The 51,800-nt window shown below is 37.3% G+C and overlaps 4 protein-coding genes and 1 long non-coding RNA gene across 7 annotated transcripts; 2 read left to right on the top strand and 3 right to left on the bottom strand.

The window, feature by feature from the left end:
- Positions 1 to 4,583: 4,583 nt before the first annotated feature.
- On the bottom strand, positions 4,584 to 10,760 carry LOC133866635 (uncharacterized protein At4g28440). The gene is made up of 3 exons (XM_062303228.1): positions 10,605 to 10,760; positions 9,617 to 9,850; positions 4,584 to 5,149 (listed from the first exon to the last, which is right to left on the bottom strand). The coding sequence occupies exons 2-3, from the start codon at positions 9,837 to 9,839 to the stop codon at positions 4,959 to 4,961; spliced, it is 414 nt and encodes a 137-aa protein (XP_062159212.1). The 5' UTR covers positions 9,840 to 9,850; positions 10,605 to 10,760; the 3' UTR covers positions 4,584 to 4,958.
- A 15,447-nt stretch (positions 10,761 to 26,207) lies between these two features.
- On the top strand, positions 26,208 to 28,943 carry LOC133866626 (2-methylene-furan-3-one reductase-like). The gene is made up of 4 exons (XM_062303217.1): positions 26,208 to 26,684; positions 27,377 to 27,700; positions 28,312 to 28,471; positions 28,567 to 28,943. Exons 1-4 carry the CDS (start codon positions 26,265 to 26,267, stop codon positions 28,830 to 28,832), a joined length of 1,170 nt encoding a protein of 389 aa, XP_062159201.1. The 5' UTR covers positions 26,208 to 26,264; the 3' UTR covers positions 28,833 to 28,943.
- Positions 28,944 to 31,886: 2,943 nt separating this feature from the next.
- LOC133858434 (uncharacterized) lies at positions 31,887 to 32,748 on the bottom strand. Its single transcript, XR_009898515.1, has 3 exons — positions 32,666 to 32,748; positions 32,161 to 32,539; positions 31,887 to 32,016 (listed from the first exon to the last, which is right to left on the bottom strand). It is a non-coding gene; the product is annotated as an uncharacterized LOC133858434 (long non-coding RNA).
- Positions 32,638 to 34,146, top strand: LOC133858433 (transcription factor WER-like). Its single transcript, XM_062293903.1, has 3 exons — positions 32,638 to 32,948; positions 33,043 to 33,172; positions 33,696 to 34,146. The coding sequence occupies exons 1-3, from the start codon at positions 32,831 to 32,833 to the stop codon at positions 34,102 to 34,104; spliced, it is 657 nt and encodes a 218-aa protein (XP_062149887.1). The 5' UTR covers positions 32,638 to 32,830; the 3' UTR covers positions 34,105 to 34,146.
- Positions 34,147 to 40,372: 6,226 nt separating this feature from the next.
- Positions 40,373 to 51,112, bottom strand: LOC133866607 (carbonic anhydrase 2-like). 3 transcript variants are annotated; one of them, XM_062303188.1, is made up of 10 exons: positions 50,970 to 51,112; positions 50,494 to 50,578; positions 45,664 to 45,725; positions 45,237 to 45,377; positions 44,132 to 44,180; positions 42,722 to 42,838; positions 42,446 to 42,499; positions 41,643 to 41,728; positions 41,005 to 41,110; positions 40,373 to 40,729 (listed from the first exon to the last, which is right to left on the bottom strand). In XM_062303188.1, exons 2-10 carry the CDS (start codon positions 50,545 to 50,547, stop codon positions 40,565 to 40,567), a joined length of 834 nt encoding a protein of 277 aa, XP_062159172.1. In that variant the 5' UTR covers positions 50,548 to 50,578; positions 50,970 to 51,112; the 3' UTR covers positions 40,373 to 40,564. The 3 variants fall into 3 exon arrangements, with proteins under 3 accessions (XP_062159172.1, XP_062159180.1, XP_062159189.1); XM_062303196.1 differs by having other exon boundaries at positions 50,494 to 50,579; positions 50,961 to 51,020; XM_062303205.1 differs by lacking the exons at positions 50,494 to 50,578; positions 50,970 to 51,112 and adding an exon at positions 46,352 to 46,512.
- Between the last annotated feature and the right edge of the window lie 688 nt (positions 51,113 to 51,800).

Genomic DNA, 51,800 nt, shown 5'->3' with positions numbered 1-51,800 from the left:
GATCATGCCTAGATAGAATAGCTATAATTCATCTCTCCCGCATGCCTTTTAAATTATATATGTATAGCGATGTCCCGACATAATTATGGTCCAAGTAAAAAATTCTCTAATATATACCAATCTGCCTGCCATATCCCATAACCCAACTTTTCATTCCAAATCATTTCTCAGGTAGAAGAAATTAAAGATGAACCACTTAAAAAAAAAAAAATATATAAAAGTCTTATCCATGTACAAACAAAACCTCAACATTATCCATATGGGCCTTGATTCATTCACAACCCTACATCAACTATTGCACAACCTCGAGGTACATTGGGGTGTGTCCCACACAATAGATTCCATTTCAATGTGCCTTAAGGTTATGCAATAGTTGAGTGAGAGTTGTAATTTTAACATTTTCCTATCCATATATATAGAATGTCGAAAACCTTTCTTATAAAAATGCCCAAAGTTTATCCAATCTCAACTTTATGTGTGCCGTGTGGTGTGAGAAACGAGGAGAACATTTTCCCTGATAAAGTAAATGCATAAAAGTTGGCCCAACCAAAGCAAATTCCTGCTTAAAACATTTTCATGCATATTCAGGCTAGCATTCATTCACTACTGCTTCCCGCTTTTTCTACAAATGATCACGTTTGATTCTCCCTCATTTTCAATGCCCATTGATCAGCGATTTTACAAGTTTAAAGTGCGTTTTTAATGACTAAACTTCAAGCTTAACAAATCCCATATTTTTATTAACCGCGTTTTGAAATCGCTACTTGATTTTAAAACCAAGACGCACGTTTAGGTGCTGGAAAACCCACATGCCCCCATTAGTTAATATCAATGAGTTATTACATGCCTCGATCCGTTATCTCTCACTCTCTCTCTCTCTCTCCGGCCCTCTGGATGCATGTGTGTACCAACTCCGATAGAGAAAGAAAGGAGCCCCATAATTTAAAAGGGGAAGCAGATTCTTGCGTCCACATTACATATAACTGAGCAATAGATTCATACAGAGGGGTCTTATGAATGCTTTCTGGCTGGTGAAGCCTGCTTTCTATTTTTTAGCACTGGCCCACATTTCTATGCCTGCAAACTACCATGTGTGGCCGCCCCTACACTGCTTTCCATGCCAGTGTGCTACTTAAGACTCCAAGACTTTGTGGATATATATATATAATTAACCATGGTGTATATGTATCCACAAAGTCATGCAAGAAATATCAGTGTTACCGTTTGACTAAACATAATTAACCATGGTGCATGAATCCACATGTTATCTGGTCATAATCATATAAAAGTCCAGCATATATAGACTAGTTTTGGAATCTTTGTGGAGCTGATGATATTAGTAAACAAATTGTTGAAAATATTGGTGATTGTGATTGGCAGTGAAAATGTGCAATGGGGAGTTACAAGACTGTTCATGTTGATAATCTTAAGGAAGGTTCTCAATAATCTAAGGTGATCTCCTGTCGACATACAGAAAAAAGTTAAAACAACATGCAGTTATATCATTAGGAGGAGATGCGGATCTCAAAGTTTATTTAAACTTTTTAACCTCATGTGATCTCACATGCTCAGCCGTTGATCTCGAGAAATGACAAACCCATCACAAACTTCGAAGCTAAGTTTATGATTATACTTGGAAAGATTCTACCAACTACGTGCAAGTTGTGCCAACATTAATTGGGTTTTATTTTCAGTCAGAGTGTTTCAGTATGTAACTAAGGTAATGCCCTTTTTTTTCATAAGAAAATACTTTGAGAGAGAGAGAGAGAGGGAGACAAGTACATTTGCAAAACCGATGAACAGATAAACCCTCAAGGGAAATCAAAAGCATTTTTTAATTGTGAAAAACTGATTCTAGTCAAACACTGATCAGTTATTATGGTGCTACATGCATATGACTGCATATCATAATTCCTGCATTATATATATGATTAATACTTATATATATAAGCAATTAGTATTTTAAGCAACATTTTACTGCGTATCATAATTCCTGCATTGCGTGAAACTCTTTCTACATTTTTCCTCCATCGATTTTATATATCAGGTTAATAGGTGTAAAATAGTCAGTATGATGTCAAATCAAGTGGCGTAAAGAGAGAAACAAAACAACATATATATATATATATATATAGGATCGAGTGTTGGCTTTTTTCTCTGGGCCTTAATTTCCACGAAGTAACCTTCCAAATTAAAAGAATCTGCAGATGGGATTAATTTGATCGATAGATGTGGACTAACTCATTTCCTTTACTGTAACACCTTGATAATCTCTCATCATGAGGTAGTTGTTTCTGCATTAAAATTTAGGGTTTAATTTGCACCTTATGAACGATCGAGCGTAACTCTTCAGACATGCAATGAGGCTCTTTGAGTGGTGGTGTAGGTGACAAGCTTAAGCCATCGAGTACACTTCTAGAAAAATCTATGGCCATAATTTGCAGTGATCACACGTACTCCAAGGCCCACAGCACGATAAGATTTCAGTCTGGGAACCTTTTTTTAACATGTGAAGCGCCACCCCTGCCAACCTACGTACATGCACTCAATTTATCTTCAAGGTGGCTACTAAAATAATTCAAAGCACTAGCGAGAAATCCATCAAAAATTATATATGTGATAGTAAAATGCTAACCATGTGAATTTTTGCATTGGAATTTATCCCTGGAGCTAGCTAGTGATCGATGACTGACGTATTCATGACAATCAGAGAATGATGAAAAGAAACTTTCCAAGTAACCAAAAATGGAGCAGACAACAAAGGACATGTACGTGCGGCCAAGCATCGATCGTTACATTAACATGGTTTTCCTGTCTTTCTTCTTGATATATATGCTGTCTACGTGCGTACATCAGACTCCTTTCACTATACCCTTTCCAATTCAACATATATTCCCGTGACGTCTGTCAATCGTAATACCCATGATCACATATTTGTTTCTCGATCTATTTTGCGCGGTGCATTATTTCTTCTTCATATTGTTTTGGTGCTTTTTTTTTCTTTTTTTCTTTTTTTTTTTGTTCATTATATACATATAGATATATATGAGCCATGTGAGTGGTCCATTCACTAGCTAGTGTTGATCGAGGGCATGATAATGTGTGGAGCTGGAGTCCCACTTGCGCAAAGACAAAGAAGGTGGTAGTTGCCAGTTGGAGTAGGAGGTGTAGGGCCAATTGTTGCCATAACCGGCCAGTTATGCGCGCAACACATCCAAGTGATCCAACTGGGCCACTGACCGAAGAGACGACATATCGTACACAACGATGGATAAGCTGCTGCTATTTGTTTCTTCTACGTACTCTGAATTTTTTCTTTTGTCGCAAAATGGGTGTATTAATTAAGAACCCGGCCTCTAATCTCTCACTTCAACTACCCCCAGAAAGTTTATATTATCTTAATCACGGGTTTAATTATCGCGGGTGATACATGCACCGCACCTACTTTCAAAATCAACCCCCCCACACTGCCTATCATCGGCTTCTTAATGATCTGGGAATGCATGGTAAAATGGTATAATGCTCATGATCGAACATGTGAGACAAAAAAAAAAAAAAAAAAAGAAGATTAATATTAAGCTTCTTCTTGACATAGTTAGAGCATTAATCAGCTAACTCGTTCTTAAGCATTGCAGCCGGCCGGCCACCTAACATATACTTTGGCTCCAACATGAGAGTCAGACTGAAATTCCCTGTAATTGCCTATCTCGCAACCGGACAGATAATTAAGAGATCAACCCTTGGGGTCGACGCGCCCACGCAGGTCTAAGACTGCTTGAGCACCTATTCAAAGAAATAATCCCTATCAAAGTCCTCTCTTCTGCCAGGGTGGAGCAATATTCTGCAATTCGAATAGGCAATTGCAGCCAATCCTAATCCCACGACACTCTACATGCAAAGGGGCTAGGGTTACGAACAGCCAACGTACCGATCGAGTTGTGTTCGTATGAGTGAACATATTATGAACTTGGAAGCAGTAGGCTAGCAAACTACCAGCCTACAAACACAGTAAGGGCCCGTACGAGATGAACAAGACGTTAAACACTTGGTATGACATTCTTCTTTCTTTTTTTCTTTTGTTTTTTTCATCGTGTAAAGAAGACTAGAAGAGGGTTGGCCAATTTCAAATCCTGCTCTTTTTATAATACTACCGCTAAACCTACTATGGCATTAAAAATATAGTAGGCCACCAAATCCTTGAGGCCCCAGTGGTATAATTCACGGACACAAACCACATTCTCACCAAACTAACTAGTCCCACCCACTAAACAACTTTTTCTCCATTACTGTTGCAACTGGAGTTGTTTAGAGGAATCATAGACGGATGGAAATCCTCCACAATTCCCTATCCAAATTATTAAAAGGCAGAAATGCTCCATTGCAGGGATCCCACTCCATCACACTTTTCAATTCCCAAACCAACACCTGGAAATTTCATCATACCCAATTCCTATGACACTTGGCCCATCAAGAATAATGAATTTTGCAGGCGGGCACACGCAGATACAACTTCACAGAAAAAGAACATGAAAATAGAAACGTCATGCAGGCCAAAAAAAAAACAGTGAGTTATACAGAGTACATAGAGACATGGAGGAGCGCATAATATTAATATCAAAATGCATAATGTGATAGGCAATATAACATATACTCTCCAAAAAGAAATAGATAGTAAAGAAACAAAAGAAAGATCCAAAAGCCAGTTGCTTCATCTTAATCAAGCTGCTGCAGCCATCGCCATCTGCTTGGAGGTTCAACCGATGGTGCCACCGCATCTGTAGCAAAGGTAGAAACAACTTCGGTAGTACTAGCTTCCAGATTTCGTCTACCTAAACGTGAACTTTAACAAGCATTCGAGAGAATTCGGGTGCCCCATAGAGAACAGTAATTTTCTTTTTCTGCATTCATTTTATTTTTGGGTCAGGATGTAATAGGAAAGTAAACACTGTCCAGGAAAGTCACTCTTCCACAACATTCACAAGTTCATATTCAATCAGTGACAGGTTGTTATCCTCCTTCACAGTGAAATCGGCAGGTTCAGTGACTTCAACACGCCCCCACTTGTCCACAGCAAGCCTCATTGATCCTTTGAACATGTCAATTTTAGCATTACGCAGGATCACAGTGCCACCCTCTTTCATCAAGTCCACTAAACAACATCAACAATAAACGGAAACAATTAAAGGGAAATTCAAACAAATGACGGCATTTAGTTAGTGCTTAATCACAAAATAAGTTAAACCTTCATGCCTGTCCAAAAGTAATTATACATGAATATATTCCTAAAATTTAACCAATCATACGCATGCATTATAACTCTTATTAATAATTACAATTGCATTACATATAAAAAAGAAAAAGAATAAAAAAAAAAAGAGTAAAATTTCGGTCATTCGCAAATCCCTCCAGTTAAAATAAATTCAACAAAGTTGGATAATTTAAATTTGCTAAAAAAAAAAGAGTTCTCTTTTGAAGCTGAGAGACATACATGGGGTAAAGCCTTTAAAACTATATAATTGACAGGTTATTGTTTATATAAAAGCAAATGATCAGTTAGATCTTGTTAAGATAACTTCATATTTTGGATCACAAAGAAGTAGGAAAAAAGAAAAAAAAAAAAACAGAATAGAATATACCAATCATACAAAAAAAAACAAGATTTATGAGTTCGGCTTCAAAAACCTACATCCACAAGCGAAGATGATCAGGAAGAAATTCCACTATCATATGATGAAGTACAAAATAGTAGTGAAGAAAAAAACCATGCAAACCCAAAATCCCAATATACACACAAAGCTTCATATTCTCACAAAAGAGAGCTTTTCATTAAAGACAATTTTCTCTAACTCTCTCGTGCAATGACTTGATACAAAAATGAGAAGCCAACTGAAAAGACAGAAATTCTTTGCTTCTCACGTGAGCCATGGAGTAACTGAAAATTCTCTATCGTTTCACTCTTTTTCCCTGGCAAAATACATATTCCTTTCTGTACGAGTGAAAGGTGACTAGGTCTTTAGTGTAGGCTGCCAAAAAAATCCACTTGAGATAAAGACATATTCGGTTAGGAAAAGGACTTCTACAAGAGCATTTAATGCTTTCTCTTCCTATATTTTATTAAAAAAAAAAAGGTACTTTCACGTTCACGTGACTTGAACTTGATAGATTTCAAGTCAAATCACAAATCTCCAAATTGACTTGAATTTTATCAAATCACAACACAAAATCACTCGTGACGTCTCTTCTAAAACCCCCAAGGGAAATCACAAGATACAAACACAAGTCAAGTCCAAACAATGGTTAAACTTGAGAAAATGAATTGGTTTAGTCAACATATCTACTACATTTTCCACCGCAGCAATTTTCTTCATTGTAATGTCACCATGTGTTATAAGGCTCATAACCTCCCGATATATATATTCAATAATAATTATATAAAATTCACCATGTGTCATGTAAATGATGGTAACCTTGAGCTTTGGGCAAAGAAATGTATATTTTTCAGATAGATATGTCTATGTAGTGAAAGGATTAGTATGGCACTCTGATCCTAAATCACCCAAATTTATAGTAGTAGGGATTTTTTTTTTTATGAATTTTCCATGCTTTACTCAAGGAAGGAGTCTATTGTCTCTGCAAAAAAGAAACAATGTTATAATGAGGTGGAGCTTTAAGTGGAAGCTTCACAGGGGTACAAAATGACACTCAAAAGATGTACATAATTAAAGTTCTAATGATAATCCACAAGAAGAGCAGGAGTACGGTATTGTGACTAGTAGACAAATGAGGCTGATTAGACCAACTCAGAGATATAACTGTGTAGACGATTTTTTATTGGTAAGTTACACGCACTTAGTGGGACTTGAACGCACGACCACATCATCCACCTTATTACAAAGGGAGGAAGTCCTTTGAGCTAAAGGTCATTGGCTGACTATATAGATTTAGTAGCGTATGCACTTAATGTGGCAAAGGAAACTAGAGTTCAAGAGCCTTCTACCTATTCATAAGTTATCAAGTGTGACAAGTTTGCACAATGTGTTCTCACATATGAGGAGATTGAATCTCTTCATAAGAATTAAACTTGAAATTGTTAAAACTACCATAGAGCGTAAAGAAGCGGTACAAAGCACATTTAGTCGCAAAGGGTGACAGTCAAAGAGAGTGTGGATTTTAATTAAATTTTCTTACATGTTGTGAAGCATAGCTCTTACTCACATGTTGATTGCCATGGTTGTTCTATTTAATTTGGAACTTGAACCAGATGTGACAATATTGTTTTTACTTAGTGAGCTTAGGCATCAACCAAAGGAGTTCATTATTAAAGGAAAAGAAGACCATGTTCATAGGTTGGAGAAATCATTATATCGTTTCAAACAACCTCTCAGACAATGGTACGAGCGTTTCGACAACTTCATGATTGAACAAGGCAAATGTAGAAGTAACTATGATAATTGTGTATACCACAATTTTCAAATGGTTCTTTTGTTACTTATTGCCCTATATTGATGATATACTTATTGCTATGAAAAGCATGATACGGATTAATATATTGAAGACTCAATTGGGTAGTGCGTTTGAAAAGAAAGATTTAGGCGTCACAGGAGGGGGGGGAAAAATTGGGGATGTAGATACACCTGGATGGGAAGTGGGAAAATTGCACTTGTCACATAAAAGTACATTGAGAAGGTGTTTCAATGTTTTGGTACGTAGAATTCGAAACTATTGTATACTCCACCTGACACTCATTTCGAACTTTCAGCAACTTCATCACTGCAGATTGAGGAGTCCATCTCATGTGTTCCTTACTCTAGTGCAATTAAGAGCATTAAATACGCTATGATTTGCACTCGTCCAATAATTTCACATGAAGTTACATTGTTGAATGCTATATGGCCAATTTGGAAAGGTTCATTGGCAAGAGGTGAATGAATACTTCGATATCCGCGATTCACTAAAGATATTGGTTTGTCTAAAATAGAGAAAATGGCATCAATTCTAACATTGGTGCTCTGGATAAGAGAAGATTTTTGACTACACACTCAAGTTGTGCTATTAGTTGGAAAATGACATTACAATCTAATGTTGCTATCTACCATAGAGGCAAAGAACATGACAATAGTAAAGGCAGTGAAATAAGCAATCTAATTGAGAGGTTCAGTCAGAGATTGGTTGCTTTACGATATAACTACTGTCTTTCGAGACAATCAGAGCACAATACATTTGACTGGAACTCAAATGTATCATGAGGACCAAAACAAGCCGATGGCATTATAATAGAGGATAAACTGAGCTACAAAATCTTCAGCGAATAAAAAAATGCTAGGATAATATCACATCTTTAGTCCTAGCATTTAGAACCACAGCCAATTCCTTAACACATCTCAAAACTGTCAGAAACCAATTTTTCTCTCACGGCTTCCACTGTTATTCACTCTCACTACCCTTTTGGACAAATATTATTAAATAAGTGTAATCATGCTCACATCCAAAAATAAAAAATAAAAAGAAAAAAGAAAAGAACTAAACCCAATGATACATACCCATAATGATAATGTAATGGGTTTTACTACACCTAGACTAAATTTAGTGTGTGATATTATATTCTTAAACTAAAGCCTAAATGTATGCTTCCAGGAGGAATGCTGCACCATCTGCTGCAAGTAAAAGAGTGAGTACAGCAAGAAAGCTGAAGATGCAACAAACATATCATAGAAGCATAATTGAAAGAAAAAAAAATCCAGAAGCATCGTACCTCTTGTTTAATCTCAATAAACATAAATCTTAGACTTCCAAGTTGTGAAATGCAATCCACTAATGTTAACATGTTGAGTTGCCTAGTAATCTCTAGAGTAAAACATGCCACTGTATCGTCATCCTTTATTTTGGTGGGCAATTAAATTTATCTTATTAAGCATCCAAGCATAAATTACTTGGTCGGAAATGCATAAATTCTATAAAAAGAAGAAAAATTCCAAACTATTATGATCTCAAAATCATTTTGGAAACAATTTTCTGCTCCTACTCGCTAAGGTGTTAAATAATAACCAGTCAATCTAGTCACTTGTAGAAAATTTCCAGTACTCTTAACACCTATACTAAAAATCATCCCATTTCAAAGCAAAGGATCTGGAATGGAAAAGAAAAAGCTCAGTAACCTTTCCCTTGTTGGTGTCATCATAGATGTATATAAAATTTAAACAAAGGTTTCCAGGACAGCTTATGCAGTTAAATGCATCAACATGAAATAACCTTTCCAAGTTCCCTCATTACCAAATGACAAAGGTTAATCAGCAATGTTAATTACTCCCCTAATCTGCTATTCAGATACGTGCTACCAACCAATGTCTACAGTAACCCCTTAAATGCATAAGGTGAAAATTTTCTAGAAGAAAAAAAAATTATACTCCAGACAGACATTGATCAATTCAGCATAATCTTATAAAACGCTTACAAACTATACCAAAGAGTTTGACAAAATACTATACACTTGATGCATGTAATATAAATCAACTACTGATGTAACAACCCCTCCAAAAATGACAACAGCAACAATAAAATGCCACGACAAAGAAAAATTATAAATAGTCCATAGCTTCAAATTCAAAGATATATATACCTTGATCATTTCTAGCTGTAAAAATAATCATTCCTGTCTCATCACCCACCAAGCATTCAGCAATTCGCATTTGGCGCACTTGAGGACCGTCAGCACGACCCTTCTGCAACACCATCTTAGTACTGACAACCTTCACTGTGAGAGTATGCCCAGTAGTGCCTGGGCGAAGCTGATCAACCTTAGTGAACACTGGTTTCCTCAATCCTGGTTTTGATTCCGCCATATTTGACAAGCCTACAAGAAAACACAGCAATAAATCATTTTAGTAAGACAACAACATAAACTAGAATTTAACACGCATTACAATCGCCCCAGGCACAGACAATTCTTCTTAACCAGAAAGAAAAGCCCATTATGCTTATTTTGGTTGCTGAGTAGACAAACAAAATATAAGAGAAAATTAAATATTGGAAGCTTTATATATCTTCGTCATTTGGAAACCAATCGACCCCAAGTTACCTCTTCCGCCTAACAAAATATTTTGCTCAACTGAGTTCGCCCTCGGTTTCTCTAACACCAATATAAATAATAAATGAATTAAAGATCCAACTCCTGTTGACTAATCTTTCTCCCACATCTTCTCATCCAACAAACAAATCATAGAATAAATATATTCGTGGGATCAAAAGCAGGACTGTCACAAAAATTGCATAGAAAAATTCACAGGTTCTTCTAAATCTCGAATTACACCTTTAAAACTCATGCATATTATCAACCACACTATATTCCTCAATCGAACACACCAAAAAAAATCCCAAATGTTCCTCCGGAAATTTCAGATTTCGATGGTCGAAGTAACGGATCAGAGAGAAATCTAAGCAAAATCAAGAACAAAACATCCGAAATCGAGACGCCAATTGCTTTTACCGATTAGAAACAAATACGGAGAAATTATAGTGTTAGATAAGATCTCAAATTCTAGATAACGAAAAGCTTTAGATTTTCAGTGAAGAAGAATGAGATCGAGAAAATTAGGGTTGTGGATCACCTTGATTTCGAAGAGCCCTTTTTCCTTTGAGAGAGTGAGCAAATTGGAGAGAGGGATCTGAAAATGCGAAACGAAGCCGTCACGGCGGCTCTAGAAAAGAAAAGGTTTGGTATGAATAATGGCCCTTGATCTCGATCACGTGACGACTAATCTTGACCTTACACGTGCTGATTCTCTCTCTCTCTCTCTCTCTCTCGGACTCTCTCTAAACGCTATTCCCGACTTCGATTTTGGAAAATGTGTTAAAATTGACCACATTTTCATGGAATATGCTTTTGTCAGATAATGGAATTTACTAAAGGAATTTAAATAACATAAAATTATTTAATATCGTTAAAATGTTTAAAGAACGAACAAATAATAAGTAATTTCTTTCATCAGTAATTTTTTTATGTCTTGAAAGCAATTAGAAAGTGAATATAATCATCAAAGTATAATCTTTACATATTTATATGCAAATAGAATTTTTTTTATTTTTTTTAAAAAAAAACAAAAGATTTTTCGTGCCTATGTTTGACCGGTCTAATTTGCTATAAACATCTAAAGAAACACGAAGATTGTTTGAAAAGTTATTCTTTCTGGCTTAATTTACATTATGAGGTTGAATTACATTTATACTCTATTTGTTTCGACATAAAATGTTTTTGTCATAAAATATTTTCAACGAATAATTTTCTTGAAAATATTTTTCGGCATTTAGCTCGTACGAAAAAATACCGATAGTGTAAAATGGAATGCAGTGACGTCCAGCCGCAATAGTCGAAATTGGGCTGAAATTTTCAAAAAAATTTCCAAATTCCGACCAAATTGGCCGAAATCTGACCAGTACAACAAATCGTTTTCCAAAAATTAAAGAGACTTTTACGGTCAAACTAAAAATGATTTTCGTTGACCATTATTTTCACCTCCAACAAACATCGAAAAATGTCAAAAATATTTTTCAAAAAATATTTTATGTCGAAATAAACGGAGCATTATAGTAATCTTATATACCATATCACTTACACTAGAGTAATGTCATCAATTATAACATTATTTCATTATGTTGATATGGAATTGTCGATCTATTTTTAGATTATCAATTATTTTTTAAAAAAATAAAATGTGAATGAACAATACCACCTCAACATTATTAAATAAAAATAAAATAGTTGTGTGATATATAATATTATTTGTTCAAAATTGTTGGTTTTTATCTGTACTTCTTTTGAATTGAAAACTCAGAAGTTTCAAATCCTTTGCCGAAGATTGTGTTTTGTCTTGACTATAAAAACTTTGACTTTGCTTCGTTGAATAATTTTTTGATCAATATCCTTAACATTATCTTAATATTTTTAATTAAATAAATTGGTAGATAATTCAAAAACTTATAATTTATTAGTAAACATTTAATAAAAACAAAAAACAAAAAAAGGTTACACATCCATCTCTTGCCTATTTTTCACCCCATATTTTTTTGTAAATTCGTCTTTAATCATGATTGTTCAGTGGTCCGGTTAGTAGTTTGAAACTGATTATTAAAAACTTAGAGTGTTAAAGCAAATTATGGATTCGTTCTTTAGGAGCTCTTCCTCTAGGTCTCATATCCTTTCTTCTTCTAATAGTAGTGATAATGTCGTTAATAATGAAGCATGAATAAAACGAATAATGAAAAATCACGAATTTCTGAAGTAGATATGAGAATTTATAACTTGAAGACTTTATGAAAAAGTATTATGACAGACTTAATAATGACATGAAGACTTTTGAAGAAGAACATTATGGCATGAAGACTTTGTGAAGATGCAGACTTAATGATGATATGAAGACTTTTGAATGAATCATTATCAACTTTACTGTATCAGCCAACGTAAAAGACAAAATAAAAACTTTAATGAAATAAGATTTTATGAATCAATATCAACTTTACTGTATCTTCTAATAAAGCCTTATCTCGTAAGAAAAATTAAATGTAAAATAATATAGATATTTTGAGCTTTGCTAATAAGCTGTTATTAGCTTATACGGGACAAGCTGATAACAGCCTTATCTATATTTTATTTTATTTTTTTTATCTATTATTTAATATGGATATTTTAAGCCTTATCTCTTATTTAATCTTCCAATACGGGACAAATCCTCAAAAAGTAATCCTATAAATCATATTCCTCCATATACGAGAAAGGTTAGAATTCACAAATTACCACTCAACTGTTAATATCCTTCAAATTATTAATTTTGTCAATATTTCACTTTAAACTACTAAAACATGTTAATGTCCCCCTAAAAACAATAAAAAAATAAAAATGACCATAATTTTTTCAATCAATCAAAAATGTTCTTATAAATTCGAAAACAGAGGTATTCTCTCTCTCTCTCTTATTGTCTTCAATCCCCTTAAGCTGCTAGCGAGCGTGTAAAGACAACTAAAAATTAAATAACGAACAAAAAAAAAAAAAAAAAAAAAACCCAAAAAAAGCAACCCAAAAAAAAAAAACTAAAAAGAAAAATCCGTTTTGTTTTTTTTTTAATTTTTTTTTGTATAACTTTTTGTTATTTTATATTTTTTTTCAATATTTTTTTAAATTTTTTTTAATAATTTTATAAATGGTATTTTTGTCATTAGATGAGACATTGACATTTTTCGATAGTTTAGGAGGGGAGATTGACACAATTGATAGTTTGGGGGGACATGGACAATGAAGTGGTAGTTTGATGGAGTTATGTGTACTTTTCTTTAAATAAAAACTATAGCTTGATTTCTCTCTCTTGTTTTTATTAAAAAAAATACAATGTGTCATGTCAGCATAGAATGACCCCAAAAATACACTATAAGGAGTTATAGCATTCCTCATATAGATATACGGGTAATGCTAGATCTTCTTCTAGTGTTATTCTGGTGTCCATCTAGAATGATATAAATGTAATAAAAAAATTTAAAAATTACATCCATGTCATCCAAAATGACATAGATGTAAAATTTTTTTATTACGTTTATGTATTTCTAAATGGAAACCAGAATAACACTAGAAAGAACTCTAGCATTCTTCTAGATATATACTATATTTTTATCCCATAAATATTTCACATTGTTGACGTAATAGTCTCAACCAACCAACCCTTAAATTTATTATTGTTAAAAAATAAAAAAAAAAATAAAAAAAAATCCAAAAATTTATTGGAATTGCCACGGCAGCATTGCATGATAACTGTGGGATAAAAATATGGTTTATAACACTTCTCATCCTTAAATCTTTTTGGCATGATGTTTATACTTTATATATTCATTATGAGTTGTCTTAGAAATTACACTTTTATCTCACAATGCTAAACAAATCGTATAAGATTGGTTAAGAGTACCAGGTCAACTTTGTAGGATAATTATAAAATAAAAATATAAAATCTAGCATTACTCTTTCATTATATGTGTTGGTACAGTTTCCGGTATGGTGACGTGTCGCCTAAGGATTCGCTGCCTGACTTTTTACCGAACACTTCAACCCTGCAAAAAGGAACAAACAACTCGTCGGGGGTGCCGACCACGCCCACTCCGATGCCTAAATCAGTCTAAAAGGTTTTCTGTATAGAATCCTTAATCTTAATCTCAAGAGCTTAGAGAATTCGTATCTTATACCTGGTGTGACGATCTTTATTTATAGGCCGGACCTTCTTGACATTGAGTTGGATTAGGAGTTTGAGGAGTCCTAACCCGGTTTGAATTTTCATCATATCTTCTGGGAATTTGAATAGGAGTGTTGAATCCGTAGTTGATTGCGTTTGTACTTCTTTAAATTCGATTCTATGTCAATAATCATCTTATCCCATAAATCATGGATCTGTAGTTTATCCCTGATCTCCTGGGATTCTATCCTTATCGAATTCTGAGACGGGTGTGGCGCATGGCACCTTCCTAAGAGACTGTAGCACATTTCAGCTGACCTCCGAGGTGATGATATCCGAGACGTTTCTGCTTTTACCTGGAGATCTCGGGATATATCCGCACCATAACAGGGTTGTGTAAGTCCGAGATGTTTATACTCTAAGATGTTGACTCATCCAATGGATATCACCCCGAGAAGATACCGCACCGACTCGATATCGTACCGAGGTGTTATTACTCCGAGGCACAAATATCCGAGATACGTTCACTCCATCTTGGCTGGGAGATCTCGGGATGTTTTACACACCGTAACCTGGAATTTTAAGACCGAGACATCGTCATATCTCCGAGATGTCTTCGGACCTAAACGTCCTTCCCTTTGCTGGATAGAACCATGCGGAACAAGTAGCCGAGACATAACTCCGAGATGTCATTGGATCCACGTGTCTCTAGGGTTGATTTTATCCCTAACAGTTACCCCCCTAATTCTCTAATTTCAGAAATAAACGGAAATAAGAGAATTACTTTCCAGCTGCCAGTCTGTATCTGATGTTTGCGCAGGGCGCGTCTTTTCAACAGTTCAAATTTTGAATTTGACCGCTTCTTTTCCCAACGTCGACGTCATCTCTGCACAGCCGCCTTTTTGTCATCATTAAATGGTATCGTCGAGGCAGCGTATTTAATGCTGAATTTACGGAACGCGCGCCTTTTCCTCTTCGGAAATTTTGAATCGACAGCGCCCTTTGGCATTTCGGACACGTGGTAGTGGAGGCGTTTAAAGTTGGGATATTGTACTGTTCACTCACTGATACTTCTTTTTCTCGATACTCCATTGTCGTCTTCCTCCCCAAACTTTTCCTTTCTCTGTATTTTTCTGTTTCTGCCTTTCTTCTTTCTTCCATGGCTCCCAAGAAAGCTGTCTCAGCCTCGTCTCGGGTTCGGACAAAGAGACCCGACGGCTCTGTGGATCTTTCTCCTTTGGAGAGCAGGGTCGATTCCATCATCTTCGCGAAGCATGAGGGTGTCCTTCGCTCGAATTATGAAATTTCTCCAACTGTGAAGATGTTCTATCAGGCGCCTGGAGCTCGGTTCATTGATGGCGGCGATATTACCCTTTATGAGAGGATGTTTCTTGCTGGGCTTCGATTACCGTTTCCGGAGATTGCTCGAGACTTCGTTCTTTTTCTGATGATCGCGCCCAGTCAGATAATGCCAAATGCTTGGCGGTACCTGTTTGCCTCTTACATCCTATGGAGGCTTGTGTTGAAGAAGGAGATGAACATCCTGCAATTCTTCCACATCTATAGGCCGAGGCAGACTGCAGAGGGAATGATTGAACTCTGCAGCCGTCACCCGCCTGTTTTCATCAAGCTCAAGAGTGGGCTGACGAACAACAAGTTCTGGGAGATGCAGTTTTTCAGAGTTTCCGGGGAGTGGGAATGCCCCGAAGGTACTCTCCTTCCTGAAGATCGTATGATGCCTCGGACTTGGCAGTTGTTGCGACCTGACCGAAGTGACCCCCCTTCGCTCACTGTTTCCGAACTGGAGGATGTTAAGGAGATAAGTGGGTGGTCCGCTGCCAGAGTCAAGGCCGACAAGTTTGAAGAAGTCGATTTTGACAATCTTGTCACCGAGGAGAATATGAGGCAGTTTCTCGGATATGACATTCCGAGAGACAAACAGTTAATCACCAAGAGGGGAGCTGTCAAGAAGAGGAATGAAGCCCCTCCATCCCCGAGACCTATGACTAAGAAGAGGTCACCTGAGGAAGTTCTCGGGGATGTTCCTGCACAAAAGAAACAGAAGATTCCTTTGGCCGCCTCGGGTGCGAGGAGAACTCCTCCTTCGGCTCCATCACCTAGGGTAAGCGTTGAAGAGGGGTCTGCCAGCTTTCGGGGTTTCATTCCCGAGGCTAGTCCTGCTCCTTCCTTTGTTTCACGGGATGAGTCTGGCTCCGAGGCTTCGTTCCATGGTGAACAATGTGCGGTACCTGAGAGGTCTGGAGAAGGAGAAGGAAATGTACCTGAGGTCCGAGATGTCCCAGTTGCGCGTAGGGTAAAGCATCCGGCCAGGAAACGGAAGCTTACAGGCCAAGACCGAATGGCTCAAAGACTTGCGGACGCCGGGCGATTGTGGGGTAAAGCGGTTATAAAACCTTCCGACAAAGAGGAAGTGCGTCAAGAGCCTGTCGCTTCAAGTGGTGACTTTCTCGAAGAGATGGATGAAGAGGTCGGCACCCCCCTAGACGAGCCTTTGGCTGAAGATTCTGAAGTAGAAGGTACTCCCCGAACTCCTTCTTCGGAACGTCCAGAAACACCACCACCCCCTGAAGAAAATCGTGAAACGGGGTACTCCACCCCCCGAGTTTCATGTTCTGCGCCTATACAAACCGAGACTCCTACTGGACTGTCCGAGGCTGAGGACGTTGAAGAGCCTTGCCCCTCTCGGGAAGTGATTGATCAGGGGGTGCCGGGATCTGCTCCTGGAACTCAAAGTCCCGATCAACCCGAAACAACTCCCCATGTTGGAGTGGCTGAGGAGTCTCGGATCGAATCCGAGAACGTTACTCCTGAAGCTGGCGTGCTCCCCGAGACTTCTACTAGGAGCGAGTCTCGTGCTGAGGCCAGCCCAAGCACCGGGGCTGTACCTCAAGTGGGTCCTAGCTCTTCCTCCAGGGTCTCGGCCGGCTTCGAGATTTTGGGCAGGGGTCTTCTGGGTCATCCGATGGAGGCCATAAAGAACTTAATCCCCGAGGGATATCTGGGGAATGCAGGGGCGTCTTCTCCCGAGAAGATCGCCCAAGGCATTCTCATCTCTCATTATCAGGTAAGTTTCTGGAGCTAGGACTTTTTATTCTGTTTGCATCCCGATTCTGACTTTGCTTACTTTTTTCTTGACAGCTTCTTGTGAAGATGACTGCCCTCTGGCAGAAGTGCGAAAATTGTCCTGCGCCTCCGCCCACTCCTTCCCCCGAAGTTCAAGCCCGCATCTCGGGTTTAGAGGATGAAGTTGCGGCGCTGAAGTCTCTTCTTCAGTCCAAGGACGAGGAACTCGCATCCCGGGAATCAATTATATCCGAGATGCGTTCTGCTAACGCTCGTTTGAGTAACGAAGTGGCGGAGGCCAACGGTCGATACGCTCGCTCTATTGAAAGTCTTTCTTCCGAGCTGGATCGTGCGGACCAATTGTCTATTCGTTTGTCGGCTGTGCAGAATGAATGCTCCGAGGCGTGCAAGAATGCATTGAGTGCCGAGGCTGAAAAGGACAAACTCAAAGATGAGGTTGAAAGACTTACAGCCGAAAGGGATAAAGCTCTCAAGGCGCAGGATCACTCGGAGAGTCTCTTGATTCGTCTCAGGGCTAGATATGACGCCGATCGGGCAAAGCTTAAACGTTATCAGAAGCAGTTGAGCTATGCGCCTTATCTTCGGGATCAGAGTTGGGGTCGGGGTTGTCATTGGGGTTTCGAAAATTTTCGAACTTTGGTGACAAATCCTCAATATAAATTTGATCCCGAGACGGTTGATCCGATGTTGGTGGGTTTTCCAGAAGAAGCCATTGATGAGATGGAGGAGTTTGGTAAGGACTTCATGCCCGACGTTCCGAATTGGGGTCTTGACGCGCCAGTTCCCGAAGAAGACCCTCTTGACGATCCTGCTAGCTAGAAGCTGTTTTCTTGAATTTTTATCTTCTCTTTTCTTTACCTGTACATTTTTCTTTGTATAAAACTTAGAATATGATATCTTTTGAATGAAATTTCTACCTTCTGCTTAGGCATTTTCTTTTCTGTTTTCGGTGTCGGATAAACCGAAAAACCTTTTCTGCTCTCGGTGTTTGACAGACTTTCCTGCTTACCTTAATGAGTTACCCCCCACAATCTTAGTCTGCGACCGCAGGCTAAGTCGTTTGAGGTGGGTAGTTAGATTGTTGAGCTTTACCTTTCTTTTAATTTCTTTATCTTTGAAGGCTTCAATCTTTCAACATTTGGAGACCTCTAACCGAGAGGTTTTCTTGTCTTAGTGTTCTTTTCATGACCACTTCGGGTTGTCTAAGGAAAGGACGTGGACAGATTCTTTCCTGGATGCTCTTGTCCTTCCGAAAACCTGCAATCCTGCATTGATAGCCTTTATTGGACTGACCTTTAGGTTTTTCTTGCTCTCGGTTTTGGAAAGACCGAGAGATTTTTCCTGTTCTTGGTGTCGAACAAACCGAGAGACTTGTCCTGCTCTCGGTACTGAGCGACCGAGAGACTTTTCCTGCTCTCGGTTTTGGATGAACCGAGAGGCTTTTCCTGCTCTCGGTACTGAGTGACCGAGAGACTTTTCTTGCTCTCGGTTTTGAACAAACCGAGAGGCTTTTCCTGCTCTCGGTACTGAGTGACCGAGAGACTTTTCCTGCTCTTGGTGTTGAATGACCAAGAGACTTTTCTTGCTCTCGGTTTTGGACAAACCGAGAGGCTTTTTCTGCTCTCGGTACTGAGTGACCGAGAGACTTTTCGTGCTCTCGGTTTTGAACAAACCGAGAGGCTTTTCCTGCTCTCGGTACTGAGTGACCGAGAGACTTTTCCTGCTCTTGGTGTTGAATGACCAAGAGACTTTTCTTGCTCTCGGTTTTGGACAAACCGAGAGGCTTTTTCTGCTCTCGGTACTGAGTGACCGAGAGACTTTTCCTGCTCTTGGTGTTGAATGACCAAGAGACTTTTCTTGCTCTCGGTTTTGAACAAACCGAGAGGCTTCTCCTGCTCTCGGTACTGAGTGACCGAGAGACTTTTCCTGCTCTTGGTGTTGAATGACCAAGAGACTTTTCTTGCTCTCGGTTTTGAACAAACCGAGAGGCTTTTCCTGCTCTCGGTACTGAGTGACCGAGAGACTTTTCCTAAGTATGTAAATCGGATTGATTCTTGGATTTCTGCGATTGTCAGTAGATACTGGGAATAGACATTCTTTATTGAATATGAAATTGTTTGTAAAAAAAAAACAATGAACTACATAAAATATTTTTTCAGGTGCTCGGCATTCCATGATCTTGGAAGTATCTTTCCGGTCTCGGTCATCAAGCGATAAGCTCCCTTCTGATGGCATCCTATTACCTTGTAGGGGCCTTCCCATCCGGGTCCCATTTTGCCTTCCGTTGGATCTTTCGTCATCAAGCTCACCTTCCTGAGTACCCAATCTCCGATTTGGAACTTTCTGGGCACCACCTGTTTGTTAAAGTACCGAGCCGTTCGATTCTGATATGCCGCCCATGTGACATGAGCGTCGTCTCTTTTCTCCTGCAACAGGTCCAGGTGCACCTTAGCATTCTCGTCGTTGAGTCCTGGATTGTAGTGAGCCACCCGGAAGCTTGGAGATCCTACTTCCACAGGAATCACCGCCTCGGTTCCGTATGTAAGTGAGAATGGTGTCTCGCCAGTTGGAGTTCTTCTGGTGGTTCGGTACGACCATAGCACCTCTGGAACGTAATCAACCCATGCTCCTTTCTTTTTATCAAGCTTTTTCTTCAGGATCTTTACCAAGGTCTTGTTTGTCGCCTCTACTTGACCATTTGCCTTCGGGTATTGTACCGAAGCATAATGGTTTCGGATACGGAGCTCCGAACACCACTTCCGAAACGGTTCACAGTCAAACTGCTTCCCATTATCTGTGACGAAAGCATGGGGAATCCCGAACCGGCACACCACTGACTTCCAGAGGAAAGTTATGGCATTCGCAGTGGTTATAGCTGCTAATGCTTCTGCTTCCGCCCATTTAGTAAAGTAGTCTACAGCTACAATCAAGAACTTCCGTCCACCTTTTCCTACCGGCATCGGACCAACTATATCCACCCCCCATTTTGCAAATGGCCATGGAGAAGTGAGGGGGATGAGCTTCTCGGGACTTGCTTTCATGATTCTTGCGAATCTCTGGCATTTATCACAGGCTTTGACAAGAAGAGCTGAGTCTTTTTTGATCGTGGGCCAATAGTAACCTGCTCGGATGGTTTTTTGCGCCAGCATCCTTCCTCCTGAGTGGTCTCCGCACACTCCTTCATGAATTTCCCTGAGGACATAGTTCGACTCGGCCTTGGAGAGGCATTTGAGAAGGGGTTCGGAATATCCTCTTTTGTACAGTGTATCCCCGAGGAGGCAAAACCGTGCTACTTGTATCTTCACCTTCCGAGCTGCAACCTTATCTTCGGGCAACAACCCATGTCTAAGGAACTGGATAATGTCCCTAGCCCACTCTGGCTCCTCCGGTGCTGAGTCTACTTCCATAACCTTGGTCCTCGGGGCTATCGAAGGCTCGGTCAGAACAATAATTTGCCTTCTCGACGCTTTCATCTCTTCCTCTGTTCCCGACGCGATCTTTGAGAATTCATCAGCTCGAATGTTTTCCTCCCGAGGTATTTTTGTGATGACAAACCTTTCAAAATAGGACTGGAATCTCCGTACTTCTTCCAAATACCTGGCCATTCTGTCTTCTTGTGCTTCGAATTGCCCTTGGACTTGGCCTACGACCACCTGAGAGTCACTTCGGATTTCGACATTGGTTGCCCCCATCTCTCGGGATAATGCCAAACCTGCTATCACCACTTCGTACTCAGCTTCATTGTTTGTTGTAACGAAGTCCAGTTTCACAGCAAAACCGAATTCTTGCCCTTCGGGATTCCTGAGGAGGACTCCTACTCCGCTTCTGCTCTGTGTAGAGGAGCCATCTACAAACACAACCCAGGTTGACTCCTTAGGAAGTTCTTCTGCTTCAGGAATGTTACAGAATTCTACCAGGAAATCTGCTAAAGCCTGTCCTTTGATAGCCGTCCGAGGATGAAACTCGATATCAAACTGTCCGAGCTCCACCGCCCAGTTGACTAACCTTCCCGAGAGGTCAGGCTTTTGCAACACCTTCTTCATTGGATACTCGGTCAAGACTCGGATAGCGTGAGCTTGAAAGTATGGCCTCAATCTTCTAGCTGAAATGATTAAAGCGAACGCTAACTTCTCGATCCGAGGGTACCTCCCCTCTGCACCATGAAGTGCTTTGCTTGTAAAGTAGACCGGTTTCTGAACCCCTGAATCTTCTCGGACTAGCACCGAGCTTACTGCTGAGGGAGAGACTGCCAGATAGAGATAAAGAATCTCCCCTTTGGTTGGGCAGCTCAACAGTGGTGGGTTGGCCAGATATTCCTTCAATTTTTCGAAAGCTTCCTCACACTCCTCACTCCATATAAATGCTTTTCGTAAAATTTTAAAGAAGGGAAGGCACTTATCTGTCGACCGTGATATGAAACGGTTCAAGGCTGCAATTCTCCCTGTCAGTCTTTGAAGTTGTTTTGTTGTTCTCGGGGCCTCCATCTCGAGGACAGCTCTGACCTTCTCTGGATTAGCTTCAATGCCCCTTTGTGACACCATAAACCCCAGGAACTTGCCTGAAGAAACTCCGAAAGCGCACTTTGCGGGGTTGAGCTTCATGTTGTATTTTCTTAGAGTCCGAAAAGTTTCTCGGAGGTCTTCTATGTGTTTGTTTGCCCGGACACTCTTAACCAGTATGTCATCTACGTATGCCTCAACGTTTCGGCCAATTTGACTTTGAAACATCCGGTTCACCAGTCGTTGATATGTGGCTCCAGCATTCTTCAATCCGAAGGGCATCATCTTATAGCAGTAAAGTCCTCGGTCTGTGATGAAAGCAGTTTTCTCCTGGTCTGTTTCTTCCATGCAGATCTGATTGTACCCCGAGAAGGCATCCATGAAGCTCAAGAGCTCATGCCCGGCCGTCGAATCCACCAATAAATCAATCCGAGGCAGGGGAAAGCTATCCTTCGGACATGCTTTATTCAGGTCGGTGAAGTCTACACACATCCTCCACTTCCCGTTGGACTTCTTTACCAGCACTACATTGGCCAGCCATTCGGGATAATCTACCTCTCGGATGAATCCAGCTTTCAGCAACTTCTCTACTTCTTCAGCAACTGCCGTGTTTCGTTCGGCGGCAAAAACTCTTCTTCTCTGCTTCACAGGGCGATAATTTGGGTCCACATTCAGCTTATGGACTATAACCGAGGGATCAATCCCCGGCATGTCTTCATGGCTCCAGGCAAATACATCTTTGTTGCGCCTCAAGAACGCCACCAGATCTTCCTTCAGGGGTTGAGGGAGTTGTGAGCCTATATGAATTTTGTTTCCCGAGTCGCCTATCTCGAACTCCTCCAAGGCTTCCACAGGCTCCCCCAACGGTGATTGCTATTTTCCATCCTCCTTAGTTCTCTCCCCCCGACCGTGCTGCCTCGGGGTATCTTTCAAGGACAGATTGTAGCATCTCCTAGCCTCCTTCTGGTCTCCTTTTACCTCTCCAACTCCTTCTTCTGTTGGAAACTTCATGCTGAGATGTGGTGTTGAAGTCACCGCTTTGAAATCGTTGAGAGCCGTACGTCCTATAATTGCATTGTAGGCCGAGACCTTATCAACTATTAGGAATTTTACCATAATGACTTTTTGCCTTGGATAAGTCCCGGCTGTCACAGGTAAATCGATAGAACCGAGAGGCAACACCTTCTCTCCGGCAAAACCCTGTAGCTGGCACGAGACCGGAACCAACTTTTCCAATGGAACACCCATGTGATCGAAAGCTGATTTAAACAGAATATCAGCCGAGCTCCCAGTGTCAATGAGGATCCGCCGGGTCTGATAGTTTGCTATGGTCAAGGTGACCACGAGGGCGTCTGTGTGCGGAAGCGAGACTCCAGCATAATCATCATCAGAAAACCCTATAACCAGAGGGTTATACTTCCGAGATTTTGGGGGCCTCTGGACCGAGTAAACTTCGAAATCATCGAGCTGCCTGGCGTATGCTTTCCGAGCTGAGTTGGACTCGCCTCCTCCTCCGAATCCTCCCGAGATGGTGTGGATGATAGGGATATTGCCCTGCTGTGCCCCCCGAGGCCTGCTTCTACTTCTCTCCCTTCTTTCATCCCTCCGAGGCCGAGGTGCTGGCTCTCGGCTTCTTTCTCTTCTTTCATCTTGTCTCGGTTGATAGTTTCTTCTATTATCCCGATCTTCTTCCCTCCTAGGCCTCGGATAGTGATCTTGCTCCTGTCGATTCCTCTCATTGGCGAGGAATCGGACTAGCTTCCCATTCTCAATGAATTTCTCGATCAACTGCCTCAATGAAACACACTGCTCGGTCAGATGACCGTGTGAATCGTGGAAGGCGCAGTACTTGTGAGCCAAGTATGGAGGGGGATTTCCTTGAATGGGTCTCGGTTTCTGGTAATTCGGATCTTTCTTGAGTTCCATGAGCACCTCGGTGATGGAGGTGTTCAACGGTGTCCACTTATAATCTCCGAAATTTTTCTTCACCTTCTTATATTCTGCGGGACCAGCATCCTGTACTGGCTCAGGATTCTTCTTTTTCTTAGGCTTCTCAGTGGACGGCTGCTGTTGTTGCTGGGAATTACTGAGGAGAGCTCGGAGCGTTTCTTCCTGGTTGATGTACCTGTCCATCTTCACCATAAAGGTTTGAAGATCTTTCGGCGGTTTCAACGCCAATTCCGCCATCAGAGGTCCATCTTTTTTCAAGCCTTGAAAGATTGCACCGTAAATGAAGTCGTCTGGTGCACTCTCTGTGTTCAGCTTCTCCTGGTTGAACCTCCACAGATAGTCTTTTAGAGTCTCATTTGGTCCCTGCTGCACAGAGAGTAAGTACCCTCGGGGTTTCCTTCTAGCTCTCCCGGATACGAACTGGGCCAGGAATTTTCGTCCAAGGGTGTCGAAGCAATCAATCGACCTTGGTGCGAGATTCCTGAGCCAGTCTCGGGCTTTTCCTGACAGGGTGAGAGGAAAAGCTCGGCATGCCACAGCATCTGGTGTCTTGTGCAGGGAGACATGGGACCTGAAATTGTCCAGATGCTCCACTGGATCTTCGCTGCCAGAGAAGACAGGAATGTCAGGTACCTTGAATCTTCCGGGTAAGTCGCAGTTGGACACTTCTTCGGTGAATATGGATTCCTTGTGCTGGAAGAGGTTGTCAACAAGGGACTCCTTCCCATCACGCCTCTGGTCAATTGTCTTTGACAGCATATCATATTTCGCGCCCAGATCCTGGACCATCTTCTGCAACCTCCTTTCTGCCTCCGTGGGTGGAACCGGATTGATGGGCTCTCCACAATTCTCGTTCCGCCCGGCTCTCTCTTCATGGTTCTCGTTCTGCCCGTCATGATTCTCGTTCCGCCCGTTTCTCTCTCCTGAACCTTCGTGGTTTGTCCCATCGGCTACATCATGATTGGGCGGCGGAGTTCGTGTGGCTAGGAGCACAGCGTTCTGAGCCAACAAATCCTCCACATTCTTCTGCGCCTGGGCTAACTGTTGACTCAGTTGGGTTATTCGAGCCTCTGGATCCGCAGATTCTGCTTCTCCACGAGCATCGTCTCGGCTGGTTGGCGGCACTTCGTTTAAGATCGATTTGGAACGTCTCGTCGTCACCATTGCGGATTTGTTTTTCGTAAGAACAATTGATCGTTCCCACAGACGGCGCCAAACTGTTGGTACAGTTTCCGGTATGGTGACGTGTCGCCTAAGGATTCGCTGCCTGACTTTTTACCGAACACTTCAACCCTGCAAAAAGGAACAAACAACTCGTCGGGGGTGCCGACCACGCCCACTCCGATGCCTAAATCAGTCTAAAAGGTTTTCTGTATAGAATCCTTAATCTTAATCTCAAGAGCTTAGAGAATTCGTATCTTATACCTGGTGTGACGATCTTTATTTATAGGCCGGACCTTCTTGACATTGAGTTGGATTAGGAGTTTGAGGAGTCCTAACCCGGTTTGAATTTTCATCATATCTTCTGGGAATTTGAATAGGAGTGTTGAATCCGTAGTTGATTGCGTTTGTACTTCTTTAAATTCGATTCTATGTCAATAATCATCTTATCCCATAAATCATGGATCTGTAGTTTATCCCTGATCTCCTGGGATTCTATCCTTATCGAATTCTGAGACGGGTGTGGCGCATGGCACCTTCCTAAGAGACTGTAGCACATTTCAGCTGACCTCCGAGGTGATGATATCCGAGACGTTTCTGCTTTTACCTGGAGATCTCGGGATATATCCGCACCATAACAGGGTTGTGTAAGTCCGAGATGTTTATACTCTAAGATGTTGACTCATCCAATGGATATCACCCCGAGAAGATACCGCACCGACTCGATATCGTACCGAGGTGTTATTACTCCGAGGCACAAATATCCGAGATACGTTCACTCCATCTTGGCTGGGAGATCTCGGGATGTTTTACACACCGTAACCTGGAATTTTAAGACCGAGACATCGTCATATCTCCGAGATGTCTTCGGACCTAAACGTCCTTCCCTTTGCTGGATAGAACCATGCGGAACAAGTAGCCGAGACATAACTCCGAGATGTCATTGGATCCACGTGTCTCTAGGGTTGATTTTATCCCTAACAATATGTAACCATTATACACTTATTACTAAATCTCTTTACAACTATTTTACGACTTAGTGGCATGTGTCAATTTATGATTGGAGCAATGTCATACACTTGAAAAAATGATTTGTCAAGGAAATTATTGGAGGGCTTGGATTGTGTGGTGTGGTATCCTCCAGGACCTCCACCCAAATACTTGTCTGTTTTCACATGAAAAATAAAAAATAATAATAATCTCTGTTGCCTATTCGCGATTCGGTACGGGCAAACACTGTACGGTGCGAAAAAACCAAGCGTGGTATAAAATAATAAAAATGTCAGAAAAACAGAGCGAAGAGATAAGCCGTTAGGGACGGTTGGAAAACATTGGAGGCCAAGCCATGCTCACATCCACAGCTTCTCAACTCAGAACCTTCCACTCTTTCTCACCACAACCAAACCCATTTTCTCCCTTCAGATTTTCCCTCACTTTCCGGGAAAATAAGAAGAAAAGCACTTCCACCAGCGCTACTCCTCCCGGGAAAACCCGGGTTCATACGCTCCCTCTCAGAGTCTCTGCTAATTCCCAAGCTGCACCTGCTTCTACTGATGCGTCCAAGGTGTCCTCCATACCCTCTGAAATGAAGGCGTGGGTATATGGGGAATACGGGGGTGTGGATGTTTTGAAGCTTGACTCGAAGGTGTCGGTGCCGGAAGTGAAGGAGGACCAGGTTCTGATCAAGGTTTTCGCCGCGGCGCTTAACCCTGTCGATTTTAAGAGGAGGCAGGGGAAGTTCAAGGCCACTGATTCGCCTCTTCCGGTAATTTTCTTTGTCAGTTTTCTTTTGGGATGTTTGGTTGCTGAGATAATGCCAGGAAGACTAGGAATTAACAAATTTGATAGAATTTGTTTGTTGTTCATCGACCCAAGAATACATTCTTAACTTAAAAAGGAATAGAGGTCTTGACATTGAAATTTTGGGTATGGTTTTTTTATTGTTATTTTCACTTATTTTTTTCCCCGGAAATCAAGCATAATATGTTAGTGAATTTTTGTTATTATCTGTTTCGTTTGCTAGAAACTTTTGTTGGTATTGAAATGTTCTCTGAGGTTTTTGGATGAGGTTGAGAAATTGTGTTCTGAAAAAACGATTAGAAATGGTTTTTTTTTTTTTTTTTGTGTGTGGATTTGGTTGTAGAGTAGTTGCCAATTACGTATTTAAGGAAGCACTACGTAATGGATGTCTACAAGTGATGTTGTCCAAATGGTTTCTTTTATTATAAGCAACTTGAAATAAAATGGGTACAGAATATGAAGATTTTGCAATATTGTATGATGTCAAAGTGAAGGGAAAAAAGAGGAAGAGTCTGTGAATAATGTTATGTTGTTAATCAAATTAGGTGCCTTTTTTTGTTGTTGTGAGCTTATGATGTCTATCATATATGATATTGTGGTGTCTGGTGGGTTCTTTTGAATATTGACTATGGGGTCCTTGAATTTGTTTTCTCGTAGACTGTTCCAGGCTATGATGTTGCTGGTGTGGTGGTAAAAGTAGGCAGTCAAGTAAAGGATCTAAAAGTGGGGGATGAAGTATATGGAGACGTAAATGAGAAAGCATTGGAAGGGCCTAACCAGTTTGGCTCTCTTGCGGAGTACACAGCCGTCGAGGAAAAATTATTGGCTCCAAAGCCAAAGAATCTGGATTTTGTTCAGGCTGCAGCGCTGCCTCTTGCAATCGAGACTGCCTACGAGGGTCTAGAAAGGACAGGGTTTTCTGCTGGTAAATCTATTCTTGTTTTGAATGGTGCTGGTGGAGTTGGAAGCTTGGTAATTCAGGTATGATACTTTCTGACTACTTTTACTTTTTGCCACACTGCAAATACAAAGAGAAACGATTGACAAATTGGTGAAAAACTTAGTTATATTTTGTAAATGTCAAAGTTTGTTTAAAGAACGCCTTTTAATTTTTGTTCTGTGCATAATCTAATTAACCGTCCTTTTCAATTCGACGAGGTGTTACTTCTTCAATCTGCACATATGATCTTCACTTGTCCATATGTTTACAACATTATGTCCTCTTATTTCACTTGTCTCATATTCTTCCTTGGAAATGGTTGATCTCAATCTGTCATCATATCAAAGCGTGTTTGTACTTTCATTGTTGATGGGTTGTGTTTGCTGGCAAATTTGTTGTGTCATCTACTTACTACATTGATGATTTTCTACTGCTTTTGATTTCTGGCTTCCCTATGTTATTTATCATCCTTGTTTCGGTTATTAGTCAGATCCCATGAGTTCTGTTAAGTACCATTAGAAAAAGAGGTAAATTACATGCATAAGTGAAGATAAAACCTTTAGAATGAGGCACTGTTCTCGTGGCTTTTGAATGCATACAAAGGCATATCCTACTTCTCTATTTTCTTTCTAATTTTTTTCTGTTGATGCAGCTAGCAAAACAAGTATTCGGTGCTTCAAGAGTTGCAGCCACTTCAAGCACTGGAAAATTGGAGTTGTTGAAGAGCTTGGGTGCTGATTTGGCTATTGATTACACTAAGGAGAACTTCGAAGATTTGCCAGAAAAGTTTGATGTTGTCTATGATGCTATTGGTAAGATTTGGTAACACTTGCTTGTCTTCCAAGTCTCGATCCTTATAATTAGTTAATGATAGTTGAAAATTTGTTCTTGTTTTCTGTAATGGCAGGGCAGTGTGAGAGGGCAGTGAAGGTAGTGAAAGAAGGGGGCAGCGTTGTGGCCCTAACCGGTGCTGTCACACCTCCTGGCTTTAGATTTGTAGTCACTTCCAATGGAGCTGTTCTGAGGAAACTGAACCCATATTTAGAGAGTGGAAAGGTGAAGGCGGTTATTGACCCCAAGGGGCCATTCCCATTCACCCAGCTTGTCGAGGCTTTCTCATATATTGAGACAAACAGAGCAACTGGAAAGGTAGTCATACATCCAATTCCGTGAGAATAATGGAAAACTAGTCAATTACTCAATTTTGCATCGTATTAAACACTCCTCTCTGTATTAGAATGACAGAGTGAGAATATCAAGATCAGCTGTGTTGAGTGCTCTTAATCTTATGTTGTTCTTGCTGTCCATGGATGAAAAGAATCCTAGTTATTTTGAAAGATTCGGGTCGGGAACAAATCCTCCCCAGAAAAGAGAAAGAAATCAATCTACAAATATTGTGTTGGGAAAATCTCCAAGTAAAACTTTAATATAACAAGTTGAGACAATACTCAAAAATTCAATTGATATGTTTGAATCTAGTTAGATGATGTAGGGCCTAATTAACATAAAGGCCAACTTATTAAAAAGACTAATAGGCTAATAGCTGGCCTCCACAATCACGAGCTCACCCGCTGCCAATTAAATAATGAATCTAGTATAAAGGAGAGAGTCACCAATCACCATAAAAAAAGAGATAAAAGTCTTTTTTTCTTTTCCTAAATACTCTTGGAATTCTTTTTCTCTTTATGAATACCATGCTAATGTAATTATCTAACAATTAGAGGTTTTCTGCCGGCGCCACTCCGGTGGTTGTTTTCATGCTTTACAAGTGGCATGTCGACCAGTCATGCCGTCCAAAAATTTGCTCTTGCTAATTGTATTGAATAATATTATACCTACAACTTGCTAACACGCAGTAACCATGTTTCAATTAGTAAAATTTATTTTTTAATATCTTCAAATCACATGCTGACATATATCAATAAGGTATAAAAAAGTCGTAAGCGTTATATATATATATATGGCAGAAATGAAATAAGTAATATTTAGTATGGATTGAGAGTGATCCATTGCATGCATCAGAATCCTCTTCAATTAATTTTCAATTAAAGAGAAGCCAATCCTTTCAATGCATAAGCATTTTTATAATTTTACACAATATAAAATTATAAAAATATATCAACGGTAGAAAAGTTGTATAATTTTACACCATATAAAATTATAAAAATACCTGTATATAAAGGACCGATTCCTCTCTATCGGATAGGATCTGGTCCCATTGCACTGCCTCCAGGAGTAAAGAGACGTACCTGACTGTCTTGAATTGCACAAGTTAAGCTCACAACCACTCATGAACTTCACAGCCGGACCACAGTGCGCTATGAACAATAATTAATGGAGTAGATCCATTATGGAGTAATATATATATCTTTTTCACTAATATTTATGGAGTAGATCCATCATCATCCATGCATGCAGGATGCAGCTCCCCTCATTGAATTTGCCTCTCTCTGGCAGGGCAATTATTATCCATGATATTTCTACATCCCATTTAATGCTAAGTCTACGGTGCATTGCATATTCTCTCTACCCACCACTCTTGGAACGATTAGCAAAAATATATATATATAAAATATAAAAAAGCAAGCTACAAGCTATATTTTGTCTCTCAATATTATTTTGTTTTGATGAGTGGACTTGCATTTTCAATCCGTCTTTAATTTTTTATTTTTATTTTAAAAATGATATATATCTCACTTTACTGAAGTAATAAGGTGTACAAACTATTAGATTCATCATTTTTAAAAAACAATATATATTTAATGACTATTTTTAAAGTTTATTATGTCAATGTGAGATAAATACAATGCATATATAGTATTATTCTTTTTTTTTTTATTATTATTAAAAAAAAAACAATAACTAACACAAAGGCCGATTAAAACTGCCTAATTCACGCGCTGATCAATATGTGCTACCATCCTTGTTTCGGTCATTACTGATGTTTGTTGGTTGTGTTTGTTGTATTTATATATTTTTAATGTATTTTATGTTGTTTTGGGTTTATGTCTCTTAGTATTTTCTTAGTATTATCTAGTGGGGGAGGCTTCTAATTTGATCTTTATGTTGGTCTTTCTTTCTCTTCTCTTTCTTAGCCCCTACTTCGGATTTAGATAATACATTTACCGCTTCAGCCTCATTTCAATGGCTGTTGCTGTTTCTAAGTAAGAGTGCAAATAGATTCACCTTAATATGTAGACATTTTATTTTTGTAACCGTTTCGGACAGCCCCTTGAGATGATCGGTTCAACGATCAATTCTTTGACAAATTTCCTAAATTTGTTTGTATTACTGCATCTGTTTTCTTTCGATTGAATCTGATATTGAGGCTCCCACAGTTTTTGGTTCTCTCACTCTTTCTTCCTTTCATATTAATAGTGCTAAAGATCCTTCCATATAATCTTTTTATATTTTTTTCCTCTATTTAATTTTTATTTTTATTTTTTTTAAAAAAAACGCCTAATCAACCCAAGTTCTGTCGGTGAACAGTCGTTTTAATGCAATTAATGCCTGCATGATCGTAGATGTTTGGCAGTACTGAAAATATTTATTTTGCGGCACCTACTTTGACTGCCTCCATCGTGCAATTTTGGGTGCCAATTTTTTTTTATTTTTTTTATTTTTATTTTTTTTGAGTAGGGTGCCACTTTTATTACTTCTAATATCCTCCCAAAATCAAATCCCACACGTGATTTCTTTGATATATATTTTAATCATAAGTACTTAACAAGACAAGAATTCAATCCAATCTGAACCCAAACTACAAAGGAAAAACCAACACTTGCCCTAGATTTTGTGATTTACAGGGCATCTGCACTGCAAGTCAATGGTTTGGCAAGAAGGCCAGGTTGGGGGACGTGTCAGAAAAATACTCGTCTGACGTCTTTTTTATTTGTATTTTTTGAATAATAAAAGGCAACGTGATTTCCGAAAATGAAAAAGGCCATGATAAAAGACAAGTCCGTGGGAAAGGGAATAAAATTATAAGGGCCTTCGTATCGGGAGGAAGAGGGCAGAAGTGGGGGCTCATCACTACTTGCATGATTGAAGATCATAGCAAATATGTTCCACTTTGCCCCTGACAAGTGACAAGTCCATGGAACTCGAACTCCCACCCTGTTTACATTTTCGGCCATACTCATTACTCACCATATACACACCTAACACAAGACTTCATACAACTACTTTTGGTTTCATATGGTCTATTGCTATCTATCAATTTTCGAATGCAAGAGAATTCGAACATGAATTTAACTGTTTATTCACATTTTATTGTACAAAATCCAAGTTTTTATGTTCACGCATGAGCTCCCCACGTTAATAATTAAGAACTCGTGGCACCTTAAGCTTGCATCCTCTGCACGAAACACAAATGATTCTAATATAGAGAATTTCAACGTGCATATGTATATGTCCATTCAGGATTCAGATTCTCAACAATATGATGCTCGGATTGCTATAATTTGGACAGTAAATGTAAAAGAGTATTTATAAAGCTTACTTGTTGGGAGAAGTGGGCTTGCTGCACAAGAATTGTTCAGACAATTTGGTCTCATAGAAACTCTTCTCTCACATTTGCAACAATTTGAGCAGCAAAATCCAAATTTTATGTTCATGAGCTCCCCACAATTAGTAATTGGGTCCATTGAACAGGGCAACAAGAGGAGTATTGGTAATGGGAATTTTCGTTTTGGGTTTCCTGTAAATGTAGTTAATTAATTAGTACAAACAATGTTTCATTATTGAGAGAGAACAATAATAAAAAGCAAACTGCAGTGGTGTTGGCAAAGGAACAGCATCCCCATGCCAATAAGTTACTTGACTTTCTGCCTTGGTTGGAAGCATTTTTGTCGTTTGTTTGTGTAGCCTTGATGCACCTGCTACAAAGTTAAGGAAAACCACAACCAATGCATTAAATAAGGTTTAATTGGTCTTGTTTTTACACAACTGATGTCTCCCTCTGATTCATTATAAATCGACAAAAATCTGAGGGCCGAGGCACTCACAACATAGCAAGGGCTTCTTCGTTGACAAAAAACTCACCCATGTGCATCACAGCGCCCAACGCTGTCAAAAAGGCCAAAACGTTAGACATACAAAGCCTTTCCAGGACTACTACTCCACTCCTTCACTAGTCTCCATCTCCCAACTCGGTCATAAAGAACACAAAAATGGAAGCAGAGAATCAGTATAAGAAAGGGCTGTGGACAGAGGAGGAGGACCGGATTCTGCTAGAATACATAAGGGTCCACGGGAGAGGAAAGTGGAACCGCATCCCTAAGGTGACAGGTAATTAAGAAACAAACCTTTTTCTTCAATTGGAATTAAGGTTTCGTAATCATTAATCAATTGCTTGCTATGTCAATGGCCATGGCTCTCGCAGGCTTAAAGAGGTGTGGGAAGAGCTGTAGGTTAAGGTGGCTCAATTATCTGAGCCCCACTGTGAAACGCGGCGGTTTCTCTGAGGAAGAAGAAGATCTCATTATCAGACTCCATAATCTCCTTGGAAACAGGTTCCCATGGGCCTCCAATTTCTTTTCTTTTTTTTTTGGGTTTTTTTCCTTACTTTTCTGTAGATATAAGGTTGCAGGTTCTAGTCTGACTAGTAGCTAGTATCAGTCGTTTGTTTGACTCAGATCATGGTTTTGATACGTTTTTGTTGGAATTTTTTATTCGTTTCTTCCATGTTCATTCGAAACATCCCACATCTAGTACTACTACATGTACATTATCCATGAAAGCAATCAAAATAACCTTAAAAAGGATCTTTTCGGGAAACTTTTTGACATTTGGAGGACCTTGCAGAAAGAAACCTACCTTTCTGGAGGAGACACTTTCCATGTCTAGAAAATTTCTTCAACCCAATTTACAATGTACCTAACAATATATTATCCTTACTTTAATAGACTGAATTGAAGAAAAATTTGTGTATTTCACACAATTTCTGTAATGAAAAAGGGAAAAAGGGAAAAAGAAATGCAGTCAGAAATTAAAGGTAGTAAATGCTGATACATATATAATAATGACTTTGTGAAGGTGGTCACTGATCGCGGGGAGGGTGCCGGGAAGAACTGACAACCAAGTAAAGAACCACTGGAACACTCATTTGCGTAAGAAGCTTGGCATCAAAAAGCAAAATAGAAAACTTCTGGGTGCGTCCAAAGAACACTCTGCTCAGATGGAAGAAAGAAACAAACTCTGTTCTGATCATTCGCAATATTCTAAGCTTTCTCACAGGACTGACTCCGCCAAATTGATGCAAGGAAGGACAAATGAGAGCGCTTTGAGTGCCGGTGAGGCATCTAATGGAGAATCACAGTGGATGAGCAGCCATTTTGCAGAATCTTCGCCTTTGATTTCGGTTGATCATCCGATTCTGGACAGTCCAGGCTTCATAGAACTTATAGATGGGTATCCTTTTGACCTAGGGTGGCAAAGCCTCTAATTTTTATTTTTTATTTTTCCTCTTTTATTGGTTAATCAGTAATCTTCTTTCTCTTTTTTTTGGTCGCTAATCATTCATGTATATCAAGATTTAGAGTTATTTAAAATTCTTTGTGTTCTTCGGATAATTGTTAGAGTTATATGGAGTGTTTAGATTTTGTGTATACCCGATTAAATATTTTTAAATGATTTAAGTTTGTTTGGGTTTGTAATTTTTTTTTTTAAAAATATCAATTTTAAAATGTGCGATTTGAAAAAATGATTTTAAAAAAAAAAACAATTAAACATTTGGCATAATAACAGTTCGGCTTTTAAAATTGCATATTACCCTTTAAAATTTTGTTTTTTTTTTTTCAAAAAAAAAAATCACATTACTTGCGATTTAAAAAAATATATTTATGTGTTTTCAAATTACAATTATTTAAAAACGCAGCTCCTAAACGATTCACTTTCTACAATTTCTTTTTTTTTTGTTTAAAAAATAAAAGGTATTTTCTAAACTTTTAAAATTTATAACATGAAATTGTAATCTTTGGGCTCATTTCAATTACCCATTCCGTTAAAATTTTCAGTTAAATCATTACGAAATAAACAAAAATAACCAAACTACTCATTTATAAAATACAATTTTATACGCTAGCAGTTTAAATTAAGGAAAAAATTAAACGGTGAGGGCCAGGTGATTCAGAGGAGTTGAAATATTCAATATCTTACATTAAAAAAAATAAGTGAACTTTCTCCTTTGACTTTTCCATTATTCTTTGTAAAGGAGTTAATCGGAAGTGATACTTTTATCTTATATTGATATAATTAATTTTCTCTTTGCAGAATTCGACCCAATAATTATTTCATCATTCATATTAAACATGATATATACGTTACTCTATGGAGAATATATTGTTAAGAGCACGTTTGAAATTGTGATTTTGTAGATAAAAAGTGTAATTTTAAAAAAAATATTTGATAGGTAGAGAGATGAAGTGAAGTTTTCTACATCAGAAAAAATTGAAGAAAAGAGTAAGGGCTTTTGGATAAGGAATCCAAGGATGAGTGAAGCTTGGGAGTCCAAGTCAAACAAGATAATCTGAAGCTGCCTTGAAACAAGAAGGAAATAGAGTAAATAATTAATGAAGATGGGGGAGGCCATAGAAATTGTAATTTGATTATTAATTCAACAATAATTAAAAAGTATATTCCTTGGGAAGATTTTTTTAACAAAACATATTAATTTGAATAATGAAATGGCAATCAATAAGACAAGCATTATGAATCATGATTGCGGTCGTGATTTTATCGAAACAATCAGCCTATGAATCTTTGCTTAGTGACTGCTATTATTACCATCAGTCTATGGGTCTTCTCATCTCATTATTATCCTCCTATCAAATTTAATACCATGTCGGATATGGAAAGGGTAATATCAAATTAATCCTTAGGTTTTAAAGTCATTTCACAATTAGGTCTTTATAGTTTATTATTATTATTCTATATAGGTCTTTCTCTGCATTTATTGTCTAATTAATTATAAATATGTCGCATAGGACTAATTAGTTAAGATTAATACTACACATTATACTCCCGCCTTATTGAATTGATATGACAGCGCCTATCGGACATTGTTAAAAAATAATAATAACAAATTCAAAGACTAATGACTCATCAATTAATGTCACGTGGCTCTCTTTTGACTTATTCTGTGCCATGTCACACAAATACTTTTAAAGGGTAAAGTCTACATATCCGATTCAAACTTTCACCTTATTGACAATTTAAAAAATTAAAAGAAAATTTAAAAAAGTTTTCTCTTTTTCTTTAAAAAAAAAAAAAAAAAAAAAATTAAAAGAAGTCGTTTTTTTTATAAAAAAAATTAAAACTAATTTTTTTTTTTTTTTTTTTTTAATTTGTAAGGTCATTTTTGTCTTATTAAAAAATTTTAAGGTCAATTTTATATTTTTACTAGACTTGTGAGGCTATTGACAACTTTTTAATAGTTTAAAAAACATTGTTAATTGGATGGTTAATGAGAGGGATATGTAAATTTTTTTCAACTTTAAATTAAAAATATAGCTTAAATAACAAATTAAAATAATAAATAAATACTTTAAATACCTGACAATGTGTGCTCATTTATTTCGTCAATATGTGACGATAACTTAAAACCGTGAGCCATTGACTCAAATAGAACGGTGGAGGTTGGCCCTTTACCGAGGGCATGTCTCACTTCACGTGGTTGGGTGACTTGGGTCCATTCTCCATGTGCTGTCCAAGTTTGTACAAGTATTACTCTTGGTGCATTACGATAATAATAATAATTAAAAAAAAAAACTAAACTTTATTTATCATTGTGATCTTTCTTTACTTTTGTAAAATGTATCAAATTTTTTAAAAATGTCAATTTAAGATATTCATTTTTTTCAGTTTAATTATCTATTATAATATTTTGTTTTTCTTTTTTGTCGTAAAAGAATGAAGAGTATTTTAAAATTTTTAACAAGATTTAACGAAAAATTAGAAGAGGGGGTTGAAATTTTTTTAAAAAAAGATATGTAGATTTAAATAAATAAACCCCTATTGGAGGACGGGAAACTGCCAAATTTTACGTTATTGCAAGTTGCAACTTTTTGTTCATTACCTAGTGCTTTAATTCTCTAGTTTTTAATTGGCAAATTTTACTCTTGTTTTTTTTTTTTTGGGTCAGTAAACTGGTTCACATCCCGTTAAACCTTCTACTAGCCGTACATTTTCACTGTAGCCTAACAAAAGAACATAAAGAATAGAATACAAAAAAGAAAAAGAATATTCTATGTTTTCAGACAAAAGAAAAGTGTCCTTTGTCTTTGGATAAGATCCAAAAGCCAAACAAAAAGGGCAAACAAGAGGTTAACTTTTGTAACATGCCTTATTTTTTTTAAAAAAAAAAAAAATCTTGTGGTACATAAAACAAAACTCAAAAAGGTGGTCTGAAACCCACATGAAATGAGAAAGCCAAACCATATTAATTTGCTCAGGAAAAGTTAGGGTAGACCTAAACCTAGTTGTTCGTTACGAAATTGGCAAATTCTATATTGTGCAAGCCCAAGCTCAAGCCCAAGCCCAAGCTCCCAACCCTGGTTACCGGTATAAGAAAGTATCCTAGTTGGGAAAGGCCCAAAACAATTCTATTTATTGCCCGTGTTTCCATCTCAGTTTCTCTATCTCAACGAGTTCAGTTTTTTGTTCAAATCTACTTGAAAATTATACCAATAATAAATAAATAAAATAAAGAAAATTGACACATAAACTAGTCTATTATAAACAGCAACATATATTGTGATGCTGATAAATGTAGGCATACAGTTACGGTCCAATTAAAATAAAGGTCCAATCTTATAAAAGTCCAAAAAAGTGCCTCAAATAAAAGACCGTTACTCTCCATAACTGAGATAGGTCTCCTCCCTCAAAGAAAAACTCTATCATTTCTATTTATTTTTGTTAGATAAAATATTGATTTGACTGTCGAAGTGATGCATGACGAAATTGGACGCAACCATAGAATTAATTAGCCTATAATGTGGTGATGTGATTGGTTTGATTTAAGCAAGAAAGGGAAGAGTCAACTACTCAAGAAGAAAATAAGAGACATTTGACAATTGTGATTTAAAAGATATTCTCTACCGAGTTGTCAACATCCATCAAGAGAAAGACCAAGAAGGAAAGAAGAGACTATCGACAAATCTCTCGATTCATCTTTTAAAGAATTCTCATATTTATATTTACGTTGTCGTCAAGTAATATTATAGTTATTATTTTTTTCCCTAAATATGGTCATTCTTTAGCACCAAGTATTTTCCATTAATTTGGAGATATTCTTTGGTACCAAGTATTTCCATAATATGCTTATTTGTATTTATTCAAGTCTTAGGAGATTTTTTTAGGGTTTTGCTATTTTTGGTAAAATCCTAGAGGTCGAATTTTCAGCTATATTAGCCCGGCTTGTGGGCGTTTTTCAACAGCTTATTATTATTGATTAGTTATCAAAATTCAGAGTTTTCTCTCTGTTTTGGGGTGAATTTTTTAGTTTCTTCCTTGCAAATTACCTATTGATTAGCCTATAGAATAATCGCTATTCTGTTCCGGCGTCAATTGGTATCAAAGCTTCAGCACTTTCCTGAGACGAGTTCTTCATCAATTTCGATGGTTGGTGGTCGTAGTCGTGGTGATCGTCGTGAGCAGGTTCCGAATGAGGAAGCTCCGCACCATGATTGTTCTTCATCAGTTTCGATGGTTGGTGGTCGTAGTCGTGGTGGTCGTCGTGAGTAGGTTTCGATTGAGGAAGCTCCGCATCATGATCGTAACGTTCAGGATATGATGATTGAGGATTTGCAAAGGCAAGTTGCAGAGTTAGCCCAACGCCTAACGGCGCAGGAAGTCGGCAATTGTGAGATGAACTCCAATTTTGATTCCACCTTCGACAACCCGTATCACAATCCTGCTCTATACCGGGAACAACGTGGTCGGGATGAAGAAATTGTTGATGAAGAGTTTCAAGAATACGAATTCGTTGATGAGGAGTTCATACATGTAGATGTTCATGATGATGTTGAACATGAAGATGTTGAAAATCCTTCACAAGGATTTGTGGATTGAAATTCTTCCCCAATTTATGATGTCTATCATGAAGAATAAGATTTATTGAAAGAGGTAAGTTTTGTGGGTGATGCAATAAAATTTATTGAAAAAAATAATGACTACCGTGTGTTTGATGAAAATCTACATAACGAGGGATTTCAGTTGAGTAATGAGGAAGTTAGTTATGTTGATTTTCTTGGGATTGAAAATTTTCTATCAAGTTCTTCTAGTAATAATTTGAATGTTGGTTTTGGTATGACGAATGACAATTTTAATTTTTGCGGTAAAAAAAAAATTGATAATTCATTGAAGACTTTTATCGAGCGTGAATTGGAGAAAATAAATAAAAGACGTGAGAAGATTGAATTATTTCAATTCAGTGTGAGGCTAGTTGTTGTGATGAGTTGCAATTTATTTATTTTCTGGTTTCAAGTTATTTTGGTATTGAGAAATACGAGATGGAATGAATTAATCGGCCTTCCAAAAGATCGAGGTAAAAAAGATTCAAATTCGAGGACGAATTCTTTTCAACCCGGTGAGACTGATGCAGGACGAAATCGGACGCAACTATAGAATTAATTAGTCTATAATGTGGTGATGTGATTGGTTTGATTTAAGCAAGAAAGGGAAGGGTCAATTACTCAAGAAGAAAAGAAGAGACCTTTGACAATTGTGATTTAAAAGATATTCTCTACCGAGTTGTCAACATCCATCAAGAGAAAGACCAAGAAGGAAAGAAGAGACTATCAACAAATCTCTCGATTCATCTTTTAAAGAATTCTCATATTTATATTTACGTTGTCGTCAAGTAATATTATAGTTATTATTTTTTTCCCTAAATATGGTCATTCTTTGGCACCAAGTATTTTCCATTAATTTGGAGATATTCTTTGGTACCAAGTATTTCCATAATATGCTTATTTGTATTTATTCAAGTCTTAGGAGATTTTTTTAGGGTTTTGCTATTTTTGGTAAAATCCTAGAGGTTGAATTTTCAGCTATATTAGCCCGGCTTGTGGGTGTTTTTCAGCAAATTATTGTTATTGATTAATTATCAAAATTAAGAGTTTTCTCTCTGTTTTCGGGTGATTTTCTTGTTTCTTCCTTGCAAATTACTTGTTGATTAGCCTACAGAATAATCGCTATTCTGCCCGGCGTCACGAAGGCTCTACCGCTAGAATAGGATCCTCTTCATTTCAAATGAAATGGATAATATCCATTTTATGGTCAGAAATTAAAGTTAATATATCTAATAGTATACATGATTTCACATTATTTAAAATTTTAAAAGACATATTAACATTAACTTCATATACAATGTTAGATATACCAACTTCAAATCCTGACATTTCATTTAAAATGAATAGTATCCATAAAGAGGATCCTATTCCCCTTCAGCTGGCCCTGACAGCAACACCCTAGGGTTTCTCTCCTTATTTTGTAGGCGACTCGTTATTCAATTTAATAGTTCAAGACCAGAGTGCAGGCGAAACCACCGACTTCTTAGTCACCTCAAATTTCTTTTAAAAAAAATAAAAAAAAATAAAAAAAAATAAAAAAAAACCCGAAAGATATGTTTTTATTTATTATGTTCGATACACGTACGTTCGAAAATCAAACGTCCAACAATTAGTTAAAGGACAAGACAATAAAAAGTCAGGTTAGAGGATTAAAAAAGTAGTATTATATTTATTCAAGCCAGATATCACATAGATTTCCAGAAGTAATTTCATGGAATACTGCAGTATGTGTCCAAACGTGTTATTTAAGACAACATGTACAGCACGCAACGTCGGAAAACAAAAAACAATTACGTACGTACGAGATGAACAGAACGACAGTGTACCAGATGCTCATTCAGAAAAGAAGTGCGAAACTTTGGACTCAAGATCCCAGAGCTGAAAAGTTCCTTTGACAAAATCGTAGTGTGCACCCTTCACAGCTAATGTTTTGTTCGCCACAGCATTTCCCACAAACGGATACGTCAATAAGTTTCCCAGCGACACATTCACAGCCTCCTGCATGCATTAGGTTCCCACATTAATTTCACATACAGACTTAATTATAAAAAAAATTACACAATTTTAAAGACTAAACAATAATTTTACCAGATGCTTATTGCAAGTTTTGAAATCGTTATCCTAAAATATTTTGGATGACTCGGAAATTAAGTAAATAGTTTCCTCAAGTTTGTTATTTTCAGGTGTGAATGAGCATTTTAATTTGCCTGAATTATTTTGAAGTGATAATTAATAATATGGTGCATGTATATATGCAATGGGTAATTTTTTACCTTCTCGCAGTTGGTGCACTGCTCCGCGAAACTTAACTCACTGTGATCTGCCTTAACCTTGGCCTTCGCGGGTGAGCAGATTTGGACCCATTGCTCAATGAAATCACTGATCGAAAGCAATCAAATTGTTAATTAGATTAAATCCAACTTCAACATAACCAATTTTCAGATGACTTGATTTAGTACTGAAGAGATATAAGGCTATCCATAATTTACGTACCTAAACTGAAATATTATCACAAATTCCTTACTAATTAAGGAATATGCATCCCGAATCCTTTCATGTTGACATGGGAAGAAGACATAAAGGATTATATTAAAGAATATATATATATATATATATAATATGACTCCTAAGTCCTATCTCTTTCCGATCATGTGGGGGGCAACAAAGGATGCCCTTCTTGCTTTATCGTACTTTTTGGACGCTTCCAAGAATATGGCACCACTGTGAAACATCTAATTTTTTACCTTTTTTTTTTTTTTTTTTTTCCCCTAATCTTTGTAGAAATATTTCCTGCTCCTTATTCTTCGGCTCGACATGAAAGTGATAGTTTGACACATGGGAGCTTTAAGTTTCTAGTATGAATTTTAATTAATTAGCCATCATGCGAACATGATAGAGGAGAGAGTCGTACCTGGCAGTGGTCCCATCGTCCGGAATAGACATGAGTCCCTTTATACCACCACAGCAGCTGTGTCCAATTACCACTATATTTTGGACCTGAAATGCTTTCTCTTTTTGGATCAGTATCGGAATAAAGGGCAAAAAAAAAAAGCGGTGTCTATATTATTATAATTACTACTTTTTCTTTTTAGGCAAACTATTCCGACTTTTTTTCATTTTTTCCCTTCAAACAATTCAACCACCCTAATCATTTATTATTTGCCGTATATAAATATAAACCAATCAAACAACTTTAGTGACCCCCATCACTTCAAGAGATTACCTGACCTAAACGTCAAACTTTTATTGACAGTTTTCTTTACATATTTTAAAGATGAATAAATTGTAAAAATAAAGTGTGTAAATAAATTTGTAAAGACAAACAATAACACAAACTCCAATCACTATCTATATATTAGCGTCTTTTATATATATATATATATATATATACTGCCCTTTTCGATAGGCATTTAGTAAGGGAATGCATAAGGATTTTATCCATTTATTATCTCCAAAGGTGGGGGAAGTGGATGCTAATTAATTCAATGCTTTTTTTGTGAAGTATGTAGACATTCGTCGGTTGGGCTCTGGTTGGCTTTAAAGTTGGAAACTCGTGTGGGGAAAGCACAGTGACTAGACATCACGTTTCCCTAAATGCCCCAACCAAGGAGTCGTGTCCCTCCCACCAAAAGAGCAACTACCACTAAAGAAATAGATGACGTGTAAGAATATAGTTGGACGGCATAAAGAGATCGAGGCTATCGTATTATTCACCTTCAGATGCAAAACTGCATATTCAATTGCCGCCCCCACGCCAGAGTATTTGGTCTGCAGTAACCAAACAAGTATAATTAAACAGAAAGAAATAAACGATATTAGAAAAATTAAAACAAAAGCTTTTTGAGGGATTGATTAAGAGTTAAGTTAATGTCGTACGATCCAATTCATGATCCCTTGTCGTCGCCAAGCGTGGCAACATCCAATACATGACACCTAGCAGATGACTAGAAAAGTCTAGAAGTGCAGACAAAAATTTACTGCTAGGCAAACCTTGTCGTATGGCGGGACCATATTGGCGATGTTTCGTACCATAAAGGCCTCCCCCGGTTGGAAATTCAGGATATGGGAGGGGCAGACTCGAGAGTCTGAGCATGCAAATACCAAAAACTGCGTAGGAAAAAAATAAAAAATAATTAAAAAACTATGTTAATTAGCTCATTGAATGTACGGTAATGTAAGTCCGAGTAATGCTAGAAAGAAACTTATTTTATTGTATTTTTTCAAAATTAATGTAATTTTTACTTATGTCTACAAAAGCTTCCCACTTTTTCAAGCACTTGGAGCCATAATTTCACCGACAGTTTCCAAAAGCAGCAAGTAGGTGAAGTTCACAGTAAAATATTGACGACCATCGGGCGCATACAATGGAAGGGCAAATCATGGACCCAACAATTACCCAATTTCTTCACTAGCATTGAGTTCCACTAAAAGCCAGAACTCAGAAGGAAACACACAATTTTGCTCTACAAGGTTGTTTCTTGTTAAAACTGAATTCGTTTAATTATATTGAGACACAATCATGGGACACGTATTTTAATTCTAACAAATTCAATTTCAGTTTGGACCCAATCTGAATCGTTCCTCTTATCTGAAAAACCATGACTCCGTTTAATTACTAATGCTTCAAAGAGAGTATTTTTTTTTTTTTTTTTTTTTTCAAAAAAAAGTGCATTGATGTGACATTGTGATAAAAGTAGTTTTTTTTTTTTTTTTTTTTTTTTTTTTTTTTTAAACGGGTGATAAAAATAGTTTTAAGTGTTTTATGTTTTAAAATGGTTGTTAATTTTTTGTTTTAAAAACAAATAAAAATAAATGAGAAACTTTGCTTAACCCTCTAAATTATCTTCGCTTTTGCAATTATCCCATAAATTTAAAAAACTCTCAATTTAATGTATCAATTTTTCAATTTCATCAATTTGTTAAGATTTTTCATTAAATCCCATAAAAATTTTAAAATACCCATATTTTAAAAAAAAAATTAAAAAAAAAATCAAGCAACTGTTTTTTTTTTTTTTTTTTTTTTTTTTTTTTGCAAATTTTGTCAAATCCTAACCAACAATTAAATACTTGCAATTTTTTTCTAAAAAAAATGAGGGATATTTTGATGTCCCTCCGTAATAATTGAAAGAATTAAATCCTAACGGATTAGTGACATTAAAAAAATAAAAATTGATATAGTAAATTGAATTTTTTTTTTATGTTTATGGGATAATTGTAAACGTGAAGAAAATTCAAAAAGATTAAATAAAATTTTTCAAGACAAAAATTATTATCAAACAAAGACGCAACTGAAAATAAAATAAACTTACTTTCTGGAATCTTTTTTGGGAAAAAGATATAATTTTATAAATGCTATTTGAAACTAAAAAACAAAACGTTACTGATAATAGGATAACAAACCTTGGGGCTCTGGCATTTGGCAAGATCACCGTACAATGCAGGATTCTTTCTGAAAAAAGGCACGCCGTAACACTGTTAAGTGTCTAAAAAAGTAAATTACAGACGGAAAAGGTTTGCTATCAATCCCCATTACAGACAATCCCCCAGTTAAATAACTTTGTTCCCTAAATTAAATAAAAATTCCATGATTTTCTTCTAACACAAACTTTTTTTTTTTTTTTTTCCCAGGATCACTGAAGCTTGTTAAGCTCCAACAATCCGGGAATATCCAAATTATTTATGCTTTTGGCATGTTAAAAGCACCATTAAGAATCATGCTATTTCAACCATACAAATGTCTACATCACGAGCATTAAAAATAAGGGAACCCCACAACTACCCTATGTTCATATCCCCACACAAATTCATTGATACCATTGAAGATAGAATTACACTATAAATTATGAAAAGCTTTGTACTTTGAACTAAGATTAAATTTGGTACGTAAAATAACTATTTTATTAAAAAAATATAATAATTTTTATTAAGAATAGCAGAAAGTAAAATAGAATAGCTTTAGTATTAGAGTATATAATAAGTATCTAACACTTGAAATAATCATTCTTCATGCGCAATGGGAATGATTATTCCAAAACTATTTCATTTCACTTTTTTTTTATTATTATTTCAATAAAAATTATTCATTTTTTTAATAGAAAAGCCATTACGCGTACCAAACAGAAAGTACTGTTAAGAGTATTATAGTTTTTACTACAAAGATTAAATAAAAAATTGATTTATCAATTTAATTAGTTAGTAACTAACTTATTAACCATACACTCTTGGCAATTTCATTAATTATAGACATACCTTAATTTGTGAATAATTTATAATAAAATATTTTTCATTAGTGATTTACCAACCAAATGATGGTTTGTTAAACCGAATAGGACCAAAGCCATATCCGAATCTACTAGTTATGGGCATATCATTTTAATTGACATGGAAAGGGCAATTTGGGCACTTTGAAGCAAAAGAAGGGAATTTACTAATTTAGACAAACAGCATGTTCCAGCTAACTGGGACATAACACAACATAAGCTGTCCAAGGACTTTGAGAACGTACTCAAAGTTATGTTTCTTGAAGTGTATGAACCCGGTTTTGATCCTCTCGACCGGATCGAACTGCTTCGAATCGGCCGCCTGCAACTCGGCCGTTATCTGCTTGATCTTTGCGGCGGCAATTTCCCCGAGGTCAGCATTGGCACTGTAACAGAAAATGGTTTACCAAAGTCAGATTCTCAGACTACAATCAGTTCAAGTGGGGACCCATCTGACAAACGGCTGATCTAAACCGTTGTTTTATGGGTCCCACGGGGAAAAGGGCGACCTCAAACGCGTCCTCAAATGTTGTCTGATTTAATGATGGGCGTTAAGGAATGGAATGTAAAATGACATTATAGGATGGAAAATTGTTGAATATTTACTGAAAAATGAACCACGGTCCAAGGGCTGCTTTGTTTGAACGACGAAGGAAAGAGAAGACCGTGTACCTGAGAAGCTTCGTGAGTTCTGCAATGGCCTCCTCGTATGACTCTGTCGCCATGTCTTCCCTCTGCTGATTCCAAGAATTAACTTAGGAAAGTAATAAGTTGTAATTCACCGAAGGAAATGAACAAAGAAGAAACTAATCATAATCGTGTTGATTCTGATAAGAAACGGAATCGTTTGACATTTCTTTCTGATAAAACCAAAAAAAAAAAAATCAAAAAAAAAAAAAATCAAAATCAATGAACTTAAACTTGCTTGGATGGTCAAAGGGAATTTATCGGATTCATTTCTTTAATGGATCGGTTTCAGAATCTACGATACTGAGAAATAGAAATCAGACAAAACATAAACATGTTTTGAAATTCGTCAAATTCATGTAAAATTGTGAGCATAAGAATTCAGCTCAAACGATTACAGCAGGATCGCATTTCTTGGTCGGATGAACAACAACACAGATTCTCAAAAACAGTACTGGTGAGAGACAATCAGAAAAGAGCCAAAAACACCAAAGCAAGCCTTATGACTCGCTCAAATTCGAAAAGAAAGGAACAAGAACCGTGGGCGAGAATCAGATCGAAATCGAACTCCACGGTGAGACAGTCTGATTCAGTTTCGTAAAGACGTAAAAACACAGAGAAAGCGTGAGTACTTGCAGAGGAAAAGAAAAAAACAAAGAGCATCTGTACGGACCTTTCTCTGAGATTCTTTCTGGTTCCGAGTTTCTGAAGAGAATTTAACGATCTAATAACGCACTCACTTTTTTTAACGAGCTCGCCCCAGCCCACCATTCACGTATGTATAGAGTTCCAGAGAAGGCAGGGCATGGCTCTCACAATATATGCAATTGACCAATCTTGCTAAACTTTATCCCTTGGACGACTAAGCCCATGGTTAAATCTACAAATAACCATTATGTCTTCTTCCATGCTTACCATCTTTCTTTGTCTTGAGTCGGGATTGACTACAATTTGCTGATTGAGTCGTAACTAGTCTCAATCTGTGAATAAGAGAGGGTTTGATAGGGCTTATTTATTCGTACAAGTGTCCAAACAGCTCGAAGTGCGAGGATAAGTAGACCCATCAAAATTATTTTTCAATTAACTGTTTAAATTGACTACAATTCAATTATTAAGAAAATTTCAGTCCTATTTGTTTATTGTACAACTGTAACGACTCACCTCCAATAACACAATATTGTTTGTTTTTGGCTTTTCAGAACTAGACTTCTCAAGAGGTCACTCATTTTAGTACTACTTTGGCAGAAGCATGCTTAACTGTGGAGTTCTGATAGGTTTATGATCATCACGGCTTTAAAATGTATTGTGTCAAGAAGAATGCGTTTATACATATAAACACATCCTCATTTCCAAGCGATGTGAGACGTCACAACAACCATCTAAAATTTAAATGTTTCGTATTCTAAAATGTTTGGTTTATTATCTTGTACATCTCTTGTTTATCTTCGTAAAAAAAATGTGTAGATTTACTATCGAATCTATGGGATTATATGTGAGTTTCACACATTTAAATTATTTAATGATAAATTTACATAAGAAATAAGTAAGAGAATCACACTAAACGCTACTCTTTATACTTATTTATCACATTTATTTTATATCGATTGTTAAAATCATGTTTGCATGCAAGGGAATAGGTGCGAAGAGTTACTTTTTTAATAAATAGGATGATTGGCTTATTTGATAAATGCATGTACAGAACAGAGTAGTGGATTGTTAGTTTTAAAATTTGTAAAAAGTGGTGATGTGATATAAAATAAAAAGAATTTGTATAAAAAGGTGAAAAAAATTATGTATTGTAGTGAATTTTTTTATTTGAATAGTAATAAAAAATTATTGATGTGATATAAAAAAAATAAAAAAAGTGGGAATGTTTTGATGTTGATTGGTGGTGAAAAATATAAAAAAATGAAGAAAAAAAAACGCATGAACAATATTGTATTGTTTTGTATTCTATCAAACAATGCTGATATTACAGTAACGATATGATAGAAACGTCTCATTCTATGCTTTTATCCCCCAAAAAAACGTTAAAATAAAAACTCAAAAATGACTAGAGATGAAAAACGCGTTTCGTTGACATTTTTGTACGTGGAAGTTAATAATACGCTATGGAGCAGGCGATCAATACCGTGAAATACAGTGGACTGCGAGCAACGGGTTTGACAACTTTGATTGGGCTTCTGATTTTTTTACTACTGATTGATGGGAGACCAGCTCAACCAAGGGAAAAAGTAACAAGCAAAAGATAAACCGACGGCCAGTGGGGTGTTGGGGTTGGTAAAGTCAACTAAAGAGACGTATATGGCTACCACGTGGTGGGTCAGGAGTGGATGACGACCAATAATTTGGCTCACCTTTGTTTTTTTCATAGATAGCACTGACCCACCTTAAATAAAAAAAAAAAAAAGGGAAAGTAGAAAATAATTGATGGCTTGGTTGTGATTCGTGAACAGAAAGTCGAGTGGGTGAGCGCGTGACTGGATCATTTACTTTAATCCCATCCTATTTGGAGGGGTTTTGTTTTTCTAAAAGCTATGGTTTTAATAAATAATTGACTTTTTGGCCTTTTTTTTCTTTTTCTTTTTTTTTTTTCTAGTTCATAAAATTGACAAAGCAAAAATGCTTTGGAACTAACATCCAACAACAATAAGGTGATTTTCCAAACGAGAAATTTTATTATTAGGCTATTTAAATTTTATAAAAATTTAAATAATTTTAGAGAAAATGTTACAGAGCTTACTTTGTCCTTACGGCCAGAGCCGGAACCACGTTATGCCTTGTAGGCCACAATCCTTCAAAAAAATTTAATTTTTTTTTCTTTGTAATCCCCAACTTCTTTTAATTTTTGACTATTGATATGCTTCTCAAATTTCTCCTCCAATGAAGAGGCATTTAGAGGAAGAGATTAATGGACCATATGGTGGTCCTGATTGGAGTTTGGATAGGGCATTAGGGCTAGAAAAGAAATGCATTTTTGGACACAAATGCAAGCAAGATACAAAAGTTAAGGCACGCTTAGAAAGAAAAAAAGTAGCATATAATCCAGTTGCACGAACAAAGTCTTGATCAGACAAGGATGAATCGGAGGATATTCATTGGCTCAGATTGGAGAATTGAGATTTGTTACCTAAATGATTTATCAAACATATAACGGGATAAATTGTTAGTACGAATGAATTTAGACTTTACATTTCGGATGAAACTTTTAAGTTTCAAGAGAACCTAAACTTTTTATTTTTATTTTTTATTTTTGACAAAAGAACCTAAAACTTTTTTAAACACTAGGCTTGAGATTAATTTTTTGATTTCTCTTTATTAGTTGATCACCCTTTAAAATTTAAATAAATAACTAAATGACTACCCAACTCAAACCGAATCAAATTAAAATACTTAAAAGATAAATTCCTACATTGAACAACAAAAACTTAGTACTAAATGATTTATGCGTCATGCATAATGCTGTAAATAATTAAAAGACTCACTTAGATAAATAACTACAACTATTTTTATTTAATTAAATTAGTCATAACCCAAAATAAGCTAGAGTCAAAATAATTTTTGATGAGATATTTTATCTTGGTAAAATCCTCTGGGCATGCAAATTCTAATACCATAACAGGATTTTCCGTCAACGCGGCGTTGGATACAACCGGGCGAGAAGTTGATGAACCAAGGTAGGCAACCTTAGCAACAGCGCCGACAGGTTTATGGGATCTTGTAAAGAGTTTCAACGGGTCGGACACGCAAAATAGAAGTTTCAGTTGGTGCAAATAAATGAATAAAATAAGGTATTTAAAAGTAGTTTTGATCGGGTCTTATTTTTTTATTTTGATATTAATTATGGATGACCAAGGAAAACATTTTTCTATTTATCCCCACTTCACATGGCCGTATATTTTGCAGGGTCTGCAATTTACAATGAGCGGCAGACAAGGAGCCATGTTACCTTGATACATGAAGAAAAGATAAGAAAAGTCAAGGCCAGTGGAGCCATCTCCAGAGGATTGGCCTGTCACCACTATTATCTATTTTGTATTCTTAAAAAAAGGAGATAATTTTTAAAGTCATTATCGGAGGCGTAATTGATTATTATTGAATTTTGATCAAATGATGATTTTAAAAGCCACCTTCTTTTTTGATGGACACAAGATATACATTCAGAATTACTCAACAAAATCTCACTACAAATGGGAGAAAATTGGAGCATGCTTAATTGAATTGGGCAGGGCTCTTCCCCCATCTGGAATCTGGATTAATCTATCTAATTTTTTTTTAAAGAAGGATTAATCACTCTAATCAGTCAAACTTCACTCATACTATTATGCATTCTTCCTTGGCAGTGGACTTGCTCTCCCTTTATCAGTCATTCATCAATTTTAAAATATGTTAGGGAGATTAATATTTTAAAGAGGGGTAAAAGTTTTGTTTTTAATTCAATTTATTAAATTGACATCTATCCTTAAATTATGTAACTCTCACATGCATTTTTAATAGTAAATGTCCGTTTAATTAATAGACCGTCTTAGATCTAGTGGTAAGTTATAAATAGGAGTATTTAATTGTAAATTATTTTATATTTAAAGTTTTTGAGTCGTAAGAGTTCAAGAGTCTCTAAGTTGTTTTGCCGTCGGAGTAAGGTTGTAAGTCTAGTTAAATCAAGTTTAATGAATAAAATTAACATCTTGGTTTGAAGGACCGTTTAAGTTACTTCTAAAAACCTACCTTAAATTACCCTGTTAACATCATCACTCAAATCAAAGCTTAAACAATAAGTTTAAATTTAATTATATTATATTAATCAACAGAACTTACCGAAACCTTGCTTGTACAGCATAGCATCATGCACTTTCTAAATGTTCCAGCCATGGTTCTCTTTGGGTAATCCACAGTCTCCCCCCTATTTCATAACAGAAAGCTGAACAAATTAATTATCTAAGGCTGTAATTAAGTTTCTCATAAAAAAAATTATGGACTAATTAAGTCTCCGGAACTAAGTGAATCCAAGAGACCGGCCAGTCAAATCTATGCTAGTTATCATTCTAAAATGACTAATCAAATTGCAATTTTAGCTTTCCAAAAGCACTTATAAACTAGCTATAGTTAAGGAACCAATGTGATTACTCACTCTGTGTCATATTTTCAATGTGGGACTAGGTGTTACAGAAAGCCAATAATATAAAGCAGTACTCCATTATCGACCGCACTGTTGGTCTGTGTGTGTAAAATCCAATCTTTTCTGGAACCCAAATAAATCCAAGGGGTTGCATGATGGGAGAGAGAGAGAGTACCAGAGAGCTAGAGAAAGCTTTTTGGGCTGCGAAAATGCACTCCTTTCCACAAGGTTCTGCTAGAAATCTGAAGGACGCTTTGTTTGGATTGGAGTGGGTGGGAAACATAAAGGCGAGCCAGAGCCAGCAAACTCATGAAGTCGTGGCCATCCATGAGATGAGAAAGTACATGGAAGAATTGGTGAGGGTCTATGTGGGGATAAAGAAAGCGAAAGGTGAGCCAACATGGGGCTTCCATTTTGTGGATGAGAATCCCATGTTCGACATTGCTTAATCATCTAAAGCCAGTAATGCTACACCGGTTATAAACATGTCCTTTTCTCTTTGTCCTATGAAACAGAAGCTGTCTTATTTCCAAGATTTATCTCCCAAGCTTCTCTGCTAAATTATATTACAACAGGATGTTTGAAAATGAATGGACATAGGATCTTCTTGGGGGATAGACTAGTTTGAATTTGATTGGACCATGTTTGTGGGTGCCAAGCTAACCACAGCCCATTTAACCCCCGTACAATGTTCTCATTTTGGGCCAGCAAGTTGGGCTGAAAGTTGCTAAAACTCACCTGTGTGAGTTCATTCGACGTAATGCTAAAAGTTCTTTACGTGTCATTTTTGTGTCAATCCAAAAATTAAGTGGCTTTAAAAATTATTATTGAATTTGTGATTGATCACTATTGAATTCTGATCAAATGACGATTTAAGAGCAACTTCATTTTTAGAGGGACACAAGAGTGACAAATGAGAGATTTTTAGAATTACTTGAATTAATATCAATCGTCCCTAATGGGTAACTCAATCAGCTGGAGACCACACCTCATGAAGCGGATGTCA

This window comes from Alnus glutinosa, chromosome 1 (genome assembly GCF_958979055.1).
Source record: "Alnus glutinosa chromosome 1, dhAlnGlut1.1, whole genome shotgun sequence".
NCBI lineage: Eukaryota > Viridiplantae > Streptophyta > Magnoliopsida > Fagales > Betulaceae > Alnus > Alnus glutinosa.
Note: the sequence above shows the minus strand (reverse complement) of the source record. Positions and strands in the feature narration are given on the sequence as shown.

What these genes read in the sequence shown, in the direction of transcription:
- LOC133866635 (XM_062303228.1), bottom strand. Translation starts at nt 9,839, where the DNA reads ATGGCGGAATCAAAACCAGGATTGAGGAAACCAGTGTTCACTAAGGTT. An exon ending in TACAGCTAGAAATGATCAAG is followed by an intron (nt 5,150 to 9,616) that starts GTATATATATCT and finishes GATGTTGTTTAG; the next exon opens with TGGACTTGATGAAAGAGGGT.
- LOC133866626 (XM_062303217.1), top strand. Translation starts at nt 26,265, where the DNA reads ATGCTCACATCCACAGCTTCTCAACTCAGAACCTTCCACTCTTTCTCA. An exon ending in CCACTGATTCGCCTCTTCCG is followed by an intron (nt 26,685 to 27,376) that starts GTAATTTTCTTT and finishes GTTTTCTCGTAG; the next exon opens with ACTGTTCCAGGCTATGATGT. An exon ending in TTGGAAGCTTGGTAATTCAG is followed by an intron (nt 27,701 to 28,311) that starts GTATGATACTTT and finishes CTGTTGATGCAG; the next exon opens with CTAGCAAAACAAGTATTCGG.
- LOC133858433 (XM_062293903.1), top strand. Translation starts at nt 32,831, where the DNA reads ATGGAAGCAGAGAATCAGTATAAGAAAGGGCTGTGGACAGAGGAGGAG. An exon ending in CCGCATCCCTAAGGTGACAG is followed by an intron (nt 32,949 to 33,042) that starts GTAATTAAGAAA and finishes TGGCTCTCGCAG; the next exon opens with GCTTAAAGAGGTGTGGGAAG. An exon ending in CATAATCTCCTTGGAAACAG is followed by an intron (nt 33,173 to 33,695) that starts GTTCCCATGGGC and finishes GACTTTGTGAAG; the next exon opens with GTGGTCACTGATCGCGGGGA.
- LOC133866607 (XM_062303188.1), bottom strand. Translation starts at nt 50,547, where the DNA reads ATGGCTGGAACATTTAGAAAGTGCATGATGCTATGCTGTACAAGCAAG. An exon ending in GCTGTACAAGCAAGGTTTCG is followed by an intron (nt 45,726 to 50,493) that starts GTAAGTTCTGTT and finishes TGGAATCAGCAG; the next exon opens with AGGGAAGACATGGCGACAGA. An exon ending in ATGCAGTTTTGCATCTGAAG is followed by an intron (nt 41,729 to 42,445) that starts GTGAATAATACG and finishes AAAGCATTTCAG; the next exon opens with GTCCAAAATATAGTGGTAAT.